Below are 72,089 nucleotides of genomic sequence, written 5' to 3'. Positions count from 1 at the left end.
ACTTATCACCTGCTCTCAATGCTCAACATGAAATACAAACTCCCAAGTAAGGTATTGGCCACTCAATTGCTTCCCCATATGTGCTCTCCAGTTCATGTTGATCGGTCCTTATCCCCACGCGTAGCACAAAGGATAGTGTTTGCCAGCTGCTTCTTGTTTTGCATCACCATGGGAGATTGCCACAGATTTATTTGGTCCTTTTGGTGGACATCAGAAAGGCCATGTTCGGCATGAGCTTGGGCCTTTTGCCTGTCAGTTGGACGAAGCTTCTTTACACTCGCCCACTTGCGAGGACCTGTACCGGATCTCTGATATTGGAAAGCGTTTGCAGTGGAACGGGGCACCCAAAAGGGTTGTCACCTACAACCCCTTATTGTTTGCTCTGATAGTTGAGTCATTCACTTGAACAGTTTGTCTGGGTCAGCACTACTGTGGTCTGTGCCTCACTGGCAAAAGTATGTTCCTTTTCCTTATAAGCAGACGATATGTTACTCTATTTGAGGGGGGGTGGGGTGATGATGGCTTACAGGGGGCAGTGATGGCTTTTATAGAACCTGTATGTCATTCAGGGCTCAAGGTTAACTGGAGTAAGTCCAGTGTTTATCCACTTTGGGGGTAGATGGAGGCATGCCGACCGCTACTTGCAGCCATGACATTGCGATGGGAACAGCCCATTATCCATTTTTTGGGACTTTTCTTGTATTGGTTGCTAGATTTGTTGTTGAATGGCAACTATGGCCACACACTTGCTGGTCTTCGGCGGTCAGTGGCGTATTAGACAATGTTGCTGCTTTCTGTGAGTGGCCGAGTTGCTGTATCCAAGATGGTTGTCTTGCCCCGACTCCTCTATTTGTTTGCGCCTCTTCTGCCTTAGCTGCCCCGGAACATCTTTCGGGAGCGCAATGGTTTCTTGTTGTCTTCGTGATGAGGCATATCATGTCCCCACATGGTGCTCTGGAAGTTATGCCTACCAGTGCTGGAGGGTGGCACAGCTGATCAGATCTGTCATTGTATTATTTAGCAGGGCAGTTACAATGGGTGGCTTGCTGGCAGTCCTGCCTGTAGGATGCTGTGGCAACCGCAGAGAGTGGTTCCCCGACTAAGGAGTTGTAACCAGGATTTTGTTAAGGCCAACCCCTCCTTCAAGTGTCCAGAACTTCAATGTGCTCCTTAGAACAGCTTGATATATATATGGGCCTGTGCCCTTATGAGAAAGCATACCATGATACCTAATAAGCGTAAACTCCTGCTCTTAGTGGCTTGGCACTGGGAGTAACGAGGGGGTTGGTCTGGTCTCCACTGCTGGGCAACAGCCAGGGTCATCGTATTGGGTGATATTTTTGTGGGTGGTGAATTGTGCACCTTTCTGACCCTTCGGTATCCTTATGTACTCCTAACAGGGCATTTCTTGTTGCATGTTGAACTGGTGCCCAGAATTCATGAGTGGTGAAGCATGGGGGTGGCAGAGCCACTGGAGCACAATTGCTTCTGCCTTCTTTTTCTCATCACAGGGCAGACAGTCACCCTGCTGTATAGGACTCTCCTAGAGGGGACTCAATTACATCTTATTGAGCTCAGAAAACATTGATGTCGATACTGGGTCGCCTCTGATGGACCAGACTTGGAGGGGAATTCTGGAGTGCACCTCAAAGGTGTCCCGGAATTCTGACTTCAAGCTTATCCAATTTAATTATCTGCATCAGGTGTACCTTACCCTCCCTGGGCATACATGCTATGTTCCCAGTGGTAGTGTTGGTGTGCCCTCGATGTGCTTCTGGGGATACTGGCTTTTTACATATGGTGTGTTCTTGCCCCTTATTGGTGATGTCCTGGGAGCTGGGCCTCCAGGTGGTCCATTACCAATCAGCCCCAGCTTTGGTTACTAGGCCTTCACGACCGCACCACAGCCCGGAAGGTTAGGGATAGATTTCTTGATTTGACCCTGGTTGTTGCTCATAGACAGATCACAATGAGCTGGAAATCAGCTAGGAACTAATATTTATAGATGGGGTTGGAGTTGGTGAGGAGGGAGGAATGTGAAAGGGAGGCACTTTATAGGGAAGAGGCCAGAGGAGTGCGGCAGGTACTGATCCTGCCTACATTGGATGACATAATGATCACCTGTCCTCAATGATCCGTGAGCGTCAAATTAGTTTGGATGATTCAGTCTCAGGGGTCTTGTTAGACTTGACATATTTTGGCGTGTTTTCCCTGTCTTTTTGCTTTCTGACCCCCTGGTTGCGACTCTGTTTTTGCTGGTTTAATGTCTCTGCGCACTTTCTCACTGCTGTTCAGTGTTTAAGTGCAAGTGCTCCTGTTGTAAATTGTGTTATGGATTGGTGTTTCCATGATTGGCATATTGAATTTACTAGTAAGTCCCTAGTAAAGTGCACTGAGGGTACCAGGGCCTGTAAATCTAATGCTACTATTGGACCCATATCATGGGTTGTGCCACCCACAGAAGTAGCCGGAAAAAAGGTAACTCATACCTGCCACCGCAGAGTCTGCATGCAGTTTGTAACTGCCATGTCGACCTAGCAAGTGAACCCACTTGCCAGGCCCTAAACCTTCCCTTTTCTATATGTTAGTCACCCCTAAGGTAGGCCCAGGTACCCCTGTGGGCAGGGTGCAGTGTATGTGAAAGGTAGGATATGCACTGATGTGTGTGGCATGTCCTGGTACTGCATATTTCGTGTTTCACTATTGGGAGGCTACCTGTTCCCATAGGACAGAGTGGGGAGTTTGCTTATAACATCTTATAAACATAACTGACCCTGGGTACTAGGTAGAGAAAGAACGTTTAGAATGCCTGAACTCAGAATCTAAAGATGCATCTTTTAGGGAAGGTAATTTTTACATTCTGTGTGTGAAAATACCACTTTTAGAGAGTAGGTATTTTCTTGCTCAGCCATCTAGTAGGCCTCTGCTGGGTTTGTGGATTGACTGTCTGGGTTTTGGATGGCAGGCGCTGGAGAGGAACAGTGGCTCCAGGCATCTGTTGAGTCAGGGCAGGGCTGAATAAACCTGGGCAGCATTTAGAGAGGGGGAAGGAGATTTCCATTCACCTGACTGGGCCTGCTCTGCCTTTTACAATGCCGTCTCCACCCCCTGCCAGGAAGCTACACCAGAGAGGACAGAACTGGCTGGGCACAGACACTCTCTGCCTGAGAGAGCAAAGGAACTTGGGCTATAAAAAGTGGGGCCCAAACCCCTGAACTTCAAAACTCTTTTGGACCAAGAAGACTGCTGAGAAGAAGAGCTAGAGAAACTGTGAGGAGGAACTACCACTTTGCTGTGTGCTTTGCTGTGTTGGCCTGTAGTGGCTGCTTTTGTCCTGCACTGTGAAAGGACTGGACTTGAACTTTCTGCAATCTCTTTTTGTGAGTTTCTCCAAGGGCTTGAGGTAGAGCTTGCCCCCTGTTCAAGAAGTCTCGGGAACAGCAAAGCCGTCAAGTTCTTCTGCCCTCCTCATTGGAGACTGTGTGTTTTGTGTTGCAACAGGAGAAAAAGCAAGCCGACGCCATCTATGACGCTGCTGCCGACTCCGTGTCCTGAAGGCACCGCAGAGGGCACCACCGCAAATCCACACTGCAACCCTGGTTTCACTGACGACTCCTGATGATGCCGCCACCAAGCCGTTGCTTGCACCGCCACCCGTGGGCACCACATTCCACACCTCCTCGCTTCACGATGCCGCCTTGGTATCCCCGCCAAAATCAACACTGCTGCTTGCACCGTGGTTCAAGGGCACCGCTCTTAAAGTTACACAACGTACTGCCTTCCTCCCGCACCGCAGCCTTGTCCTACCGATGCTGGCACCATAGAATCCAGTCCATCAGCCGTCAACAGCGCTTCAGCAATGACGATGATGCTGATCCCACCGTGACTTGCCAGCACCGCTTCAAGCACTGCATCACTTCACACTGCGACCCTCGTCTCACTGATGATGCCATTGGATGCCGCCACTGAGCCGCTGCTCGCAACGCAACCTGAGGGCATCGCACACCGCACCACTGCACTTCACACCGTAGCACCTGACGCCTGCCGATGCCAGCGCCTCTGACTTCAACTGTGAATCTGCAACGCGTGTAACTTCAATGGCCCAACAACTCCTGCACTGACCTCCGGAACCGACGCCTGTGGACGCTGTGCTTTCGGAAGCTCAACAAGAGGTTGCTGACGCCCTGCATTTCTAAAGGTACTGTTTTAAGGGTATTCCCGACACCGTAGCTGGCCCGCAACGCTGCGGTCAGCCAGAACTGTTTGGATTTGTTTGTTTACAATGCCTGGAGAGCCCCGGACGGAGCTATCTACTTCAAGGAACTTTATTTACAGGTCTTTTGATAACTGAAGACTTCTAAATATTGTATTGTGGATTTTTATCGTTTTTAGGTCTTGTCTTGAGTATATAAAAATATTGGATATTTTTCTAAACTGGCGTGGTGTCTCTTTGTAGTGCTTACACTGTACTACTGTTGGTAATTTGCAAACGCTTTACACACTGCCTCTAAAATAAGCCTGACTGCTCGTGCCAAGCTACCAAGAGGGTGAGCAGGGGTTATTTTAGGAGTGTAACTACCTTATCCTGACTAGGAAGAAGGGTTCCTACTTGGACAAAGGTGCAAGCCCTTGCCAACTAGAGACCCTCATTTCTAACAGGTCTCTTCACCTGTTGCTGACTCTTTGGACCCAGCATAGGCACACAATGTCTTATGCTGAAGGTGTGTTGTTCCTGTGATAGTCATGGCATGAAATGTTTGAGTATGCTGTAGTCCATATGGGAGTGGAAGTGTGTCTGGGTGAGTGTGATGGTGGTTGGTGTATTGGCTTTTGTGGAAGGGCAGGATCCTACTCTGGGCTTTTGTTCTTCCTTTTTGGCAGTGTTGGCTCATGTTCTGCTGGCCTTGCTATTGATCATGGTATTGCCTCCTCATGCCTTGCTTGACGATTTTGTTTGTTTATTATTTTATTTTCATTTTGTATGTCATTGTTGCAGTTAAAAATGTTTAGAATTATTTTTTAAAATAATTTTTACAGTTCAAAATTGCTATATATATCTATGTACAGATTGCAAAAAATGAGCTGTAAAGACTTTAGAAGTAAATTACATAGATGGGCTTTAAAACATGCTGTAAAGACATGCGTAGATAAAGCATTGTTGTAATGTACCACAATGTAATGACTTACTACTGTGAAGTGACTGATGCAGTTATACTGGAATAAGTAGTGCTGATGTTACAAGAAACATAGCTTTGTGAACACCCTATGTTCGATAGCTATATGGTCTTTGACAAACCTGTCACAGTTAGAAATTGGGGACGTCCCCTGGAGGTCTTTTGATGACTCAGCGGACCTGCTTCTCCGGAAGATCTTTCTCAGATCCCCACGGACGTCTTCCATCAGACCGTCTGACTTTTCTTGTATTACGGTGCATCAACACTCTCTGGGGCCTCATTCATGGCAACCCAACCAGATGGGGCGGCTACCTCAGGACTGCCTCATTTGCAGGTGGCCTCTCAACCTTGCGGGTGCATCCACCCCTGGCCAGATTTCCCCGCTGGTCCTACTCCTTACTAGGTTTCCATCGCGCCTCAAGCCGCCTGTTACCTCTCTCTGAGCAGACCGAGTGTTATTCCTGTGGAAGACATATCAGCGACTTATCTCATTTGGTCTGGATCCGCAGATTTTTGCCTTCACGTACCTTTCATCAGCACCAAAGTTCTTGCCTCTTTAACGGTGTCCTGATATTTGCTCTTTCGACACCCCCCACTCACCTATGCAGTACCCTCTTTCCATCTGTTCTGTGTCCTGAAGAAGGTGGTGGCTTCATCGAAGCCCTACACCGAAACACGCATCAGCACACCTCATGACAAGAGCAACGTAGTGGTGCATTGACCGAATAAAGAAGAACGTGATCCACTTCAACAATCTCAACTTATTCCCATTTACCTTAAACATTTGAAGAAAATGCCATTTAATTGAAGAAAATGTACATATTTTGTAATTAATACAGCAGATATATACACTCACCATATTCTGTTTGCTAGAAACCATTTCTCTACCATTGTATAACATAACATGGTACTTTTCCATATCTTTCTGTTTTTGATACTACTACGAGTTTGGTTAGTGGTTCCTGTTCTTAACCGCTATTTATTTATTAGTTTGTCTCAATAGTTTGGTAGATGTATGGGAATGATTAAATTACGATTGATTAAATGAGTGAATGTTGTTGTGTATTATGACATGTTTTTGTAGGCTTTAATGTTCTTGTTCTGATCCAGTATAGATGGGGTTTATGGTTGTGATACATTATTGTTTATGTGGTGTCACTTTGAAAAATAATATGCATGTTTACTGTAACTTATCTGTGTTATGACATATTCAAAACAATTGAAAATATATACTTATATATAAAAAATATTATTTTCATTTTCAATAAAAACATTTTTGGATAAAGCATATTTGATATCCTTTCCCCTCTACACTATTTTGGGTTCTGTTACAATTCTTTCAATCTCCCTCTTGGGGTTTCTTCCTGCTATTTTTTTTATTTTGAAACACTACGCGCTCATTTTATATAGTAGCCAGGTGACATTTATTTCCCTTCTCGTGTAGTGTTTGGTTTATTGTCGTGCTTTTAACATTAGTCTTAACTTTTTATGTAAAGGTAGCAACATTGTTAGCTTCTAAATGTGCGTGGATATTGGCCTGTAAGTCAGAACTATTTCTACAAACTATATATTGGTAAATATGTATACTCCTCCAGCGTTGGAAGGTGATGAAAAGCATCTAAAGAATGATTTTGTATTGCTGAAAAAATCTAATTCAGAGGCAGTCATGATGGTGGCCATTGATGTTGATTTAAAAATAATGCCACTGATATTTGATGATTCTCTGATTGAGTAATACATTTTATATGGAACCATAGAGGTGGTTTATTAACCTAATAAAATATCCACTATAAGGTTTTTTTAAACTCAGCATAATTTGACAAGTTTACATGGTCGGGCTCCATGTGACTGCCCAGCCAACCCCACAGTCCATATGAAAGTGTAGGTGAGCCTATGAAGAACAGAGTTTTAGAACCCAGCGGCGCCAGGGGAAACGCCCGATGTCTTCGGGTTCACCTGTCTTAGAATACAGCGACACGGGATACTTCTCGGTGACGTCAAAGACCAAATTTATTGGCTGCAACCAGGAACAGAGGTCTACGAAGCACAACACGGGTGGTTCGCTAGAGACTGCACAAATTCATAGAGCGAGACATCGTCTTTTATGCCAAAAATCACATTCCTGGCTAGCATCAATTACTTACAAACGGACCAATCACACAGTGACATTTCAAAGGTATCGCATGACGACAAGCCCACTTTCCGTTGTCCAGCCCACCAGAAATGACAAGACAAAATCCAATATTCCTGCTCGGACAGGCCGGACGAACCCATAATAAAAGACCTCAACCCAAATCATAAATTAACCATAAAGGAAGGAACAGAAACAGATGAGAAGCAAGATAGAAGGGTGTGTGCTTGTACCATAAACTCAGCAATGTCCTGCTCTTTGATATCTATCTGACCAGCTGCCTAACAAGGAACTGGCTCAAAGAGGTCAGCCTCGGGCAAGGGAGTCAGTTTGTCCAGGTCACACAAAAGTCAGCTAAAGGTGTACGTGTTTCAAGGACTCGTTCGGCCGTAGTCATCGGCCTATGTGAGGGCAACCACAAAATGGCTGCCGTACACAAAATGGAACCCGTAGGTCCAAACGAAATCCCTGAATAGGTAGTGTTTCCATAGATCGATTATGACGAAAACACTCGTACATGCCGCACTCGTCATTTGCGGTCCGCTGATACCAAAATCATCTCAATACGACGACCTTTATTGAACGGGTTCAGAATCACGGAACCTCAGACCCTCCTTTTGCCCTTACATAGGCAATAAACCCAAACCCATGTCAATCTGAATCCAGGTCTATATTCATCAGATCGTCAAGATGTTGCTGTAGCATTATCCTATTACTTAGCAACTCTCTCTGGACAGGTCTCCTTGCACACGAAGTAGCACAAAGGCCACATATAGCAGGAGCACACTGTACACAGAGACAGAACAGGAAAAGGATAGCTAAGATCATCCCAATGACCATCAAAATCTTCCATCCCCACGTGGATAACAATCCCCAAAACCATCCCATCAACGACCAATCTCCTTCATCCATATGTACAGACTCGGAGATCTTATGTAGCTTGGAAATGGCTTGGAAAACTGTTGGAGCGTTGTCTGGAATGAAAACGCAGCAGCTCGATCGAATCAATTTGCATACCCCTCCTCTATCTGCAAGTATGACATCTAACGCAACTCTGTTCTGAAGAGTCATAAGGCGATCCGACTAGAGCTCAGCAGTCAAGTTACTAAGCGCACCCGCAGTTTCGACTATGGTGGACTCAACCACTCTCGTCAACTGTCGAATGTTCCTGCTGTTAACCATAGGTCCCCAAAACGGCAGAAAACCCTTCAAAAAATCTCCTAATTCTTGTCCTGCAGTATCTTCCTTACTGAAGACACCTCTAGCAACTCTCGTCTTGTGATAATCTGCTGCAGCTGTATATGTAGGAGGCAACAGGAACAAGACAAAACATGTGCCCGAGAAATCAGGGGGCAACCATGTATACGCTCTATCGTAACAGATGAAATAGGTACCCTTAGCTGCTAGAAACGATCGGGAAGTCTGGGACGGAAAAACATACGTCTCAGTTCAGACGCTCTTCCCTAACTGAGCTCTCGGATTCTTGCCATTACCTTGCAGACAATAATGACCCTGATGGGGCACTATCCAAATCGGAGGGGATCTTTTCGCTCGCTGGTTAACACTCAGACTAATTCCATATCCAGTGACGTTCCAACCAATGTATGCTTGTGTCTCATCTTTCGGGATAGTCTCATAGGAACTTATTCCTCTAATTATATCGACTATACCCTTGACTAGAGCACTATTCTTAGGACTATCTTTCACGGAACGTTGGGGGTACACTTCATGAGCATAGATGAACATTGTTCTGTATGCCCACACAGAACCATTATAGCTAAAAGGCAAAACCAGGTAAGGAATATCTTTATCTGTAGTATGGGGCTTAAGACCACACACCCAACAATTAGTCATGTTCACTACTAGCTGGTGTTTGTGCAGAAGCTGAACAAAGGAATTATTGGCAAATTCCAGTCTTCTAACAATTTCATGTTCGGGCAGAGGGTGAAAAGAATGTGAAGAAACAGTAGGAGGAGGCATAGGTTGCATAGTGGGCACAAACGTCACTTGAAAAGAGAATGTCACATATCCAATTAAAAACATCATTAAGCTAAACAACATAAACAAACACAATATTAAAAAACGTTTTCTGCTCATTATAATACACATTTTGCTCTTGAAGCTCATTCTTTCAACAGGACTCTCCATCTCGAAAAACTCCATCCTCTAATCGTGCTGTTCGCGGCGGTAGGGTGTTCCGCGCTAAGGAATGCGTCTGTCAGTCCAGGGAACGCCCTAAGACCAACCAGAACCGTCGACCTAACGTCTTCGGCTTGCACTCCAAAGACTTGACACCGCGACCTTACAGCTGAACCCGGATGGTGGTTCGAAAAACAAAAATCAAAATAGCTCCTCAGAGGAGAGCTTAACCTTAAAAATAGCAAAGAAAGAATTTATTCTTTTATTTGTCCAACGACTCTTGGTCGCAAATTATAGCGGCCTTTACCAGGCAATGTCTGTTCTCAAAACAAAAGCTCAGGTTCGGAAGTGTCCAAACGATTCGACGGAGGCACAGCTTCTTGAAGAAGATCGTCGTTTTCTTGCTCAGTGTTCGATCCAATCAAACGGGCATCGCTAAAAGGCAGAAAACGAGGCACGGTTTCAGTCTCAGAGTCTGGAAGTCCTTTCTGGACCCACCGGTCGTACGGCAGAGGCAAAGGGGCCCTCTTACAATGTACGCCGTGGATCCAGTTCTTTTTACCGTGCACTCGCACTGCTGATCGTGTGGACAAAAGCACCAAGTAGGGACCAATCCAGCGGGGCTGCTTGTTCTTAGTCCGCTGGAAATTCTTGATTAGGACCCAGGAGCCAGGTTCAATAGCATGTCCTGGATCTTCAGATGCTTGTGGCAGTGTATCATGAACCTGTTGATGCAAAACACGCAATTTAGCCGTCAATTCATAAAGGTAATCAAGCAATACAGGGTGTTCTATCTCGCTAAATTTTGTCGGCCGTGGCACTCCCCATATATTTGCCGGGCGACCAAACACAACCTCATACGGACTAAGTCCCATTCGCGAATGCACAGTCATTCTGGTGGACAGGAGTGCTAACGGCAAGGCATCAGGCCATTGAAGACCAGAGCTCGCCTGAATTTTGGCCAGTTTTAACTTAAGGGTGCCGTTATAGCATTCAACCAAACCAGCTGATTGGGGGTGATTTGCAGCATGGAACTTTTGGCGGATTCCTAACCCATCACACACTCTCTTCATCACTTAACCCACAAATTCACTCCCATTGTCACTCCAGACCATTCTCGGCAAACCAAACCTAGGGAAGAATTCCTTAATAAGGGCTTTAGCTGTGGACAAGGCAGTATTATCTTTCAGGGGGTATGCTTCCACCCATCTAGAAAAGGCACAAACTACAATGAGCACGTACTTTAAATTGTTGCACCTCTCCATTTGGATGAAATCTAGCTGCAAAACCTCGAACGGATACGTTGGAGGAGCAAAATGACCAGCTGGAGTTGGAGTTCCCTTACCAGGATTGTACATCAAACAAACCACACAGTTCTTGACCAAATTCTCTGCACACTTAGGAATTCCAGCATTTTGCCATACTGGAGCTAACAAATTACAAATCCCTTTCACACTGATATGAGCCATTCCATGAGCCATCGTAACCACTGGAAGTACATACGCATCGGGTAACAACCATCACTGATGCTCTGACAACTCAATCCAACAACCATTCGGATCCAATTTACTCTTACTTTCTCTCCATTCATTCAACTCTTTCTCTGTAGCTTCAGCTTGAATGGACTTCACACTCTCAATCGTATCTTCACACATACTTCTATCCGGAACCCATCTCGCCGGACCCGCAACATACATTCGACTCATCACATCTCTCGCAGTTTCTTTCGCGACTTCATCTGCAAACGCATTACCACGACCAACATCATCAGTAACTTTCTTATGCGCACTGCATTTCACAATCGCAACTTGCAACGGCAAAGTAAGTGACTCAATGAGTTCATTCACCAACTGACCATGCTGAATCTTAGTTCCATGCGAAGTCAGGAACCCACGTTCTTTCCACAAACGTCCAAAACTGTGAGCCACACCAAACGCGTACTGGCTATCAGTATACACAGTCACTCGTTTTCCTTTCGACAACACACACGCTTTTGTCAATGCAATCAAGTCCGCTGCTTTTGCTGAATTATGTGGGATACGTGCAGCTGCAACAATCATATGCAAAGTTGTAACAGCATATGCCGCAGTCGTATCACCATTCGCAAGCTTAAAGCACGAACCATCAACCCATAAGGTACCATCACACTCTGCAAGAGGAGTGTCCCTAAGGTCTATTCTCCCTTTCGTTTCTTCCTCTGTCCTAAGGAAGCAATCATGCTGTTCAATAGCATCTGTCTCAACTGAAATCGGCAACAACGTGGCTGGATTCAACGTGTTGCATCTCTTTATATGCACATGACTCGCTAAGAGTGTCAATTCGTAACCTGACAACCGAGCACTAGTTAAGTGCTGTGTCTTGGTGCGATTCAACAAGGTATCCACTGCATGTGGAACCATCACAATCAATGTATTATCCATCACCAAGCCAGCAGACTGTCGAATCGAGACAGCCGCTGCTGCTGTAGCTCTCAAACAACTTGGCAACGCTCTAGCCACCGGATCCAAAGTCGATGAAAAATACGCACATGGACGCTGCTTATCGCCAAACTGCTGTGTCAAAACTGACAATGCACATCCCTCTCTCTCGTGGACATAGAGTGTAACAGGCTTACTGTAGTCGGGAGTACCCATCACAGGAGCCGAACACAACGCATCGCGTAACTCTGAAAAGCTCTTCTGACATTCGTCAGTCCAAGGAATAGGATTTGGAGTATCCTTAACAGTAAGAGCTATCAAAGGCTTCGCAAGCAGCGAAAAATTAGGGATCCACTGTCTACAGTACGATGTAATACCCAGAAAAGCACGCATTTCTCTCTGTGTCATAGGCACACCCATTTTCGCAATAGCTTGAATTCTTTCTGGGGTCAACCTTCTTCCCTCCTTCGATAAGAGGTGACCTAAGTAGGTCACTTCTTGTCGACAATATTGCAACTTCGAAAGAGACACCTTATGATGGAAATCAGACAAATGACGTAACAAGGACAAAGTAGCCTCTTTACAAATCTCTTCATTATCGGCAGCACCTAACAAATCGTCAACATACTGAATAAGAGCAGCACCATCAGGTAAGACAATCGAATCAAGCTGTGTTTTCAAAGCCTGACTATAGATCGATGGACTCTCACAATAGCCTTGAGGAGCGCGCTTAAACCGGAAACTTCGGCCTCCTAAAGAGAAGCCAAAAATATCCCTACTCTCCTCGGCAATTGGGATGCTGAAGAAAGCATTCTTCAAGTCACTCACCGAAAACCAGGTAGTAGAAGCTGGAATCAAAGTCAATAAAGCAGTGATATTTGGCACAACAGGAAATTGCGGAACAACAATCTTATTCACCTCGCGGAGATCAATCACAAACCTATATACAGGAGGTTGCGAAGAATCAGTTCTTTTCAGAACAGGCAAAACCGGACTATTGCACACATTACCTCTCGTTTCCTCAATCACACCTTTCTCAATCAGATTATAGATGATCGCCAGAAGTGCTCTTTCACCATCACTGGAAATCCGATATTGGGGAATACGTGGCAATCTAGCATTCGCTTTCAACGTCACAACATATGGCGGAATCCCAAGAGACCCACATCATTAGGACCAGTAGCCCAAAGAGAATCAGGGAGAGAAGACAATTCAGCTGGAAGTTTATCTTTAGATAAATACATCGGAGAGATCACTCTCTTACCCAATGTAAGCTGTACTCCTGAAGGAGAACAATGTAGCGTCGCATACAATCTCTTCAACAAATCTAACCCCAACAAGTTCTCACCACTACCTGTCGTCAGAATAAGGGGTGCTTCGAATTCACAAGGTCCAACAGAAATAGACAAAAGACTAGAAATCGGATTCCTAACCGGGGCGCCAGAAAAACCTACTGAAACATTCGTTAAGCCAGACAAAGGTGCGCCAGGGAGTTTAGAGTGCACAATAGAACTCTTTGCAGCACCAGTATCCAACAGAAAAGGTTCTGACACACCTGATGCAATCACTTTAACATAAGGTGCACTCTGATCTACTGGAACTGAAACAACTCCCTCTCTTTGTCTATGGCTGTCCTAGCAATCATTACCATCCACATTCTCACCTTCGACATAGTAATCGTCCGCATAGTACTGAGGCGTCCTACCAGACGCACCATTCTGCTGATCAAAGCTATTCATTGAATTCTGTGGAGGCAAGGAACGCGCATTCTGACCACGACCTCTACCTCTAGGAGCTTACTGAACACCTCGACCTCTCACACCAGAAGCACCATTCATGCGCTGTAACAAAACCGGACAAATACTCTTGAAATGACCCTCTTCCTTACAATACGCACACTGATTAGGGCCTATAGGAAAACGCGGCTGAAAAGACTCGAACCTCTGCGAGTTTCTACGATATTGCTGAGGTTGCTGATAATTGCGTTCATTATTACGAGGCGGATACGCTTGCTGTAAAAGAACCTTCGTCTTCAATTCTTTAGTCTTTTTGTCAGCTCTATCTTTCTCGTCCTTATCCCTATTTTCCTAGTACTGGGCAGTAGCTAAAATCTGCGCTGATGTAGAAATGGCCCAAGAACTCTCAGAATCCTTCAAATTCATACACAATTCCGGAAGCAAATTATGCACAAACTTGTCAACGAACAACTGTTGACCACCTTCCGTACTCATGTCCTGACCACTATGGTCGATAAACGTCTCTTCGAACCTAGTGAAAAAGTCAGACACACTTTCGTCTTTCTTCTGCTTACATGCAGACAATTTGTCCCAGTTGACACGCATAGCAGGCATCAAAGTCTTCATGTAATTAATAATCCTACCAGGGAGTTCTGCAACTAAAGGCTCAGGTTTAGCACCACCAACTTGTCGGCCATCTGAAGCACCAATATTAACCCATGTATCACCTAATTCCTGCGCATGATCCGTATGACGAATCAGTCCCCATAAAGGCTGTGGAACTACATTACCAAACAACATGTCGATGTCGGCTAAATTCATAGTGCATGAATCTGCAGTCTGAGATAATTCTTTATAGTACCCTGCAGGATTTTTACGTGGATCAGGCAAAGTCTGCTTAAGGGCCAAAACTTCAGCACGCTTCCATGGAACATGTACCCAAACATGCTGAAAATGAGGCGGAACAACTGGATTAGCATTTGGATCTCCTGCTCTCCAAACTGGGGGAACCTCTCGCATCGGATATTGTCGCGCCTTTCTCCTAACTGAAGAATCAGGCTCAAACAGCGCCTGAGAAGGAGACTCACTCCTAAATGACAACAACGTCGCAACTGCTTTCTCAACGTCAACACCCACTATAGTTCCCTTCGCAAACTCAGACTGTACACGGAACAACTCAGACGGAGTCTGTCCCAAATCACCATCTTCCCATTCTTCACGAAGGAAAGTACACATTGTCCCAAAAACATATCTCTGCGTCGGTGCTTCCCATTGACGGAAAACATCCATAACACACTCAAAACTATACTTCAAAGGATAAGTAACCCATTTACGCGCTAAGTGATACAATACTGATCGCTCATAGGGACCAGGCAATTGACTACGCAATTGTTTATGCTCTGCAACAGGAGTCATACCCAATGACCCAAAGAGAGGAGAAAAGAGACCAGCAACAGTATCGGTCATTCTTTGTCAAATAGAAGGAGAAGTTGACAAAAGAACAGGAGACAAAGCAGACTGAGAGGAAACCAACGTAGGAATAGTAGCAGAAGGAGTAGACAATACAGGCGTAGGAGTAGCAGATGAAGGAGGTAGAAAAGGCGGCGGCCCTTGAGAAGGATGCGCCAAAGGAGTAGGAGCCAACGGAAAAGGAGCTGGCTGTTGTGGAATAACAGGCGGCAAAGCAACCGGAGGTTGCGCAACTAAAGGTGGCGGAGGTGCTGTAGCACTCTGCACATAAGGGGGTGGCGAATTCAATAGATGCGACATCAAAGGATCCTTCTCAAGATCTTTCTTCGCATCTTGCTGCTGAGGTGGCAAAGCTGGATAGCATTTATCTATCGCCATTTTACGTTGCCTAAGCAACTGTTCACTCTCTTGTTCTTTTTCGTTATCCCTAAACTGTATAGCAGCTTGTACCATTGACATACCTCTTTCTCTTTTATTTCTCTTCGCTAACTTAATTTCTTTCTGTTTGGCTTCCTTTCGCCAAAGGCGGAAAGAGTCAAACATCGCCGGCCGGGCTTTCTTCTTGAACAGTTTGACTTCTAGATTGTCTAAAATTTCTGAGTCATAGCTACCATATTGGGGCCATTTTAGGACACCATCTTTTCTAGTATACCTAATCCATACTTCATTATACGTGATAGGGCCCACGCCATGTTTTAAATAGAGCTCATAGGTCGGAGTTCCAATCGGAGGAACCGGACACGAATCCTCCAATCGGGAATCCCTATTACAACCACAACAAAATATCTTTCCAAGTCTGCTAAGACCAGGCATCTTCGCTCACTAGTCTAGCTTCAAACTTTAAAGGAATATCGAATACCATAGCCTCGCGAATACACGAGTCCCTCGGCTTTGGAGCTTGCAAGTCCCAAATCAAAGATCCCAAGGGGATATCCAAAACAAAACTAAGGACTGAGAGACGCTCCACTCATACTTAACTGAAATATCGATGGCGTCGCCAGAAGACCCGTCTATTGTCTCGCACTACAAATCATCTAATCGCTCCAAGACAGGGCGACAGTCAGGGCAGCAGTCCTTCGTAGCCGTCAGAAAGCGGGGAACCTTGCAGCAAAGACTTTCGGACCACGACGACATACAGGGGTCGATGAAGTGGCAGGCCTTCCTCCAGAATTTTCACACAAAGCTCCTCACGATCTTCAGGCTTGGACCGGTACCGCTGAAGTCGCCCCACATTGGGCGCTAACTGAAGAACCGGGTTTTAGAACCCATCGGCGCCAGGGGAAACGCCCGATGTCTTCGGGTTCACCTGTCTTAGAATACAGGGACACTGGATACTTCTCGGTGACGTCAAAGACCAAATTTATTGGCTGCAACCAGGAACAGAGGTCCACGAAGCACAACACGGGTGGTTCGCTAGAGACTGCACAAATTCATAGAGCGAGACATCATCTTTTATGCCAAAAATCACATTCCTGGCTAGAATCAATTACTTACAAACGGACCAATCACACGGTGACATTTCAAAGGTATCGCATGACAACAAGCCCACTTTCCGTTGTCCAGCCCACCAGAAATGACAAGACAAAATCCAATATTCCTGCTCGGGCAGGCCGGACGAACCCGTAATAAAAGACCTCAACCCAAATCATAAATTAAGCCATAAAGGAAGGAACAGAAACAGATGAGAAGCAAGATAGAAGGGTGTGTGCGTGTACCATAAACTCAGCAATGTCCTGCTCTTTGATCTCTATCTGACCAGCTGCCTAACAAGGAACTGGCTCAACGAGGTCAGCCTCGGGCAAGGGAGTCAGTTCGTCCAGGTCACACAAAAGTCAGCTAAAGGTGTACGTGTCTCAAGGACTTCGGCCGTAGTCATCGGCCTATGTGAGGGCAACCACAAAATGGCTGCTGTACACAAAATGGAACCCATAGGTCCAAACGAAATCCCTGAATACATAGTGTTTCCATAGATCGATTATGACGAAAACACTCGTACATGCCGCACTCGTCATTTGCGGTCGGCTGATACCAAAATCGTCTCAATACGACGACCTTTATTGAACGGGTTCAGAATCACGGAACCTCACCTATCGACCATAAATGTATTTTAATTGAGCACTTCTGTTTTTTTTCAGACTTTGCAGTACTTGATCATTTGGGTGAGTGATCATTTTGTTTTGAGATTGACCTGTAAAAAAAGGTTGTCCCTCTAAAATGAGTGAGGACACTTTGTGTTTTGTCTGCGAAGTCAAAGATTTGTCTAGCCAAACTCCTCTTGATCTGGCCTATCTTCAAGGCATTTTGGACTTTGCATTGGAATGAATTTCCTTACCAAGTCTACAAGTTAAGGCAAAGTAAATGTGAATGCATTGTACAGTACAACTGGTTCAGTGAAGAACGTCTGAATATGGCTCGACGGAGGGGAACATGGCAGCAGTTTTAATGCTGTTGCCTCCCCCACCTCTGGACTATGGCTTCACAGTTACGATCAAATCCGAAAATGCATGCAGAAATAGTTACAGGAATATATCTGTGATTCATCTTTGTAATATTGTTCCAGACTTGGTGTATCACTGGCTCCTTAGTTGCAGGCCTCATCGATGATCTGCCTACGCTCGAACCCCTACCTATCTGCACCAGGGAGCAGGTCTTGCATGACAGAAGTGCTTGCAAGGGGCCGGGTGGTAGCTCAAAGGTTTCCCTTCTGTGGCAAAAGTAGCAGAGCTAGCACCAGTTAGTCCTGTTGTGGTCAACCTTTGGATCACAGTGGTGTAGCTTCTCCAATTACTGAAGAACACTGAGTGGGGGGGGGGGCATGACTTGACACCCGGAGAGCACGGCAACATCTATGTGAGGCTCCTGGCACCGGTGCGGCAGATGCTCTCTTCGAAGCTATCCCGAGTGAAGCCAAACGGACAAACGCGTCTATGAAGAGCTGCGCGCAAGGATGTGCTAACGCCTCAAGTTTCCAAACACAATAAAACAGGTTTTTTTGCAGGTAAAGTGCTCCAACGGTAATTCGCGACATTGCGGCTGCCATTTTTTATATCATTCCAATGCTATGAGCGTTTTACTGCTGAATTTGTGGAGAAAACAAAATATCTAAAAATACCCACCTGCCTTTTGGAACCAGAACTATCCTTTGGGCACTACTAGAGAGCTTTTAAGAGGGCTTAATAATCCTTTGTTTTCTCACTATCTCACAATATCTGCGGAGACAAAGAAACGACCGCCCTTTTGAGGAACCTTTATAAAAGCCTCACGGTAACCCCTCAAGCGTTTATGCCGTCTATGAAGGTTCCTATTTATTCTCCTTTATAATATTTTCAAAATAAGAAGCTACTTTTTCACCTTTTGTTCTGTTTTTAATGTTTTAAATGTTTTGAATGCTGACCTACAGGACGTATTTTAAGAGAAGGAAACGCATATACGAAGGAGCATGATCATTATTTCTGCAGCAATGGTTGTAGTGGTCCTTGTACCTTAATGACTGCAAATATCCTATAGTTTATTGAAGGCTACATTACTATACCTAGTTGCTTAGTTCCAATTTAGAACCATTGCTTATCCCAAGTTGTTTCCTCATATGTTCTTTTTTATGCCAACTTTCTCTGAAGCCACTTTTCTGCTTTGTTTATCTTTCATGTTCATGGGCAGAACAAAGGGACCAACTCGTAGTGCACTAATATCACAACACTCTTTTATTAAAAATTCAACGCTTTTTTCATAACTTTCCAAACTGGAGGACTTAGGATCAATCAAACCAGAGCACGTCAACAAAATAATGGATTCCTCACAAGGGGTATTAGGAAAGTCCAATGTGAAACGCTTGAAAAAGGACCCCCTCATCATCTAAACCAGCTTCTCCAGTCACAATCGAGCTATTATTACAGGAGATAATGACCCTCAGACCCTTTATGTAGGAAACAAATTCTAAACTACAAATTCTCTCCCACAATAAGTTGCAACTGGATACCAGACTTACAGCAGTAGAACATAATGCTTCCTCCCTCAACGAAACTACTAAGAGTGTTATTTTTTTACATTCTCAGGTTTCTACACTTCAGAAGCAGGTCGAGGTCCTTGAAAATTGCAATAGAAGGAACAATATGCGTAGTTATGGTCTGGTGGAGGGGGCCGAAGGTACAGACTCTCTCTCATTCTTTAAATCATTCCTCCCTAAAATACTGCACATGCCAGAAGATACTACACTTAACATACAACGTGCTCACAGGTTGGGACGCGCTCCTACTACAACTTCATCCCCGCAGAGGCCAAGAGGTGTCATTCTCTACTTTCTAGAATATACTGACTTTCTGAAAGTATTGGGAGCAGCTAAAGCTATTCAACGGATTTCATGGACTGGCTCCACCTTGTTCTTTGCCCAAGACTACTCTAAGGCTACAGCTTCCAGACGTAAAGCCTTTCTTAACATGAGACCTGACCTTTTCTCCATTGGTGCTAGATATGGTCTTTTCCATCCATGCCTTTTAAAGGTTACTTACAACAGCAGGGGAACAACTTATGAAGATCCAGTTCACCGGCAAAGCTTCATAAACTCACAAAAGACAGTTAACGTGGACTTTTCAGGTATCTCCTCATCTCATATTACATGAGTTGTTTAATTTGCATATGTGACATGTTATTTCTCTGTTGATTGAAGTCTCTATCAAGCCAGTCTCATGTTTATGTTGGTAATTTCTCCTTAACAGCAATGTTGTTCTAGTTCTCATTACAGTTTCACATGTTATTTTTCGCTTCACAGTTAAGTCTTGTCATGATGTGGTCCTCCCCCGGTTTACTCGAGTCGTCACTGGACGTTTTTCTGCTGCATGTGGTTCCTCCCACCCCGCATTCAAGTTCCCTCTATGTAGGTATGTTATTTGTTTTATTTTTTGTTATTTGTTTTGTCCTGTCTTTAGTTGGGTCTGTCTCGCATATCTTGATTTTTTTCTAATTTGATGTCTTCAATTTTCTCGGTTCCTCTTGTTCTTTCACGTTTACGCTTAGTCTCATAGATGCAGACTCAAGTTTTCATCCAGATAGGTTATTTGATCTGTTTTTTGTTATTTGTTCTGTCATGCATTTTCTTATTCTCTTCTCTTTTGGTGTCCTAAATATTTACACCTTCCTATAAACACTCACGTCTGTTAATATACTTTTTACTATATGTCTATACCTTACTATAAACTCGTTCTTATATTTCCTATTCATAATTTGCATTTCTCGCTACATTGTCATCTCTACTTTACACTTTTGGCTTAAGACGTCTGAGTCATCTATCCTTTTTTGCTTTCCAATTGAATTGATCATTTGTCTCTACTTTTCCATTTCTTCTATCTTCCACTGTCGCTTTCATGATTGGACTTGAACTTATTTTTTCTCTTTTTTTTCCTGAAATTCTATGTCTTTAAAACTGGTCTCATGGAACGTTAGGGGATTAAATTCTCCCATCAAAAGACAAAAAGTCTTATCTCACCTGGCTAAAATGGGCGCTGATTTAGATTTTCTGCAAGAAACGCATCTTACGGAAGTTGAGTCCTTAAAATTAAAAAGAAACTGGATAGGGGAAGTCTTTTTCTCTCAAGGGGAGGGTAAACGTAATAAAGTTATGATACTTTTTCGCAGATCACTTTCTGTTAAACTCTTACAGGAATCAGATGCTGATGGTAGATGGTTGTTTGTTAAATTATCTCTCAAGAACGTTCCAGTCTCTTTCCTTAATGTTTACGCTCCCACTGGTTGTGATGCCTCTTTTTGGCACACATTGGCTGAGCAAATTACTCATGGCATTGAAGATAATTTTATATTAGCTGGTAATTGTAATCAGATTTATGACCCATTCATAGACTGATGTTCCAAGACTGTTTTTGTCCCTGATAAACCCCATCAATCTTTTGTTCACACTATCACTCAACACAAACTCCTTGATGCATTGTGTTTATGTAACCTACCACCTGAGAATACACTTTCAATTCCCCAACCCATCACACTTAATCACAAATTGATTATATGTCTCCCATAATATTTCGCAAGCCCTCACAAACGCAGAAATTGGCCCTATCTTACTGTGCGATCACGCCCCTGTCTCAATTGGTCTAGATATATTACCTAAAGTTAATGCCCCTAGAAGATGGTGTTTTAATAATGATCTTCTTTTGGACCCTGTATTTACAGCCTCCTTTACCTCCTTCTTTAATGAGTACTTTGTGTTAAACTAGAATGATCCCATCTCTTTTTCAACCATTTGGGATCCTTTTCAAGCCTCAGCAATAGATTTCATTATCAATTTTGTTTCCAAGAAACAAAATATAGCACACAACCTTACTAGTGATCTTTTCCATGATATAAAGAGACTGGAGCACTGATACTACACGCCCCCCTCACAGGAATGTTTAACAGCCCTTATAAATGCTAAATTGCAATTTAATAAGAAATCTACATACAAGGCCTCACTATATTTGTTAAAATCTAGTGAAATATTTTATGGTGGCAAAAATAAGGCTGGGAAAATATTGGCTAACTATTTAAAAATTCGGCACAACAAACTAAATAATGAATCTATATATGACGATTGCTCTGTTTTAAAATTTAAAGATGCTGAAATATTGAATGAATTCTCTATCTTCTATAAATCGTTATATACTTCCGAAACACAACCTTCAGATCAAGAATTGTCAATTTTTTTTCTAATGTTCAGAAATCCCAACACGTTCCTTCTGATTTATCTTCCTGGCGCCGACACTAGTTTTACCCTGGCTCTCACTGAAATACTTGCCCCTCACATGAAAGCTAGAGAACATTTCATCCTACTTGGTGACTTTAATTTCCATGCAGATACACCAGAGGATCCTGATACCAAGCTCCTACTGGAGGACCTTGCCCTACTAGGCCTACATCTACGAAATAGTGGTCCCACCCACAGAGGTGGCCATACCTTAGACCTTATTTTTTCTAATGATCCATCAATTTACTGTCATCCCCCCAAATCAGTACACTGGTCTGACCACAGCATGCTGGAATTTTCCTTCATGCAACTAACTAAACCTTCCGAACCCTCTGCTACCAGGAGCATTAAACGTAGACCATGGCACAAGATTTCCCCGGAAGCATTCGCAGAAACATGGAAAACACCAACCTTCTCCGACTCTGATAACCCTGATTCGGCCCTGGCCAAACTAAACAACACCCTCCTCGATACAATAAACCTCTTAGCCCCTCAAAAATTGGTCAAATTACCTACGACTAATAACAAAAAAGAAATCTGGTATACGGAAGCACTAAAAACTGAAAAACAAAAGTGCAGAAAGCTAGAAAAACGATGGAGGAAGAACCACTCCAGTGAAAGTAAAGAGCTCTATCAACAAGCTGCCTCCTCTTATTACAAAAATATAAAAAAGGCAAGGAAAACCAGCCTACAATCCCAAATAGATGAGGCAGACAATTCTACCAGAGAATTATATAAGATTCTAAGAAGTTTCACAAATCCTACAGCCTGCGAAAGTCCTGATATTTTTTCTCAAGATCTGTGTAACAAAATCTCATTATACTTCGAGGATAAAATTGATACCATCTACAATAAAATACTGGCCAAACACCCCAACAACACAGAGACGGTTGACGTTCTCTGTTCACAAACCAATTCTGAAACCTTCACTGACATCCCTGAAATTTCCAAGGACGATATAAAATCTCTACTAAATACTACAAAAACAGGGTCCCCCCTTGATCTCCTCCCCCCCAGAGTGATGAACATGCTTAGCACTGATCTCTGCCCCTTTATCCAAAAAGTTTTGAACCTTTCTTACACAGAAGGTAAACTCCCCCAGCAATGGAAAGAGGCAGTGGTGAATCCTATTCGGAAAAATGCCATCTCCCCTTGGACAGAGCTCTCCAACCTCTGTCCCATCTCTCTGCTGCCGCTCCTGAGTAAACTGGCCGAGAAGCATGTTAATACCCATCTGTCCAGGTTCATAGAGGCGACAGGGGGCCTGGACCACTCTCAATCTGGGTTCAGGCCCAACTACAGCACCGAATCAGCTCTCCTCTCCGTGACCGATAACATCAAGATGTCACAGGATAGAGGAGGCTCAATGATTCTGGTGCTGTTAGACCTGTCAGCCGCATTTGATACTGTGTCCCATAAGATCCTCATGAGCCGTTTACAGGGAGTGGGCATAGGAGGACAAGCCCTCTCCTGGCTGGAGAGTTTTCTGTCCGGGCGCTCACAATCCGTCAGCCTGGGACCATACCGCTCCTCTTCCAGGATGCTCACGAAGGGGGTGCCACAGGGCTCATGCCTAAGCCCCACATTGTTCAATGTGTACGTGGCCCCCCTTGCTGAGATTGTGAGAAAATATGGATTCACCCCGGTGTCCTACGCTGACAACACCCAACTTCTTTACCCTTTCCATTCCCTCAACTCCAATGTTAGGGATAACTTCGCGGAAGGCATGAGGGCCATCTCCAACTGGATGGCTGCCAATCGCCTCCAATGCAACGTTGGAAAAACGGAGCTAATGCTTTTTGGAAAAGCGTCCATACTATGGTCCCCCGACTGGTGGCCCTTAGACCTGGGACCAGTACCCACCCCAAAACTAACAGTAAAAAATCTGGGGGTGAAGCTGGATCAAAATCTCACCTTGAAGGAACATGTGAACGCAGTTGCTGGGGCATGCTTTCACACAATTGGTCTGCTAAGAAGAGTCTTCCCTTACCTTTCAGACAACTATAGAAAGACCCTAGTACAGACTATGGTGATAAGTAAAATTGACTACTGCAACGGACTCCTTATACAAGCCAACGAGAGCGCTATTAATCGCCTCCAGGTAGTCCAAAATACAGCAGCAAGACTGGTCTTGAATGCCCCCCCCAGAACCCCCTCCAAACCCCTGCTGCGAGAACTGCATTGGTTGCCAATACGACAACGCACCAAGTTCAAGATCTGTTGCATTGTTCACAAATGCCTGTTCGGGAAAGGCCCCAACTATCTGTCCCAAAAGCTACCCCTCTATAAACCTGACAGAGCCTTACGGTCAAGCAACCAATTGCTACTCAAAACTCCACTGGTAAAAAAGACCAGACAAGGTGGCAGAGCCTTTTCCCTGGTAGGGCCTAAACTCTGGAATAACCTTCCAATCGGCCTAAGACAAACCTCTAACCATTCCTCCTTCAGGAAGAAACTAAAAACCGTCTTATTCCAGGAAGAATAAATAATCCAACATCAGTCGACAACCACAACTTTTGGTAACAGCAGCCATTCCATCCTGCGAGCAAAGCGCGGAGATACCTCGTAAGAGGTCGATTCTTGCGCTATACAAGAATATAAAATAAATAAAATAAAATAAAATAAATCTTCCTTGGAATTGGACCTAAGACAGAGAGAACTACTTAAAGCTCTCCAATGTCTTAAAAAAGATAAAGTGCCAGGTCCAGATGGCTTTACTTTTGAGTTTTAGCTTCACTTTTCTACACTTTTAATACCCAAATTGTACTCCCTGATAAACTCTTTTTGCTCTGTAAATAGCTCCTCTGGCTTTTTCTCAGAAGCCGACATTTGCCTTATCCCAAAAGAGGGAAAATACACAGTATTGTACAAATTACAGGCCTATCTCCCTAGTTAACATTGACTTTAAAATTTTCTCTAAGGCTTTACTATATGCTTAGTTTCATATTTACCAAAATTGTTGGGCAAAGAGCAATCTGGCTTTGCTAAGGGACGGCTTATTACAGATAACACGCAGCTTTTCTTTAATGTCTTATCTAAGTCATCCCATCTAAAGCTGTCCCTTGCAGCAATAGCATTAGATGCAGAAAAAGAGTTCAACAGAGTTGAGTGTACTTACTTGTTTTATACTCTTAGGTGGTTTGGCTTTTGCCCTAAGTTTTATCTTTAGTATCTCTCCTCTATTCTAATCCTCGTGCTGCAGTTTGTGCTAATGGCATGATTGCCCCATTTTTTGACTTAGGAAGGGGAGTGTGCCACGGTTGCCCTCTTTCCTCTTTTCTTTTTAATTTAGCTTAGGAACCATTCCTATTTAAAACACGTCAAAATCCAAATTTGCATGGTTTCCGAACGTTAAATTCCCAAAATAAACTTGCAGCTTATGCTGACGATATATTACTTTTTATGTCAAGACCAGAAGAATCAATTCCAATAAATGTGAGATTCTGCCCTTAACCAAATACACTTTTAAGGCAGACCTAAATGCTTCGAACTTCACATGGAGCCCTAAACATATTAAGTATTTAGGATTACACTTCACTTCCTCAGTCTCCGATACAGTAACATTATGTATGAATATTTGTATACAAAGAGTATCAGAAATAACCACTAAATGGCATCCCCTCTATTTATCATGGTGGAGACACTTAGATACTATAAAGATGATGTTATCACCCATAATATTATATACTATTTCTAGCATCCCAGTACCTATCTCTGCTAAATTATTCAGAAAAGTTAACCCCATCCTCTCCTCCTTCCTGTGGAACAATAAGAAATCCCGAATGTCTTTATTAAAGTTAACTCGCCCTAAATTAGAGGGGGCGTTAATTTTCCAGATTTTCCGGCATGTCAAAAAGCCTTCCTTTTGAGTCAAGCCTCCTGTTGGTTGTTGGAATCCACAGAAGATTGCCCTCTTTGGACTTCACTCAAGCATCTATTTTTAACTCCCTTTGCCTTTCGTGAGTATCTCTCCTTCTCACGCAAACCTCAGTCCCTTTCCACTCCCATAATTAAACTTACTTCCAAACTCCTTGAACCAACTCTTCCTCCACCCTAGAGCACTACAGACTCTTTTCTTGAATCACCAATTTGGCACAACAAGAACCTTCTCATCTGAAATAAACCTTTCGATTGGAAAACATGGTGACAAAAAGGACTAATATGGGTCAATCAACTATTCTCTGGATTAGATTTTTTTACCCTTTTCCTCACTTAGTGAAGCATTTAAATTACCTGTCTCATTTAATTATAAATATAATTCCCTTAAGAAAGCTGTGCTGGACACTTACACCCACCTGTCTAATATATCTGATACCTCCAATGCTCCAAATCCCGCCTCGCAACTTTATAGCCTGTTACGAACCATGCCCAAGGCTTCCACTATCTATAATTATTTACAAAGTTCCGCCACTGATAGACAGAAATCTAAAACAGAACAGTTGTGGGAGCCCGACTTTATGACATACTGGCCGTTATCACTTTGGAAAAACATATGAACTAAGATCTGCAGGTCTTCTAGGGCAGCTAATATAACGCAAACTTTGTTTTTTGTATATAATAGACTCTTACTGACACCACTTACTTTAAGTAAAAGTTTTTCAACGGTATTGGATATTTGTTGGACATGTTCGTCGACAAATGCTGATTTATTTCATATGATATTTTATTGTCCGTGTGTGTATGCATTCTGCAAACAAGTATGGGCCCAAATCAATTTAATTTTTGACACTAAATTTCATTTTCCTTTACTCATATTTTTCTAGGCAGTCTTTCTTCTATTTGGGAAAATGTCACAATAAACGTTAAAATTATTGATTTGTTATTAGCGGTTGCTTTTCAGCAAATAACCACAAATTGGAAAGATTTTACAAAAAATTCTTATAAGGCTTGGTGGTATGCTGTTTGCCATAATCATAGACTGGACTCTTCTTTTGTTTACCCCTTTACATATGGCCACGAAACGTTTAAATGTATGGTCACCCGTCACAGCATACATTGAGGCAAGTGCCCAAAGATGTTCTTTACCAAAACCTTCCCAGCAGGAAGTCCTTAAACCACCGTGACTCCCCTGATGGTTCCTGCAACTTATTTCGATTCTATGCTATGTTTGCTTCATTTATATTGTTTCGCTTTCTCTATTTTCATTAATAAGTCTGATTCATGTAGTTCTATTGTAACAGACGTTTATGGTAATGAAGTGATTTCATTATTTTGTATTGTATGCTGACACCTCTATTCTTTTCAATAAAATTATTTTTGAACTAAAAAAAAGAACGCTGAGTTGGAATTCTGCCTGTGGGATCTTTGACCGTCCTGAGATCCTCAGTAGCGGTCGCTCCCCACACTGCTCCCTGCTCTGACCCAGAAGCTGGTATCGTAGCGCGAGACTGCCAGATCGCTCTCTGCTTGTAATCATTAGCGCATAGCTCGCATTACTTCTGCTTTAATTTGTGCCTTGGTTATTGAATAAATTATTGTAGCACCATATTGCTGTATAATTCTATCTTAGCGCTATACTGCTAAAGTGCGCAATAATCACTAATCAATTTGCTGCCTTGACTGTGTAATTGATTTGTGCCTGATTGTGCTTGTGCCATTGCCCTTTGCCATTTCCACTGCCATTGTGCCCCAATCTCGTCGTGTTAGATTTTGGCTTGCAGCCATCTTGTAGTTTGTTGCTGTGACTCCCAGCCCAGCTCTCTCCACCCCGCTCCCGCCTCCCAGCTGCTCCTCCCTCCCACTGAAGTTAGGCTCCACCGTTCTGATCTAGCGCTGTGACCGTCCTGAGATCCTCAGTAGCGGTCGCTCCCCGCGCTGCTCCCTGCTCTGACCCAGAAGCTGGTATCGTAGCGCGAGACTGCCAGATCGCTCTCTGCTTGTAATCATTAGCGCATAGCTTGCATTACTTCTGCTTTAATTTGTGCCTTGGTTATTGAATAAATTATCGTAGCGCCATATTGCTGTATAATTCTATCTTAGCGCTATACTGCTAAAGTGCGCAATAATCACTAATCAATTTGCTGCCTTGACTGTGTAATCGATTAGTGCCTGATTGTGCTTGTGCCATTGCCCTTTGCCATTTCCACTGCCATTGTGCCCCAATCTCGTCGTGTTAGATTTTGGCTAGCAGCCATCTTGTAGTTTGTTGTTGTGACTCCCAGCCCAGCTCTCTCCACCCCGCTCCCGCCTCCCAGCTGCTCCTCCCTCGCCCCTCCCCACTCCACCATCCACATATGACAGATGCTGTTACGCGCAGCGTTCACGCGCAGCGGTCGCGCCCCATGCGCGCCGAAGGTGCGCCAAAGGTAAGCCCGTCTGCGCCCGTCCGCGCCTGGTCCGCGCCCAGCACCAGACCCCCTGATCCTCGCAAAACCCACTCCTCCCGCATTACGTACGATGCCGCTGCCCTCATTGCCCTTAACCCCGGCCGCAAACCACAATGCTGCGAGGCTGTCCCTGGACACACCCATGGACCCTTCACCTGCCACTCCTGCAAATTCGCCTGCGTCAGGACCCACACCAAATCCACGAATTCCAAACACAGCTCCCACTCTAACCACCTAAAATGCATCTTGCTGAACACCCGCTCAGTCCACAGACACGCCACTGAACTCTGGGACCTACTCGACACCACATCGCCGGACGTCGCCTTCCTTACAGAAACCTGGATGAACGCATCATCAGCCCCCGACATCGCCATAGCCATCCCGGACGCTTACAAGATCATCCGAAAAGACCGCACCAACCAAACAGGAGGAGGCATAGCCATAGTCCATAAGAACACCATCCGAATCACGACCAACTCCGACGATAACCTCGCGACCGCCGAACACCTTCACTTCCAGATCCACACCGACCCCAGGACCACACTTAGAGGCACCCTCATCTACAGACCACCAGGAACCCGCACACATTTCAACGAAGACATCACTGACTTCATCAGCCCACATGCCCTCACCACCGTGAACTACATTCTACTGGGAGACCTCAACTTCCACCTGGAAAAGAAAAACAACAGCAACACTACCACCCTTCTGGACAACCTGGCTAATCTCGGGCTCAAACAACTTGTTGACACCCCCACCCACCTTGCCGGACACACGCTCGACCCTATCTTCACCTCCAGCAAACACATCTCATTCGATCACACCACAGCTCTCCATTGGACGGACCACAGCTGCGTTCACTTCAGCTACAAAAAGACCACGACCCACAACCCCCCACAACCTATTCCTCGAAGAAACTGGAACAAAATCACCACCGACCAACTCTTCACATCGCTTAACCAAAACCCCCCTGCCATATCATCGGACCCAAACCATGCTGCCACCAAACTCACACAATGGATCACCCACAGCGCTGACGAATTAGCACCCTTGAAAAACCACCAGACCAAACAAGATAACAAAAAGGCCCCCTGGTTCAACGATGACCTTAAGAAATCCAAGAAGTTATGTCGTACTTTCGAGAAAAAATTGAGAAAAAACCCAACCACTGACAACCTGACCACCTTCAAGGACGCCACCCGCAAACACCACCAACTGATCCTATCCACCAAGAAATCAGCATTCAAGGATCGACTCGACAACAACGCCCACAACAGTAAGGAATTATTCAACATTGTCAAAGAATTTACCAACCCCACCGCCGGCACCAATGACATCACTCCCTCTCAAGACCTCTGTGACTCTTTATACTCTTTTTTCCACAACAAAATCGTCGACATACATAACAGCTTTGAAAACCAATCCGAAGAACAGTCCACTCCACCCACCTCTGAACCAAATCAGCACTCTCACGAACTTTGCGCCTGGAACCCAATCACTACTGAAGACACCATCCGCCTGATGAACTCCATCCACTCAGGATCTCCAACCGACCCATGTCCCCACCACATTTTCAACAAAGCAGACTCCATCATCGCACCCCATCTCCGCGATGTCATCAACTGTTCCTTCGACTCCGCCACCTTCCCGGAAAGCTGGAAACATGCCGAACTCAGCGCACTTCTGAAGAAACCCACAGCAGACCCCTCAGAACTCAAGAACTACCTCCCCATCTCACTCCTCCCATTCCCTGCCAAAGTAATTGAGAAAGCCGTCAATAGTCAGCTCGCCGCCTTCCTTGAATCCAACAATTTCCTCGACCCCTCACAGTCCGGCTTCCGAGCCAAACACAGCACCGAAACCGCCCTCATCGCAGCTACAGACGACATCAGAACACTACTGGACAACGGAGAGACAGTCGCCCTCATCTTACTCGACCTCTCCGCCGCCTTCGACACAGTCTGTCATAGCACCCTCATACAACGCCTCAACAACGTCGGAATACAAGGAAAAGATTAGGACTGGATCATCTCGTTCCTCGCCGGGAGAACCCAGAGAGTCCGCCTCCCCCCATTCAAATCAGAGGCCACCGAAGTCATCTGCGGCGTACCACAAGGATCATCACTCAGTCCCACCCTCTTCAACGTTTACATGAGTCCCCTCGCGTCCATCGCACGACAACACAACCTCAACATCATCTCCTACACAGACGACACCCAGCTGATCCTCTCCCTTACCAAAGACCCAAACACCGCCAAAACCAATCTACACGAAGGAATGAAAGAAGTAGCCGAATGGATGAAGAACAGCCGTTTAAAACTGAACTGAGACAAAACGGAAGTTCTCATCCTAGGATCATCCCCCTCATCCTGGGACGACTCATGGTGGCCACCGGCCCTGGGTACAGCACCCATACCTACAGATCACGCAGGTAACCTGGGATTTATCCTGGACTCCTCCCTCTCGATGGCCAGACAAGTCAACGCCGTCTCATCTTCATGCTTCAACATCCTACGCATGCTCAATAAAATCTTCCGTTGGATCCCCACCGAAACAAGAAAGACAGTCACCCACGCACTGGTTACTAGCCTACTGGACTATGGAAATACCCTTTACGCCGGAACCACTACCAAACTACAGAAAAAACTCCAACGCATCCAAAACACCTCAGCCAGACTCATACTGGACATCCCCTGTCAAGCTCACATTTCCGGTCACCTGAAAGACCTCCACTGGCTCCCCATCAACAAGAGAATAACGTTCCGTCTCCTCACCCACGCACACAAGGCCCTCTACGACCTAGGACCCGAATGCCTCAACACAAGACTGTCCTTCTACACACCCACCCGCCAACTACGATCATCCAATCAAGCACTCGCCGCAATTCCGCGCATCCACAGATCCACCATGGGAGGAAGATCCTTCTCCTACTTAGCGGCCAAGACCTGGAACTCTCTCCCCTCTCACCTCCGCCTTACACAGAACCACCTCTCCTTCAGAAAGCAGCTAAAAACCCGGCTTTTCGATAAGTAATTCACCTTCCCTCCCTCAAGCGCCTTGAGACCCTCTGGGTGAGTAGTGCGCTATATAAATTCCTGAACTTGAACTTGAACTTAGTTTGGCTAGAATGAATGTCATCAGACAACCTGGGAGACCAATCTTGGAGGCATCAGATGGGGATAACAAAAACAGAGAGGAAAGTAAATTACTTTCTAAGCCATAGCCAGTGTACTGGGTGGTGCTCAGGGTCTATTGTGGGGAGGAGGAGAGCATCAAAATCTGCTCAAGAAAAATCAGTCAATATCAGCCAGGGCCGGCTTTAGCGCTGGTGGCGCCTGGTGCAACAATCTTTTGTGTTGCCCCCCACATGACCTCCTTCTCCATGAATTCCAACAGTGCACCTCATCTTTCCATAGCCTCTCTCTAACATACATTTCATTTTTTATTAGTGCTTCTCATAGTTCAATCACACTCATTTCTGTAATCTGTGTGATACACATTCTTTGCATCAGGCACATTGACCATCCGTGCTACTTTAGGATGGATCAAAACTGCCATTAGACAAAATTCCAATCTCTCACCAGTAGGAGCATTAATCACTAGAGTTATCTTGACATTTTTATTGTTGCCTGAAAACTGCTGGACGGACGAGGAAGTTCATGTGCTTTTAAACCAATAGTTATTTTTGAAAACAGCACCCGCATCAAAGTCAGCCCCAGGTGCGACTGCACCAGTCGTACTGCCCTAAAGCCGACGCTGATATCAGCTGACGTCCTCTGGACTGAATACTGAGCTGATTGAATCAACTAACTAAGTCCAGTGAGGTTCTAGGAGGGCAAAAACCTGAGTAGTGCTGTCTCAGAAATCCTCTTCTTTGGATCTGCCTACTCCAAGCATGTAGTGGCCAGAGGAACTTAACTGTGTGTTGTCGATGCAAGGGGAAGGCTGCCTTGATTCTTTTAGATCTGTTGGCAGCCTTCGACACTGTGAATCATGACATACTCTTGACCCGCATAGCTGAAATTGGACTGCACGAATCAGCACTGGCACTACTCTCATCCTATTTGAGGGAGAGAACTTTCTCAGTCAATTAAAGGGACTACACCTCAAAGTCCTTTAAGTCTCCTTGGGGGTTCCTCAGGGCTCATCCTTGAGCCCCACCCTGTTTAATGTTTACGTTGCCACTTTAGCAACCATCATCAGAAATTGTGGATTTCTCCCCATGTCCTACACAGACGACACCCAAATAGTGGTGTCAATCTCCCACAACACAGACCAAACGGCTGACAAATTCCGCAATTGCATGGAACAAGTAAACAGGTGGATGCAACAAAACTGCCTGAATCTAAACGGTTCGAAAACCGAGGTAATGCTGCTAGGGGTGGAACCCAACATCTGGTCTCACAAGTGGTGGCCAGACAGTCTGGGCAACTGCCCTTCACCGGTAGTCAAAGTCAGGAATCTGGGCTTTGTATTTGATTTTAAATTAACCTTTCATGACCAGACCAATAAAATCTCATCATCTGTGTGGTATGTCCTGAAATTAATAAAAAAACTATCACCATTTGTTCCCGTAGAAATGCGCAAAATACTGGTAATCATGCTGGCTTTATCTAGGCTAGACTACGGGAACGCACTATATGCTGGGCTACAAAACCAACCGAAGGCAAAACTACAGCGCCTTCAAAACGCTGCGGCCAGGTTAGTTCTGGACATCCCCAGGTCACAGCCGGTGGCTCACAGACTCAAAAATCTCCACTGGCTCAATATGGAGAAAAGGGTAAAATTTAAATAAGCCTGCCTGGCATACAAGCCCTCCCAAGGGATAGGCTCCCAATTTCTAAAAAACAACCTCAGACAATACAAACCAACCAGGAATCTTAGGTCAGGCATCGCAAAGCTGATTAAAACCCCCAGATTCTTTCTTCTTGCTGCATGCAGCAAAGACATGGAACCAAATTCCACTATCAATAAAAAACAACCCATCGCTGCTACTGCTCTGAAAGGCATTAAAGACATGGCTTTTCACTGCTCAGTAAATGTTCCATCGCTCCACTGCAGCCTATAGTCATATATCAGACAAAGCGGCAAGACGCCCCAGGGCATTTGCGCGCTCTATAAATTTTATAATCAAATCAAATCAAAATCAAACTGTATGCCCATCTCCACCTTTTCCATCAGAAATTTGGGAATAAAATTTTGACTCAAATCTTTCATTTTCTTCGCAAATCCAGCAAGTATCTGTTGTTTGTTTTGCAAAACGTAACTCTTTGAAGAAAATCCTGCATCTGATGCCGGAGGACACTTGAAAAACAATTGTTCACACAATAGTCTAGAATGGCCTAAGCAAATAGTTTTTACCTGGACCTTCCTGCGTTACCAATCCAAAGACTCCAAAGTGAACAAAATGCTGCAGGAAGATTGATTCTCAGAATTTCTCATCCAATAAACCATCTTGCCATATTTGAATCACCTACACTGGCTGTCAATAGCCAATCGTATTACATTTAAAGCACTTACCATTGCTTTTAGAGCATTCTCAGGCTATGGCCCCCATCTAAGGAAAAGACTACTTCCTTACCGGCAATGTAGAGACCTAAGATTGAACAACCTTAGATTTCTGTAGGTGCTAAAAATCTCAAAGACCAGAAATGGGGGCAGATCTTTTGCAGTTCTGACTTCCAACCTGCAGAATGCACATTCGGAGCCCATTTTCCCCAAAAAATGTAAATCCTTTCTTTTTGATAAGGCCTAGAATTTGTTGTACTCTTACTGTTTGAGTCAGTCTCTCCTGCTGATAGCATCGGTATGCCCTATATGAAGCAGCGGTGCACTGTATAAATGCTTTTTGCTTGATCTCGTAGAGAGGCAGCTAAGTCCTCCAGGAAATCCAACGATCCTCCTGTAACCACTAGGATTACCAGTAAGGTCAGAACCTGGGGATCTATTCAGCCAAATCCAACTCTACTGTCTTTCTCAAGTAGTGATGCTGCTGAAACTGTAAAATCCATACATTCTAATGCATACATATTAGCTTGAATTGGAGCTGAGACAAGGTGTTGACTAGATGGGATCCAAATGATGGAGGCGGTAAAGGGGGAAAGGCTCCCAACACTAGAAAGAGCTAGCTTGAATCTACAAAGTAGGATTTCAACTGCCCACTGTACAAGCTAAAAGAAGAACATTCAGTGGGATAAGCCACTAAACAAAGATTTAGAAATCTCACTTTTTAATAAGTCTAACCTTCTTTCACAGAAAAGTAATGGGGATAGTTGTGCAAGCCAGAGCAACTACAGACCTGTACATTTCGAGGAAGATAAAGCATCCAGCTCCCATGGGGACCCACAAAAAAAATATTGTGCCGACAAAGCAGGAACAGAGAACATACTAAGGGGTATATTAGAGGAAATAAAAAACATATTCCCCATATATGAATCTAACCAAATGGGCATTTGGGAGATATATTAGGTACTGGGGAAAAAGCTGAATGAACTGGCAGAAATAATTTCTGCACTAGAAAAGAAGGTGGCAAGCACATCCCATGAGGTTAAAAAGAACTCCAAGGATTTGGCTATTTTACAAGTGCAGAAAGATGCATCCAAGAAGTCCTTGAGTGCCAAACAAGAAGAAATAATATTAATATCATAAGTATTCCAGAAGGAGCTGAGGGGACAGATTTAAGATCATTTGTTATCAGCTTAATACAGAATTAGCTCTTTAAAGGGAAGAACGATGAGCTTCAGGAGTACCTGGCACAAGACACAGTGGGTTCACAGAGACCCTTTCAGACTCAATCCTAACAAAAGTCACCCAAGAAAGCTCCTGGTCAATTATAACTTTCTCCTAATAAAATTTTGAACTTGTCAGCACTGTTAGAAAATAAATCATTCACATTTAGAGAGTTCTCTTATTAGATCAAGTCTATCCTCCGTCGAGCAATGGAGGAATGAAAGAGGTACCACGTGAGAAAAATGGTCGAATTATATGAAATTGGGGCAAAAGTGCAGGCACAATTGCCAGTGTCACTAAAAGTTAGATGGCACAACAAAATGTTCATAATCAGAAGTGAGAAGAAAGCAGATAGATTAATCCAGGAGATTAAATCTGGCAAACTGTAGTGAGTTAGTATAATTCCAGCTTACAACATCCATATCTCGTATGAAGTTATTGAAGCTAGGCAATTATGAGAAATGCCATAATCTTACTAAAAACTATTGATAAAGTCCTGAAGGGGTGGGGGACACTCACCTTGCTAGTTGCAGCCAATAGTTTAATGGAGGGTTCCAGGGGTAGTGTGGTTACACATGGAAATAATAAAAAAAATGGTAGTCTTCATCACTTTAATATTTCACTACTTCACTACTTATTGGACAAAGGCGGGCCATAAAGAAATGTGTGGGCTGATGGAAATGGATAAAATAGTGCTCAAATTTGACTCCTGGAATGTGAACAGGCATAGGATCAGGTAGAGGTAGCGCAGTACAGTGGAGTAGCTGAGAGGTTGTGGTGCTCATATAATTCTCTTGCAATCAACACATTTAATATAAACAGAACTAACATGTGCATTTAATAAACATTCATGGGTTCAGTCTGTAGTATCTATATCAAAGGTAGCCTTTAACAAGAGAATGGCATTCCTGATTGGGTAATTCAAATATTCAGGTCCTTAAATCAGAAGTTGATAAAAATGGTAGATGGGTTATAGCATCCCTGGAAGTTTGGAAAAAAGCATATTATATGTGTAGAATATTTTGGCGTTAATGTAGATGAATTAATCCCAATGAAACAGTGTTTTGTAAGAATGCTGGACAATAATGCCCTGGTCTTCTGGGGAGGGGATTTCAATACACTTATGTATAAAGCCTTGGACCTACCCACCACTTGCCCACACTGTAATTTTCCTAGCAAGCCAGCTTGCTTAAACAATTGGGGACTTAGAGTTGACAGACCGTTTCAAAATGAGAGCTGGCCAGCAAAGGTGATGAGCATGCGGGTGAGGGCTTGTCATTGTCCCCCACCTCCTGACTGGTTTCATCATGGCAGTCCAGAGAGGCCGCGCAGGACTGTACTTGAGCTGAACGCCCGTCTATTCCTGAGATAAGGACATGCATGCAACAGTAGCATGCTGCATGCTTGGGTCCTTGGTTCCAGAGACTCTGAACGCTGGGGGACTAAGTTGCCCACACTCCTTATTGACAACATAATGATGTGTTTGTACAGGTGGAAACTTGCAATCGCTCTTCCCCAACCTCATCACCCTCATTGCGGAGCTGCATTTTCCGTGACACTGGGCTACGTGCAGATGGATCCGCGGCTGGATGGAGCACTGGGTAAGGTCTGAGGGATAGTTTGCAGGAAGAGAACTAAAGTCAAGGGCCCACATTGGAAGTGATTTGAGGTGCCGCAAAGAGAACCCTTCCCTCCCGGATGCGGATCAGATCTCAGCGATTCGCCTGAAGGCCAGAAAATACAGGGTCTGTCTTGCTCATAGCAGGGGTCCCTGCGGCTGTGCTTCTCAGGGATATGGTGAGGCCTAGAGGATCGGTGCCTACACAAGCCAACAAAATGGACAAATATGCAACATCCAAGCTGGCCTCTGGGGGAGCTGGACACGGGTCGGTCCGGCAGATGCAGAGGAGCCCCTCCTAAACACTATAATGGCAGCCATTAGTGATCTTAAGAGTACTATTGAACCAAAACTGGATGCAGTTAACTATTGACATCAACCTCCTCAGGGCGGATGTTCAAAAGATCTCAGAAAAAGTGGCAGTATATCCCATTAACCTGTTGCAGTCCAAGTCCAAGACACTGGAGGACATGTGCAGCACCTAACAAGGCAACAGGCTGTCATGGCGGCCATGCTGGAAGATCAAAAAGGCAGGACTCCCCAAAATAACATTAGTGGGGTTGGGGTACCTGAGGGGGCCGAGGGGCCCAGTGTTGACCTATTCCTCAAGGATATATACTCAATACCCTACACTTAAAACAACTCTCAAACTTTCTTCTGTTGAGTGAGCCCACAGGGCACCGATAGCAGGGGCCCCAGCAGACAATTATAGCCATGAAATTAAACTACTATGGTAGAAACGCTATTCTGCAAGTAGCCCACTCCCATGGCGCCTAAACCAGCCCCAGGATTCTTGTTTCTGGTCCAGGGATGCCTTACCTTGCCATTCAGGCTGGACTGTTTCTACGGGGAGCAGGGTCAAGACTGATTTGCATATGGCTGTGTCCAAAATGGGGTGGCATGGTGAGCAAAAGAACAATGGATTTAACCCAGATCTCTTTACTGAGGTGAGTGTTTGAAAAGTTTCAGCACTTCGTCCATCAACTTGTTGTGTTTATGTTACACCCATAGGTCTCTTCTCATTTTCTTTGACTTTTGCACGGAGCACTGTTAATAAGCGCAACTGAATTGTTATATGTCTTTATGTACAAGAATAAATTTAATAAAAAGCAGTTTAAAGAAAAAAAAAACATTATGTAACTAAATACTTGATTCTTTTAAGCAGGAATCCTAATTTATGCACCCGTAGACAAATACGACCTTAAGAATTTATTTTGATTGCTATACTAAAATGATGTTTTATTGATAGCATTAATATGCTTTTTATTAGTGCAATAATAGTACTTTTTTCGAGTGTTTATTTCTCCTGGCACTGGTCTTTAGATCATTAAAAGGAGTACAGAACGCTCTCATGCCTCCAAAATGCACCCTCAAGAAAATTGATTTGCTGGTCTAGGATAGAGTTTGTTTTATTCCATACAATAGTTTAGTGTCTGGGTATCCGAAAAGTGGCATAAACTTTCTTGTTGTTCTCAGTGGGTGCAGGGAAAGACAATGGTTGACTACCTCAAATTTGAATAATTGTCCATCGTCTTTACATTTCATGCAATGATGTAGAGCCCTTGCAAGTAAAATGAGGTGAGAATGATTGTGAGAAGGGAGTTGTTCGTAGCGATACAAGAGCCAGATACACTGCTAAAATTATTATATTTTCTCAAGCAGGAAATTGGCCTGCACTGCTCCTCTCTTGGCAGTGCCAAGGAGCTTCTAAGTCCAAAATACATATATGAGAAATATTTTCCACCCACCTATGCTTTAAGTGGGCAGGTACTCGCAGTTACTGAGTTCCTGCACTTCTTTAGTTTACATTGAAGTGTACCTGCATTTCTTGGCTGGGATGCAGTAAATTAATGGGAGAGTGCCAGCACATTTAATTACCAAACAGATGCTCTGAAGTAGAGTACCTGCACTTTCATATTTCCATTTTCTTTGCCACCCACAATGATGGTATTATGAGCAACAGCTTGACCAATGGCAGTATTGAGAAAGTGCTTGCGCACAAACCACATGCAGGCTGCAGATTGAGAAAATAAATGGAATTGAAAATGAAATGTTTTAGCAGCTATAAAGTGTCAGTATGTGAACCCATTCCTAATGCTAATGAGTTTGATCTTATGTTTTCTTCATTCGAACATAGATGAGCAGTAGTCTGTGTGTGGGCAATGGTATGATATATATTATTATATATATATATATTCACTGAAAAAACCATAGGTTTGACACAGTTATAGTTAGGAATTAACATTTAAAAAACCTATGAAATTCACTGAAAAAACCATAGGCTTCACACCAGTTATAGTAAGGAATTAGCATTTAAAAAACCTAGTAAATTCACAGAAAAAAACATAGGTTTCACACCAGTTATAGTTAGCTGGAAATTTTACTGACATAAAACCATTGAAATTCCACGTTATAGTTAGTTGGACTCACTATAACTTGCGCGCCTGCAATGCACTGCTGATGACGTCACATATTACATCACTCATGACATCGTCAGTGACATCACTCATGACATCACTGATGACACCATCCAGTGAATGTGTGTCTTTCTAAAAATTAATATGTTTAATATTTGTATTTGTAAAGGTTGATGGAAGAATAAATGGTTAAATAAGTGTGTAAATGGATGTTTTTAAAAAAAAAATGATTGGTTAACTGCCTTATTAAGTGTATTTTATTGAATACATATATTAGCTAATAACTTTTAAATATTGAAATATATGTATCAGTGTTTCACTTTGTGTATAAGTAGCTGCATGGGTTGGTGACTGACTCACTGTTTGTATGTGTCTTGAAGACAGCATATGTACAGGACTGTATGGGTGAATGAGTGTGTATATGTGTGTGTTAGTGAGTGAATGACTGTCTCACTATTGTCTTCTTTAGTAACTACATATATTTTAATGTAGTGTATGTGAGTTTTGATGTATATAAGTGAGTATATGTGAGAGTAAGACATTGTAAGAGTTCCTGTTTAAATAAGTATGTGTTTATATAAATTCACTGAAAAAAACATAGGTTTCACACCAGTTATAGTTTGTGTATAGTTTTATATGCAAATAAATGGATGTTCAATAATTTATTTGCATGTGTGAGTATGTGTGTGAGTAACTTTTGGATGACTGTCGGTGTGTAACAGGATGTATAGGTGTATCACTACATATGATGAGTGAGTATATGTATGAGTGACTATATAGAACTGTTGGTGAATGAGTGGATGTGTATATAGATGGTGGAATTACTGAATTGGTTGTTGTAACTGGTATGGGTATCTCCATTTTTTGGAAAATGTTAGTTTCTATTTTTGAATATGTGTTTCAAGGGTTACATTACAATGAAAGGAGGTCTGTCACTCTGTCACAAGGATGGTGTCATCAGTGATGTCATGAGTGATGTCACTGACGATGTCATGAGTGATGTAATATGTGACATCATCAGCAGTGCATTGCAGGCGCGCAAGTTATAGTGAGTCCAACTAACTATAACGTGGAATTTCAATGGTTTTATGTCAGTAAAATTTCCAGCTAACTATAACTGGTGTGAAACCTATGGTTTTTTCAGTGAATATATATATATATATATATATATTCACTGAAAAAACCATAGGTTTCACACCAGTTATAGTTAGCTGGAAATTTTACTGACATAAAACCATTGAAATTCCCACGTTATAGTTAGTCGGACTCACTATAACTTGCGCGTGCAATGCACTGCTGATGACATCACATATTACATCACTCATGACATGGTCAGTGACATCACTCATGACACCATCCTTGTGACATAGTGACAGACCTCCTTTCACTATAATGTAACCCTTGAGACACATATTCAAAAATAGAAACTGAAATTTTTAAAAAAATGGAGATACCTATATCAGTTACAACAAGCAATTCAGTAATTCCACTATCTATATACACATCCACTCATTCACCAACAGTTCTATATAGTCACTCATACATATACTCACTCATCATATGAAGTGATACACCTATACATCCTGTTACACACCGACATTCATCCAAAAGTTACTCACACACATATTCACACGTGCAAATAAACTATTGAACATCCATTTATTTGAATATAGAGTTATACACACACTTCCACCTTACTTCTATTTAAAATTACACATATTTATTCTCTTAAACAATCACTTATAGAAACACATACTTATTTAAACAGGAACTCTTACAATCTCTTACTCTCACATATACTCACTTATATACATCAATATTCATATATACTAGATTAAAACATATGTAGTTACTGATAAAGACACTAGTGAGACAGTCATTCACTCACTAACAAACACATATAGACACTCATCCACCCATACAGTCCTGTACATATGCTGTCTTCAAAACACATACAAACAAAGAGTCAGTCACTCATGCATCTATGTGCTAAGTAATACCCCCACCAAACCATATAGACACTCATACTGATACTAATAAAAATATCTAATAACCCATATACATACGCATGTAGCTACTTACCAACACATGTAGCCACTTATACACAAAGTGAAACACTAATATATATATTTAAATATTTAAACATAACTCACTAATAATTATTTTTCAGAAAGACACATATTCACTGGATGGTGTCATCAGTGATGTCATGAGTGATGTCACTGACCATGTCATGAGTGATGTAATATGTGATGTCATCAGCAGTGCATTGCACGCGCAAGTTATAGTGAGTCCGACTAACTATAACGTGGGAATTTCAATGGTTTTATGTCAGTAAAATTTCCAGCTAACTATAACTGGTGTGAAACCTATGGTTTTTTCAGTGAATTTAATAGGTTTTTTAAATGCTAATTCCTAACTATAACCGGTGTGAAACCTATGGTTTTTTCAGTGAATTTCATAGGTTTTTTAAATGCTAATTCCTAACTATAACTGGTGTGAAACCTATGGTTTTTTCAGTGAATTTCATAGGTTTTTTTAATGCTAATTCCTAACTATAAGTTTCACTTTATAAATAAGACTGTTAGCACTCTAGTTGTTCTTTAGAACACTCTGGTACATTCTGTCATTGGGCTACAGTTGGGCTACATCTAGTTGAAATTTGGGCTACATTTACATTTTTTGGTCTCTGGTGGCCATCTTTGGGCTACATTGGGCTACTTTGGGCTACATTTGGGCTACATTTTGGCTCTAACATATATTAAGCCCAATGTAGCACAATACATATTTTTCTAAAGTTAATTTTTTTACAAACCACTTCAGAATAGGGCTACCTGTCCCTACAATTATCCCATTTTTTTTAAAAAAAAATTTTGGGGGAGCGCCCCGAAAAGCGTACTTCTGAAAAGCGCCCCGGGGCGCGCTCCGGGGAGCGTCCCGTGAGCGCCAATATCGCAAACGAAAACATGATCGTGACGTATCGCGTAGCCGCGTCCGCGTGATACGCACGGCGTAAGCGCACCCGGAAGTACTCGAGCGAATACAATCGCACAATGTAAACATCCGACGCGCTTACGCAGCGCGACCGCCCCCGGGCGCGCCCCGGGGCGCGTAGCGTAAGCGCGTCGGGTCATGTGACCAGAAAATAACACTTTTCATTGGTTCATAACAGTTTTAGTTTCATAATGATGAAGCCCCTGGTCTTGTGACCTGAAAATAACACTTCTCATTGGTTCAGGACAGTTTTTTTTTCTAAATGATGAAAGACCCCACCTTTTTTCCTTATTCTGACTTTGTCCTTTGACTGAGGAAGACCTGTTTGTAGCTCTCTCTACTTTTTTGCTCCAAATAATGGCTTCAGTAGTAGCATCAGCTGGTGCATCTGCCCCACCACCACCACCACAACCACCAAGAGGACCAGCTCCAAATTATATTGGTGGTCAAGAACAGGAGGAGGAGGAAGAGGAAGAGGAGGAGGGGAGGAGAAGATGGCTGCCAGAAGAAAATACCCCATACAAACCCAAAACCACACATTATATGGGAGTTTTTTTCAATCCCAGAGGGGAAAAAAAAGGTGAATGCGGCCAAGGTGACTTGCCTAATCTGCAATGATGAACTTTCACGGGGCAACCCAAACAAAAAATATTCATTTGGTAACTATACCATGATTCGGCACATGACCAGAAAGCACCCAATCAACTACTCTCGTGCAGAGTTCAGGGAACTGGCCAGTAACCTCCCCCAGTCATCAAGGACCCCCTCCCAAAGAAACCAACCCACTTCATCGGAACCAGAAACATCCGAGGTGATGCCTTGCATTCAGCCGAGATTTGCTGATTTTAAAATCACTTGTTCTGCATGTGGCAAGCTTATCGCCTATGGCGAAAAAAGCGTTAAGCTCATCGTCCTTGCAGGTGATAATCACAAGTGCCCCAAAAAGAAGTAATTTTTTGGGTTTTTTGTTTTTTTGCTCCAGTTGAGCCAGTTTCAATTCCCTTTTTTTGTTTCTCCCCCTAAAAAAATACAAAAAAAATATAAAACTGTTTTGAAAAGCCAAAAAAAGTTCAAAAAGTTCAAAAAACACACAAAAAATATAAAACAACAAAAAGAAGAAAAAAAAAAGTTCTTTTTAGAACTACCTCCAATTTCTAAATCAAAACTTCATTTTTTAAAAACTCTGTCACCTTTTTTCATCATAGTACGCTCCCCGGGCCGCTCCCCGGTGCGCGCACCGGGCGCTTCCCCCGCGCAAAACGAAAAAAAAAAAATATTTTAAATGCCCCGCGGGGCCCTTTTATAGCCCCCACATCAAACCTAGGGGGTCAAAGGGGTCTATCCCTGACGCCTTATGGTCATTTCCCCCTTTGTTTTAGCCACCTCTTATGTCTCGATTTTACCGAGACACAAGATGGCGGCCGCTCTGGACTGTTTCGAATGTTTACAGACACCCAAGAGCCAATCAGCTTTCCATGCGCACCTCGCGTCACGCGCCCGGAGCGCTCCCCGGTGCGCGCACCGGAGCGCTGCTATAGATATATATATTTTTTTGAACCTAAATTACTCAAAATCCACTGGAGCACATATCTTGAGACATAGCAAAGGCACATCGGGCTACCAGTCCCTACAATTTTGCCAAATTTGGTGGAAATCCATTCAGCCGTTCGGGTTAAAAGTGAAATCGACCGCTCTATGGAAATTAACATGGGGAAAACGCGTTTTGGGACCCCTCTTTTATCTCGGACCCCGCTTGACGAATCCCCCCCAAACTTTCAGGGAAGGACCGGAACGCCGCGAGGCCATTTTGAGGAAATTTTCAGTCAGATTCGTCAACCGGCGCCAAAGTTATTCCAAATAGAATTTTGAGATTTAACATTGAAAAAAATCCTAACTATAACTACCTACTGGCGACCGCCAGTAGGTAATATATATATATATATATATATATATATATAATATATATATATATATATATATATATATATATATATATATATATATATATATATATATATATTTACTGAAAAAACCATAGGTTTCACACCAGTTATAATTAGCTGGAAATTTTACTGACATAAAACCATTGAAATTCCCACGTTATAGTTAGTTGGACTCACTATAACTTGCGCGCCTGCAATGCACTGCTGATGACGTCACATATTACATCACTCATGACATGGTCAGTGACATCACTCATGACATCACTGATGACACCATCCAGTGAATGTGTGTCTTTATGAAAAATAAATATGTTTTGTATATGTATTTGTAAAGTACGATGGAAGAATAAATGGTTAAATAAGTGTGTAAATGGATGTTTGTTTTTAAAAGAATTGATTGGTTAACTGCCTTATTAAGTGTATCTTAGTGAATACATATATTAGCAAGTAACTTTTAAATATTGAAATGTATGTATCAGTGTTTCACTTTGTGTATAAGTGGCTGTATGGGTTGGTGACTGACTCACTGTTTGTATGTGTTTTGAAGACAGCATTTGTACAGGACTGTATGGATGGATGAGTGTGTATATGTGTATGTTAGTGAGTAAACGACTGTCTCACTATTGTCTTTTTCAGTAACGACATATGTTTTAATCTAGTATATGTGAGTATTGATTTATAAAAGCGAGTATATGTGAGAGTGAGAGATTATAAGAGTTCCTGTTTAAATAAGTATGTGTTTCTATAAGTGATTGTTTAAGAGAGTAAGTATGTGTAAGTATTCTTAGAAGTAAAGTGGTAGTGTGTGTATTGCTGTATATGCAAATAAATGGATGTTCAATAGTTTTTTTGCATGTGTGAATATGTGTGTGAGTAACTTTTGGATGACTGTCGAAGTGTAACAGGATGTATAGGTGTATCACTACATATAATGAGTGAGTATATGTATGAGTGACTATATAGAACTGTTGGTGAATGAGTGGATGTGTATATAGATGGTGGAATTACTGAATTGTTTGTTGTAACTGGTATGGGTATCTCCATTTTTTTGAAAATGTTAAATACTATTTTTGAATATGTGTTTCAAGGCTTACATTACACTGAAAGGAGGTCTCTCACTCTGTCACAAGGATGGTGTCATCAGTGATGTCATGAGTGATGTCACTGACCATGTCATGAGTGATGTAATATGTGACGTCATCAGCAGTGCATTGCAGGCGCGCAAGTTATAGTGAGTCCAACTAACTATAACGTGGGAATTTCAATGGTTTTATGTCAGTGAAATTTCCAGCTAACTATAACTGGTGTGAAACCTATGGTTTTTTCAGTGAATTTAATAGGTTTTTTAAATGCTAATTCCTAACTATAACTGGTGTGAAACCTATGGTTTTTTCAGTGAATTTCATAGGTTTTTTAAATGCTAATTCCTTTCTATATCGAGTTTCTAACCTATGTTTTTTTTTACAATTTGCTGTTTTGTGTAAGTATTAATTTGTAATTTTTTTTTTTTTCTTTTATCATTTTTTCCTGGGGCGCTCTGGGTGCGCGCTCCGGTAAGCTCTCCGGTAAGCTCTCTGGAAAGCGCACCCAGAGCGCTACTTTCGTTCGTGAAAAAAATATGAATGAAAAGTTAATAAAAACGCAAAACATTTCGTACCATACAAATAAAAGCAGTTTTTTTTTATAAGGAAATGAAAATGATTTTGCATTTCCGTAAAACTATGATGACGTCACTTCGGCGCGCAACGTAAGCGCCCCCGGAAGCGCCTACGTTCGCGCCGCGTATGCGCCCCCGGAAGCGCCTTCGTTCGCGCCGCGTATGCGCCCCCGGAAGCGCCTACGTTCGCGCCGCGTATGCGCCCCGGAAGCACTCTGGTGCGCGCAGCATCAGCGCGTCAAGTCATGTGACCTTAAAATAACACTTTTCATTGGTTGCTAACAGTTTTTTTTACAAAGAATGAAATCCCCACCCATTTCCTTCACTTCTTCTTTCACTTTTGTGACTGCAAGACCTGCCTTTTTGCTCCTGGATCTTTCTTGGTTTACCATGGCTGCCAGAGAATCCAGCAGTGATGAAGAACCTGAATTCATCAATGAAGAGCCTCCTCAACGAAAGGTGAAGAAACATTTTATTTGGAAATTTTTTAAAATACCACCTAACCAAAAAAAGGTGAATGCTCCAAAAGTGGAGTGCAGGATCTGCAAAGAAGTCCTGTCACGGGGTAACCCCTTAAAAAAATACTCATTTGGAAACTTCACGATGATCCGGCATGTGGAGAGGAAGCACCCCCAGAATTTTGCCCGGGAAAGTGTCAGGGCTCTGGCACAAGAGGTTCCCAGTGATGGGGCCTCTACATCCACCGGAGGAGCAACTACTTCTGGGAGAGGGCAATCGCAGGAGCTCGTGCCAAATATTCAACCTGCTTTTAACCATGGTGCCCTCAGATGCAGATACTGCAATCAACTCCTTACCTTTGGGGAACAGAGGGCCCGATTCACAGAATGAACTTACTACTTTTGGCATTCACAGAATGCACTTACTACTTTTGGTATTCACAGAATGAACTTACTCATTTCGGTATTCACAGAAGTTAGGACTACTAACTTTAGGACTCCTAAATGCCTTCTGTGAATACCGAAAGTCTTAAAATTAGGATTTTTCTCAATTTAGTAGTAGTAAAGTTAGGACTCCTAACTTTAGGATGCCTAAATGCCTTCTGTGAATACCGAAAGTCTTATAATTAGGATTTTTCTCTATTTAGTAGTAGTAAAGTTAGGACTACTAACTTTACTACTACTAAATTGAGAAAAATCGTAATTTTAAGATTTTCAGTATTCACAGAAGGCATTTAGGCATCCTAAAGTTAGTAGTCCTAACTTTACTACTACTAAATTGAGAAAAATCCTAATTTTAAGACTTTCGGTATTCACAGAAGGCATTTAGGCATCCTAAAGTTAGTAGTCCTAACTTTACTACTACTAAATTGAGAAAAATCCTAATTTTAAGACTTTCGGTATTCACAGAAGGCATTTAGGCATCCTAAAGTTAGTAGTCCTAACTTTACTACTACTAAATTGAGAAAAATCATAATTTTAGGACTTTCGGTATCCACAGAAGGCATTTAGGAGTCCTAAAGTTAGTAGTCCTAACTTCTGTGAATACCGAAATGAGTAAGTTCATTCTGTGAATACCAAAAGTAGTAAGTGCATTCTGTGAATGCTAAAAGTAGTAAGTTCATTCTGTGAATCGGGCCCAAAGTGTACAGCTCATGGTTCGAGCATTGGAAAACCATCGCTGCCCTTTCCACCCCTAATTTTTTTTGTTCTTTTTGCTCCTGTTGAGCAGTTTCCATTCCCTGTTGTTGTTCCTGTTTTGAAAAAAGAAGAAAACAAAAAGTTCTTTCCAGTCAGGTAGCGCATTTGCTGCAGGAGCGCTTCGCGCATAGCCCTGGAATTGCTTTTAAAAGCCCGTTTTTGTATTTACTTTGCTTTGCTTTGTTGTACCTTGATTTTAGCCCCCTTACCTGCATCATAATTGGTTTTCACCGCCGTTTTGGCGGGTCCGGGATCTGTGGGTGGAATTTCTGGTGCCGCCATCTTAGAGCGGGGTGGGTGTTTGTGCTGGAGACACTCCCTACGCGCGCTTCAGTGCGCAGGTGCCGGCGAGGGACGCCTATTTCAGGCGAGTCCCCAGTGCTGCCTCTTTCAGTCAGGTAGCGCATTTGCTGCAGGAGCGCTTCGCGCATAGCCCTGGAATTGCTTTTAAAAGCCCGTTTTTGTATTTACTTTGCTTTGCTTTGTTGTACCTTGATTTTAGCCCCCTTACCTGCATCATAATTGGTTTTCACCGCCGTTTTGGCGGGTCCGGGATCTGTGGGTGGAATTTCTGGTGCCGCCATCTTAGAGCGGGGTGGGTGTTTGTGCTGGAGACACTCCCTACGCGCGCTTCAGTGCGCAGGTGCCGGCGAGGGACGCCTATTTCAGGCGAGTCCCCAGTGCTGCCTCTTTCAGTCAGGTAGCGCATTTGCTGCAGGAGCGCTTCGCGCATAGCCCTGGAATTGCTTTTAAAAGCCCGTTTTTGTATTTACTTTGCTTTGCTTTGTTGTACCTTGATTTTAGCCCCCTTACCTGCATCATAATTGGTTTTCACCGCCGTTTTGGCGGGTCCGGGATCTGTGGGTGGAATTTCTGGTGCCGCCATCTTAGAGCGGGGTGGGTGTTTGTGCTGGAGACACTCCCTACGCGCGCTTCAGTGCGCAGGTGCCGGCGAGGGACGCCTATTTCAGGCGAGTCCCCAGTGCTGCCTCTTTCAGTCAGGTAGCGCATTTGCTGCAGGAGCGCTTCGCGCATAGCCCTGGAATTGCTTTTAAAAGCCCGTTTTTGTATTTACTTTGCTTTGCTTTGTTGTACCTTGATTTTAGCCCCCTTACCTGCATCATAATTGGTTTTCACCGCCGTTTTGGCGGGTCCGGGATCTGTGGGTGGAATTTCTGGTGCCGACATCTTAGAGCGGGGTGGGTGTTTGTGCTGGAGACACTCCCTACGCGCGCTTCAGTGCGCAGGTGCCGGCGAGGGACGCATATTTTAAGCTCCTCCCTTAGCGCAGCGGGATCGCGCAGCGGGCGTGTCCTCGCGTGGCCGGAGTCGTGCCTGAGTCCTGCCCGTCTGCGCCCGTCCGCGCTTAGGACGCGCAGGGCTCAGCGGGCACCTGTCGCTTTTGAGAGGTGGTCGTGGCACTCCCTGCCATGTTCGTGTACTCCAGCGAAACTCTGCGGGACATAGGACGCTCGACTGTAGGTTGTAGTCTGCCTCCTATACATCCTTTAGCTGGCCCCTATCACTGTGCTTGCGGCAGGTGGACTTTGGATCCTCCAACTGCGATCCTACATGATAATCCAACGGTTGCTCTTTGCAGCATTCGCCCCGAGCATGCCCTTCGCATCTTCAGTCTTAATGCCAGGTCTCTGGTGCAGCATCATCAGGCCGTGCTTGACCTGATACAGGAAGAGGCCCCGGACATCGTGGCCATCACAGAGACGTGGCTGAAGGATGACGATGCGGCTATTATCAATCTGGCATTCCCCTCTGACTTCTCTGTCTTTACCCTTAATCGATCCACTAGGGGAGGGGGCATTGCTCCTGCCATGCGATCCAGTTTCACTTGTAGCTGGTCTGGTCTGACCATTGCGGGGTGTGAAAGTGCGGTGTTTAAGATTTTGGTCACCCCACAGTTTTCACTCTCGGGGATGGTGGTCTATCGCCCCCCTGGTAGTGATGTGGCGTTTAGAGCTGCCTTCCCCGACGTGGTCAGCTCCTTGGCGGTAGGTTGCCCCAACTTTTCCATCTTGGGAGACCTTAACTTACATTTCGACAATCCCAACATCCCTACCGTAAGCGGTATTCTTGCTGACTTGGAGGCCCTTCAGCTTGTGCAATTGGTCCGGCAGCCTACTCACACAGGTGGCCATACTTTAGATCCTTTTTTTACCAACTTGGCAGACGCTTCTGTCACCGCCGTTACACCCCTTGGCTGGACGGACCACTCTTTGGTTGCCATCTGTACCCCCTTGCCAGGAATGATTACTATTCCCCCTGCAAAGTTGGTTGCGAGGCGGCATTGGAGTAAACTACGGCTAGAGGACTTACACCGTGTCCTCGCCGCGGAGCCATTAGAACCTTTGGTAACTGTTGACACAGGTTACAATAGGTTCTGCTCCTGGATCTCCAAGGCGCTTGACGCCCTTATTCCAATCACCGCTTGTAAGATCAGCTCCAGGGACTCAAGCCCGTGGTACGATGGCGCCTTACGTACACTCAAGGGTAGTTGTAGGCGAGCGGAGAGGGCTTGGCGGAAGGCGTACGATAACGGGAAAAAAGCTATTTATCTCGCCTCCGTCAAAACTTACCATCGGGCTGTTTGCCGAGCTCGGGCAGCATATTACGCTGCTGAATTCGGCAACAGCTCCAACCCCTCCAAAACCATCTTCAAAGTGATGAAGGATCTTTTAGCAAAGCGAGCCTGTGCCCCGACGACTGGTTCCACCACTCACTGTGAGGCTCTCGCTCTGTTTTTCCTGGAAAAGGTCCAAAACATCTATAAGACGTTCCCCTATACAGGGCCTCCAGTTGAGTCTCCGATTAACATCTATAAAGATACCACTTTGCACGTGCTACCCCTGTTGACATCTGAGGGGTTTGACCTCTTGGCCCAGCAGGTTAAATTGGGGTCCCCCGCTGATCCGCTCAGACCGACTCTTTTTAGAGATCAGTCGTTCGTGGGCCGGGCCGTGATACACTCCTTGATTAACATCTCGCTTGAGTCAGGCACGGTACCTGCTAGCTGGAAGCGGGCGGTGGTTTCTCCCATTTTAAAGAAACCATCTCTGGACCCAGAGAAACCTGAAAACTATCGGCCTATCTCCTTGCTCCCGTGGCCGACCAAAGTGTTGGAGGCCCATGTCAACAAAGTTCTTTCGGCCTACCTTATCCATGCTAACATCTTGGATCCCACCCAAAATGGGTTCCGTGCTGGTCACAGCACGGAGACCGCCCTTCTCTCCATGGCTGAACATCTTCGCACGGTGATGGATGCGGGGCAGACAGCGGCGCTCGTTTTATTAGATCTGAGCGCCGCGTGTGATACTGTCTCGCATCCCATCCTGTTGCATCGCCCGGAGGAGATTGGGCTGGGTGGCCCTGCCCTCCAGTGGTTCCGGTCTTTCCTAGACGATCGTTTCTTTAGCGTTGCCGTTCCACCGTTCCAGTCCCAATTCCATCCTTTGAAACAGGGGGTGCCGCAAGGCTCCTCGCTGAGTCCCACGTTGTTTAATCTATACGTGAGACCGCTGGCTGAGGTCGTCAAGCAATGGGGCATGACCATGGTCTCATATGCCGACGACACTCAGCTAGCGGTTACGATCAGCGGGGATGCGGACTTGGATGCCCCCAGGTTTCAGAGTGGACTTAGGGCGGTGGCGAGCTGGATGAAGAACAACTGTCTCCAGCTCAACGCAAAGAAAACGGAGATCATGATCGTCGGTAGGAGGTCGGAATTATGGGGGGACAGGTGGTGGCCGTCGGAGCTGGGGCCGGCCCCCCTTCCGGTCACAGAATTAAAGAACCTAGGAGTATGGATGGATCCCTCCCTCAGTTTTGTGGGCCATACGAAGAAAACCGCGGCCTGTTGCTTCGGTATCCTACGGTCGCTGCATCCCGTCCTGAAGTTTTTCGACCATCGCACCAGGCAGCTGATAGTCCAGGCTACAGTGTTATCACGCCTGGACTATGCCAGCTCTCTTTTGGTAGGGACCAATCTGGCAGAGGTTACCCGCCTTCAACGCGTTCAGAACGCCGCGGCGAGAGCCATTGTTGGCTTACCCCGAACATGTTCCGTCTCCGGCACATTGAGATCACTGCATTGGTTGCCGATCAGGGCAAGAATCCAGTTTAAAGTGCTGTGTTTGGCGTTCAAGATTTTGAGGGGTGGGGGTCCTCAAATTCTTGCGGACCTTCTGTCCTGGTATGTGCCTACCCGGCCCCTGAGATCTCTGGGCCAAGCACTTACCGTGATCCCCCGTTACAGGCTGTGTCGGGTCGGTGGCCGATCCTTTCGGGTCAGAGCGGCCGAGCTCTGGAACTCTCTCCCAGTAGAGATGCGGTTGCTAGATGATCTTTTAGCCTTTCGCAAAGCTTTAAAAACTTTTCTGTTTTAATAAATTCGCCTTTGTTCTCTCCTTTTGTTGTGTTCTCTGTAGGTGTTGCATATTACCTGCCATGCGCCAGGACGCCCTTTAGCTGGGGCAGCTGTGCGCAATACAAATGTATGTAACATAACATAACATAACCTCCAATTCTCATCAACGAGCTATATTCTTTAAAAAATGAAAAAGAGTAAGTGAAATGGAGTGCATTGATAATGGAAAGGAAAATGAGTAAGAAAGAACAGAAAGGTATGAGAGGAGAAAGGAAGTGAAGTAGGGGGACTGAAAGAAGGTGAATGTTGGGAAGAAAAGTAAGGAGAAGAAGAGTGAATATAGGGAATGTTGATATTCAAAGAAAATGTTGAAAAGGAACGGGGGTGTGGAAGGGTAAGAAAAGATACATTGCTGGAGTTGAAGGCTGAAGGCCTCATTTATGAAGCCATGCGTCACCTTAACACCACCAGAGCGTCACTTTTTGTGACGCATCAGTCCAGTAAAAAATGCACCTTATTTATTCATATTTACAAAGTGGCGCATCTAGGTAGATGCGTCACTTTGTAAGCCCCTGCGCCACATTATTCCTACGTCAGGTGTAATGTATGCAAAAGGGACGTATTGACGCAAGAAAGGGTCGTAGAGATGACGCAGTGAAATCTATGAGATATCACTGCGTCACTTTTATGACGCTGTTGCGTCCAAATCTTACGCCTGTTTCACAGCAGGCGTACAGGCCCTTTCACATGGGGCTTGGCCCCATGTGAAAGGATACATTGCTGGAGTTGCTTCATTTTTGTGACACACTCCAGCAATGCTTCACTTTTGCGCTTACAGATACGTCTGAAATACTAACGTAGGGTGAATGTTGGGAAGAAAAGTAAGGAGAAGAAGAGTGAATATAGGGAATGTTGATATTCAAAGAAAATGTTGAAAAGGAACGGGGTGTGGAAGGGTAAGAAAAGATACATTGCTGGAGTTGAAGGCTGAAGGCCTCATTTATGAAGCCATGCGTCACCTTAACACCACCAGAGCGTCACTTTTTGTGACGCATCAGTCCAGTAAAAAATGCACCTTATTCAGTCATATTTACAAAGTGACACATCTAGGTAGTTGCATCACTTTGTAAGCCCCTGCGCCACATTATTCCTACGTCAGGTGTAATGTATGCAAAAGGGACGTATAGACGCAAGAAAGGGTCGTAGAGGTGACACAGTGAATAAACTGGAGGCCTCATTTCTGAAAAGTGACGCATCGCTGCGTGAAAACAGCGATGCGTCACTTTTCCGTGCGCACTCCTTACGACATTCCAGATGTGTCATATTTAATTATGACGAATCATGTCGCAAGGAGTTACAGGTACGTTAGTATTTCTGACGTATCTGTAAACACAAAAGTGACGCATTGCTGGAGTGCGTCACAAAAGTGACGCAACTCCAGTAATGCGTCCTTTCACATGGGGAAAGCACCATGTGAAAGGTCTTGCGTCAGTCTTACACCTGCTGTGAGGCAGGCGCAAGATTTTGACGCAACAGCATCCTAAAAGTGACGCAGTGAAATCTCATAGATTTCACTGCGTCACTATTACTAAGCTTTTTGCGGGGGAACGCCCCCTCTGCATACATTATACCTGACGCAGGTATAATGTAGCCCAGGGTTTTAAAAAGTGACCCATCTACCTAGATGCGTCACTTTTTAAATATAGCGCAACGAGGCGCATTTTTTTACACCACTGGTGCGTCACAAAAAGTGACGCACAGGCGGCGCAAAACTGTCGCAAGGCCTTCATAAATAAGGCCCTGGATTTTCCCCGTGCTTCGCTCCCCGGTGCGCTTCCCGGTGCGCTTCCCGGTGCGCCTATTTCAGGCGAGTCCCCAGTGCTGCCTCTTTCAGTCAGGTAGCGCATTTGCTGCAGGAGCGCTTCGCGCATAGCCCTGGAATTGCTTTTAAAAGCCCGTTTTTGTATTTACTTTGCTTTGCTTTGTTGTACCTTGATTTTAGCCCCCTTACCTGCATCATAATTGGTTTTCACCGCCGTTTTGGCGGGTCCGGGATCTGTGGGTGGAATTTCTGGTGCCGCCATCTTAGAGCGGGGTGGGTGTTTGTGCTGGAGACACTCCCTACGCGCGCTTCAGTGCGCAGGTGCCGGCGAGGGACGCCTATTTCAGGCGAGTCCCCAGTGCTGCCTCTTTCAGTCAGGTAGCGCATTTGCTGCAGGAGCGCTTCGCGCATAGCCCTGGAATTGCTTTTAAAAGCCCGTTTTTGTATTTACTTTGCTTTGCTTTGTTGTACCTTGATTTTAGCCCCCTTACCTGCATCATAATTGGTTTTCACTGCCGTTTTGGCGGGTCCGGGATCTGTGGGTGGAATTTCTGGTGCCGCCATCTTAGAGCGGGGTGGGTGTTTGTGCTGGAGACACTCCCTACGCGCGCTTCAGTGCGCAGGTGCCGGCGAGGGACGCCTATTTCAGGCGAGTCCCCAGTGCTGCCTCTTTCAGTCAGGTAGCGCATTTGCTGCAGGAGCGCTTCGCGCATAGCCCTGGAATTGCTTTTAAAAGCCCGTTTTTGTATTTACTTTGCTTTGCTTTGTTGTACCTTGATTTTAGCCCCCTTACCTGCATCATAATTGGTTTTCACCGCCGTTTTGGCGGGTCCGGGATCTGTGGGTGGAATTTCTGGTGCCGACATCTTAGAGCGGGGTGGGTGTTTGTGCTGGAGACACTCCCTACGCGCGCTTCAGTGCGCAGGTGCCGGCGAGGGACGCATATTTTAAGCTCCTCCCTTAGCGCAGCGGGATCGCGCAGCGGGCGTGTCCTCGCGTGGCCGGAGTCGTGCCTGAGTCCTGCCCGTCTGCGCCCGTCCGCGCTTAGGACGCGCAGGGCTCAGCGGGCACCTGTCGCTTTTGAGAGGTGGTCGTGGCACTCCCTGCCATGTTCGTGTACTCCAGCGAAACTCTGCGGGACATAGGACGCTCGACTGTAGGTTGTAGTCTGCCTCCTATACATCCTTTAGCTGGCCCCTATCACTGTGCTTGCGGCAGGTGGACTTTGGATCCTCCAACTGCGATCCTACATGATAATCCAACGGTTGCTCTTTGCAGCATTCGCCCCGAGCATGCCCTTCGCATCTTCAGTCTTAATGCCAGGTCTCTGGTGCAGCATCATCAGGCCGTGCTTGACCTGATACAGGAAGAGGCCCCGGACATCGTGGCCATCACAGAGACGTGGCTGAAGGATGACGATGCGGCTATTATCAATCTGGCATTCCCCTCTGACTTCTCTGTCTTTACCCTTAATCGATCCACTAGGGGAGGGGGCATTGCTCCTGCCATGCGATCCAGTTTCACTTGTAGCTGGTCTGGTCTGACCATTGCGGGGTGTGAAAGTGCGGTGTTTAAGATTTTGGTCACCCCACAGTTTTCACTCTCGGGGATGGTGGTCTATCGCCCCCCTGGTAGTGATGTGGCGTTTAGAGCTGCCTTCCCCGACGTGGTCAGCTCCTTGGCGGTAGGTTGCCCCAACTTTTCCATCTTGGGAGACCTTAACTTACATTTCGACAATCCCAACATCCCTACCGTAAGCGGTATTCTTGCTGACTTGGAGGCCCTTCAGCTTGTGCAATTGGTCCGGCAGCCTACTCACACAGGTGGCCATACTTTAGATCCTTTTTTTACCAACTTGGCAGACGCTTCTGTCACCGCCGTTACACCCCTTGGCTGGACGGACCACTCTTTGGTTGCCATCTGTACCCCCTTGCCAGGAATGATTACTATTCCCCCTGCAAAGTTGGTTGCGAGGCGGCATTGGAGTAAACTACGGCTAGAGGACTTACACCGTGTCCTCGCCGCGGAGCCATTAGAACCTTTGGTAACTGTTGACACAGGTTACAATAGGTTCTGCTCCTGGATCTCCAAGGCGCTTGACGCCCTTATTCCAATCACCGCTTGTAAGATCAGCTCCAGGGACTCAAGCCCGTGGTACGATGGCGCCTTACGTACACTCAAGGGTAGTTGTAGGCGAGCGGAGAGGGCTTGGCGGAAGGCGTACGATAACGGGAAAAAAGCTATTTATCTCGCCTCCGTCAAAACTTACCATCGGGCTGTTTGCCGAGCTCGGGCAGCATATTACGCTGCTGAATTCGGCAACAGCTCCAACCCCTCCAAAACCATCTTCAAAGTGATGAAGGATCTTTTAGCAAAGCGAGCCTGTGCCCCGACGACTGGTTCCACCACTCACTGTGAGGCTCTCGCTCTGTTTTTCCTGGAAAAGGTCCAAAACATCTATAAGACGTTCCCCTATACAGGGCCTCCAGTTGAGTCTCCGATTAACATCTATAAAGATACCACTTTGCACGTGCTACCCCTGTTGACATCTGAGGGGTTTGACCTCTTGGCCCAGCAGGTTAAATTGGGGTCCCCCGCTGATCCGCTCAGACCGACTCTTTTTAGAGATCAGTCGTTCGTGGGCCGGGCCGTGATACACTCCTTGATTAACATCTCGCTTGAGTCAGGCACGGTACCTGCTAGCTGGAAGCGGGCGGTGGTTTCTCCCATTTTAAAGAAACCATCTCTGGACCCAGAGAAACCTGAAAACTATCGGCCTATCTCCTTGCTCCCGTGGCCGACCAAAGTGTTGGAGGCCCATGTCAACAAAGTTCTTTCGGCCTACCTTATCCATGCTAACATCTTGGATCCCACCCAAAATGGGTTCCGTGCTGGTCACAGCACGGAGACCGCCCTTCTCTCCATGGCTGAACATCTTCGCACGGTGATGGATGCGGGGCAGACAGCGGCGCTCGTTTTATTAGATCTGAGCGCCGCGTGTGATACTGTCTCGCATCCCATCCTGTTGCATCGCCCGGAGGAGATTGGGCTGGGTGGCCCTGCCCTCCAGTGGTTCCGGTCTTTCCTAGACGATCGTTTCTTTAGCGTTGCCGTTCCACCGTTCCAGTCCCAATTCCATCCTTTGAAACAGGGGGTGCCGCAAGGCTCCTCGCTGAGTCCCACGTTGTTTAATCTATACGTGAGACCGCTGGCTGAGGTCGTCAAGCAATGGGGCATGACCATGGTCTCATATGCCGACGACACTCAGCTAGCGGTTACGATCAGCGGGGATGCGGACTTGGATGCCCCCAGGTTTCAGAGTGGACTTAGGGCGGTGGCGAGCTGGATGAAGAACAACTGTCTCCAGCTCAACGCAAAGAAAACGGAGATCATGATCGTCGGTAGGAGGTCGGAATTATGGGGGGACAGGTGGTGGCCGTCGGAGCTGGGGCCGGCCCCCCTTCCGGTCACAGAATTAAAGAACCTAGGAGTATGGATGGATCCCTCCCTCAGTTTTGTGGGCCATACGAAGAAAACCGCGGCCTGTTGCTTCGGTATCCTACGGTCGCTGCATCCCGTCCTGAAGTTTTTCGACCATCGCACCAGGCAGCTGATAGTCCAGGCTACAGTGTTATCACGCCTGGACTATGCCAGCTCTCTTTTGGTAGGGACCAATCTGGCAGAGGTTACCCGCCTTCAACGCGTTCAGAACGCCGCGGCGAGAGCCATTGTTGGCTTACCCCGAACATGTTCCGTCTCCGGCACATTGAGATCACTGCATTGGTTGCCGATCAGGGCAAGAATCCAGTTTAAAGTGCTGTGTTTGGCGTTCAAGATTTTGAGGGGTGGGGGTCCTCAAATTCTTGCGGACCTTCTGTCCTGGTATGTGCCTACCCGGCCCCTGAGATCTCTGGGCCAAGCACTTACCGTGATCCCCCGTTACAGGCTGTGTCGGGTCGGTGGCCGATCCTTTCGGGTCAGAGCGGCCGAGCTCTGGAACTCTCTCCCAGTAGAGATGCGGTTGCTAGATGATCTTTTAGCCTTTCGCAAAGCTTTAAAAACTTTTCTGTTTTAATAAATTCGCCTTTGTTCTCTCCTTTTGTTGTGTTCTCTGTAGGTGTTGCATATTACCTGCCATGCGCCAGGACGCCCTTTAGCTGGGGCAGCTGTGCGCAATACAAATGTATGTAACATAACATAACATAACCTCCAATTCTCATCAACGAGCTATATTCTTTAAAAAATGAAAAAGAGTAAGTGAAATGGAGTGCATTGATAATGGAAAGGAAAATGAGTAAGAAAGAACAGAAAGGTATGAGAGGAGAAAGGAAGTGAAGTAGGGGGACTGAAAGAAGGTGAATGTTGGGAAGAAAAGTAAGGAGAAGAAGAGTGAATATAGGGAATGTTGATATTCAAAGAAAATGTTGAAAAGGAACGGGGGTGTGGAAGGGTAAGAAAAGATACATTGCTGGAGTTGAAGGCTGAAGGCCTCATTTATGAAGCCATGCGTCACCTTAACACCACCAGAGCGTCACTTTTTGTGACGCATCAGTCCAGTAAAAAATGCACCTTATTTATTCATATTTACAAAGTGGCGCATCTAGGTAGATGCGTCACTTTGTAAGCCCCTGCGCCACATTATTCCTACGTCAGGTGTAATGTATGCAAAAGGGACGTATTGACGCAAGAAAGGGTCGTAGAGATGACGCAGTGAAATCTATGAGATATCACTGCGTCACTTTTATGACGCTGTTGCGTCCAAATCTTACGCCTGTTTCACAGCAGGCGTACAGGCCCTTTCACATGGGGCTTGGCCCCATGTGAAAGGATACATTGCTGGAGTTGCTTCATTTTTGTGACACACTCCAGCAATGCTTCACTTTTGCGCTTACAGATACGTCTGAAATACTAACGTAGGGTGAATGTTGGGAAGAAAAGTAAGGAGAAGAAGAGTGAATATAGGGAATGTTGATATTCAAAGAAAATGTTGAAAAGGAACGGGGTGTGGAAGGGTAAGAAAAGATACATTGCTGGAGTTGAAGGCTGAAGGCCTCATTTATGAAGCCATGCGTCACCTTAACACCACCAGAGCGTCACTTTTTGTGACGCATCAGTCCAGTAAAAAATGCACCTTATTCAGTCATATTTACAAAGTGACACATCTAGGTAGTTGCATCACTTTGTAAGCCCCTGCGCCACATTATTCCTACGTCAGGTGTAATGTATGCAAAAGGGACGTATAGACGCAAGAAAGGGTCGTAGAGGTGACACAGTGAATAAACTGGAGGCCTCATTTCTGAAAAGTGACGCATCGCTGCGTGAAAACAGCGATGCGTCACTTTTCCGTGCGCACTCCTTACGACATTCCAGATGTGTCATATTTAATTATGACGAATCATGTCGCAAGGAGTTACAGGTACGTCAGTATTTCTGACGTATCTGTAAACACAAAAGTGACGCATTGCTGGAGTGCGTCACAAAAGTGACGCAACTCCAGTAATGCGTCCTTTCACATGGGGAAAGCACCATGTGAAAGGTCTTGCGTCAGTCTTACACCTGCTGTGAGGCAGGCGCAAGATTTTGACGCAACAGCATCCTAAAAGTGACGCAGTGAAATCTCATAGATTTCACTGCGTCACTATTACTAAGCTTTTTGCGGGGGAACGCCCCCTCTGCATACATTATACCTGACGCAGGTATAATGTAGCCCAGGGTTTTAAAAAGTGACCCATCTACCTAGATGCGTCACTTTTTAAATATAGCGCAACGAGGCGCATTTTTTTACACCACTGGTGCGTCACAAAAAGTGACGCACAGGCGGCGCAAAACTGTCGCAAGGCCTTCATAAATAAGGCCCTGGATTTTCCCCGTGCTTCGCTCCCCGGTGCGCTTCCCGGTGCGCTTCCCGGTGCGCTTCCCGGTGCGCGTACCGGGCGCTCCCCCCGCGCAAATCGAAAAAAAATATTTTTTTAAAATGCCCCGCGGGGCCCTATTTTAGCCCCCACATCAAACCTAGGGGGTCAGGAGGGGGTCTACCCTGCCCCCTTATAGTCATTTCTCCCTTTTTTTTATGTCACCTCTTGTGTCTCGATCCTACCGAGACACAAGATGGCGGCCGCTCCGGACTGTTTGGAATGTTTACAGACACCCGTGAGCCAATCAGCTTTCCGCGCGCAAGTAGCGTGTCGCGCCTGGTGCGCTCCCCGGTGTGTGCACCGGAGCGCGCCTATAGATATATATATTTTTTTGAACCTAAATTACTCAAAATCCACTGGAGCACATATCTTGAGACATAGCAAAGGCACATCGGGCTACCAGTCCATACAATTTTGCCAAGTTTGGTGGAAATCCATTCAGCCGTTCGGGCTAAAAGTGAAATCGACCGCCCTATGGAAATTAACATGGGGAAAACGCGTTTTGGGACACCCCTTTTATCTCGGCCCCCGCTTGACGAATCCCCCCCAAACTTTAAGGGAAGGACCGGAACGCCGCGAGGCCATTTTGAGGAAATTTCCAGTCAGATTCGTCAACCGGCGCCAAAGTTATTCCAAATAGAATTTTGAGATTTAACATTGAAAAAAATCCTAACTATAACTACCTACTGGCGATATATATATATATATATATATATATTCACTGAAAAAAAAAAACTGCCATCATCCAAGCTTCTTTTGCACACATTACTCTATAAACTTGTGTGGCATTAGAGGCCTTAATAAAAGCACATATTAGCACCATTATGAGGTGAGAATGATTGTGGGAAGGGAATTGGTGGTAGCGATACAAGAGCCAGATAAACTGCTAAAATTATTATATTTTCTCAAGCAGGAAATTGGCATGCACTGCTCAGCTCTTTTGCAGAATAATATGAGGCACCATTAATGCCATCACAGGTACATCGCCCTTTGGGTTAGCAAGCATGTGTTACAAGCAACATTGACCCTGTACCACACACTTCATGGGTACCCTAGTTTATATTAACAATAAACCACTGATATGTGGGAACCCCTCATTGCACGTAGTGTTTGATATGTAAACAACTGTCCAGAGAAAGCAAAGTTACTCCAGATACTCAACTTCGTCCCAAAATTAATGCCCTATCAATGACAGCTTTTATATGTATCAGACCCCTCACAGTCATCAAACCTACATTGAGAAATTAAGTTGATATCAGTAGAAAAGTGGGTACTGTAAGCAGTGTTTAATCCATGGAGAAAGGTTACTCTGTACCACACTGTTTGCAGAAAGTGGAACTCTCATGGGATACATACTAGAGAGTATTATAAAGTATCTACTAAGAACAGGGTACACTCAATGCAGCACTTGTCAAAAAATACACTGCTCACTTAAAAAACCAAGGTCTGAAGGTTCTAAATATTATAATACCTGCAGCCTTCGTACAGTAGTAAAAACTTTACAGATAGCCCATCTTCTGAAGCAAAAGAATCACATGTAAATAGGTTAGAACTTGGTGCACACAGTCTTCTTTGCTATGTAGAAGCATTCATAGTGAGATGATTCTGTCTAATATTGCAAGGTTGATTCCAAAACAAAGGGGCCCATTAGGATGGCGGGCGGTTCGCCCCCGCCAGGCCTGCGGTAGCCACCGCTGGCCTGGTGGGAGCGAACCACCCGCCATCTGTCCCGGAATGACCCCGCCATATTAGTATGGCTAGGGGGTCCGCGGCGGACGGAAAGACCGTCCGCCGCTATTCCCCGACCGGGCAGAAAAGGGTTTCCATGGTGGCGGTGTCTGTCAGACACCACCAGCCATATTAGGATGTTTTTTTTTAATGCCTTTCCGTGGCGGCAGCATACGGAGTCAGCATTGGGGGCCCGATGCGTGCCCCCATGGACTCTGTGGTGGTGGGAGGTGCACATGGGGGGTACCCTCCAGCAGTTCCATGCACAGCATGGCAGGCACCGTACGGTACCTGCCACGCTGTGCATGTAAGTGCACTGCATGCCTCCCTGCGATTGTGGCGGGCGGTGCTGAGTGCACCGCCCGCACAGGAGGCACAGAAGACAAATGACCATTGATGACAGAAGATTCAGGAGAATTGACAGTGAACTTGTTGCTGCAGCTGTGAGGTCAAGGCGATGCTGTGGAAGACCAGGAGCTGTTCAAGAGCTGTCCCACATCCGATGTTGAGAACCAGGGGGTTGGTGTCCAGCAGGAGCACCAACAAGCCTTTGCAGTAGCAACAGATGTGAAAAACGAAGAAGGTGCAGTGTCGATACCAGCAAGGTCCAATGGACTCAGCAAGTGCAGAAGAGTCAGAGCAGGCCCCAAACAAGCAGGGGAGCCCACTGAAGCCAAAGAAGACCCTCAAGAGGACCTACAGGCGAAAGGAACAGGAGTCGCAAGAAGACCTTGAGCAGCTCACCAAAGGTGCAGACCCACTGTGCAGAGGATGTGGGGAGGACAAGTATCTTGGTAGGAAGACATGCTGGAGGCTGGAGTTTTTTGTAACCTGAAGATCTCTGGAGGACAAAGTCAACAGTCCTTGGCAATGGCAAGTCGACACAGTGCATAAGGGGTTCAGTTCCAGTGGTTTAGACTAGGGATACTGGCCTCAACCTTGGTGAGAAGATAGAAAGATAGAGCAGGCCTCAAGTGAGATGCAGAACCACCACCTGTGCTGCTGAGCCTTTTTTGGAGTCTGTGGGACATCAGGAGCAGCAGACTGGTCAGCTTGGTTGCGGTGCCTGCAGATGCAGGGCAGTGACTCCTTCACTTCAAGAGAGATTCCTTCTGGTGTCCTTGATGCCCACAGGCGTGGAGAAGAACCTGGATGAAGCATAGGCACAGATGACGCAGAAGAATGGCAGGACAACGAGACCAGGAGCAGCAGGAGTCTTCCTTGATGCAGTCTCAGTTCCCAAAGCGAAGTCTAACGAAGTCCAAAGTGCCCAGACACTTGACGTAGAATTGGTATTGGATCTGAATCTTGTCCCACAATGAATCTGAAGAGCCACCCACAGGTAAGCCCTTAAGTTTCCTAAGGAAAGGGTTGGGACGATTCAGGTGTCCCTTCCAGAGGAGGGGCTGGACAGAGGGGAGGATACGCCAATGTCCTTTCTCCAGTTTCGCACCAGAGCGGGAGACAACGGCTCCCTGAATTGGTTTCAACTGAAGTATGCCAGGAGGGCACCAAATGTGCCCTTCAAAGCAGTCTGGTGGCGCTGGCAAGCGCCCCCACCCCAGCCCGATACACTAAGTCCTGTCTGGGAGATGGTTACACCTATTAGTTAACACAAAAAGCAGGGTGCCTTTATCACGGATACACACAGAAGAATCTGTTCTATGTACTAGAGGGGGTCCTAAATAGGAAAAGGGTTGAATGTCACATGAGGAAAGCCATTCTTAATGGAAGATGTCTCACAAACATATTAGTGTCATGCTTCATCATAGACATCCTCTCCCCACCCTGGTAAGATGGTGCTTCCAGGGAAGACTCAGACCTCTACGAAGTATCGGTGGAAGGAGGGAGGTCTTACAAAAAAAACGCCCTGGATAGAAACGAGATCCAGATACTCTAAAAATACCTCGAAGTTCCTTGGTTGTCACCTTTATTCGTGAGTACTTTGGGTATAGTTAAAAACAAATCGCTCGACGTGTATCTTGAGCACAATGGTTCAGACCCGTCTGGTATCAGCCAACATGCTTCTGCCCACTTGAAAGCCTAACTCGTCTGGGGCATTCATCAGGGCTGCAGGACCCCTATATTAGAGTAGCCACTGGGCTTATACAGATATATATGCTAGTGAGAAAATAATATCACACACCATATTACTTAAGGTAAATCCTGAGCACAGTCCCGGGCACACGTGGTGGGTGTATGACAATAGTGTGAAAGTCTCGTTTGGATCAAAATAGCAAAAGGTCGACACCAGTATAACATGAAAGAGGTATTTAATAAAGTCAGGAATGAGTGGAGACAAATCAAGTATATTGGCAACACTCCTGTGAAAAAAGGAAACTTTGTACAATCCATCTCCAAAATTGTTGCTTTTCAAGAACGAGGAGCTCATTTTGAATCAAGTGGGAAGTGCATGAGTAGAATATGCTCCCACGACACACACATGGCCGCACTCTACATAATCTTAATCCTAAAGAGGAAACATGTAGAAGATATTAGCCCTGAGCTCTCATGCCATATGAGCACCAGTTCATAAACCTGAAGAACACTCTGAGCAAATCACACAACACACACCGATTACCAGCTGTTACTTAGCATCTTGGTAAGATGTGCTTTACATTCAACAGCTGCTAGTGGGAAAGATGGCAGTGAAGCTAGAGAACAACATCCAAATATATGCATCTGTTCCTATGCATGTGTCGTTTTATTATGTGCATGTTGATGACACACAGTTGGTGATCACAAAGGTGTGGATGTTAAAGAGGGCTCCAGCTATCTAAGTTTGGTGCTGTGCAGCTGTGGATGCAAGAAAGCTGGTTAGCACAAAATATAACCAAGAAAAACTGACTAAGTTGTACCTAGAAAAAGCCAGCAAGTTGCCTGCAGACTGTGACAAACCCCTGTTCTTTTACTGCCTATTCAGCACTTTTAGACTGTAAGACATACAGTTGAGACCTGAGACGGGTAGCAATAGAAGAACTGCAAGAAAAGAATCTCAAGAATCAAGAGTGCTTGCTCTACCTCCCTCCTTATCTGTAAATAGGATGAAAATGAGCAAAAGTTGCACTTTACATGCATGTTGAGTGTAGCATATACAATATCTTGGAAAACCCAAAGATAATATGCACTGTATACCAACCTAGTGCACTCTGAGTATGTGCACATTTTTAAGGTAAGTTTGACGGAGGCTCACACTTTGTACTGTTTGCACACTAGTCCCACCATCAGACCACTCCTCCGAGACCTAGCTCTAACTACTCTAGGGACACTGGTTGGGTGCTGAGGATATTTGCTGACTGTAGACTGCAATCTGCAGCATGCATGCACTGCCCTGAACATTACTTGACGATAAGTCAGGACTATATGGTAAAGCTGTGCATCACGTTTATTCTAGTATCATGGTTGATTAGTCAATCTTGTTAGATAGACTACTGCTATATTGTGCTAGATTGAACTGAACTAATGTAGCCCTGCTCACACATTGACAGTAGGATCAGTGCTATGGCATAGTGCCAATACCAGCAATACTCCCGCATCCCCCATACAGCAATCTCCTGGAGAAATAAACAGACAAGACACCTTCTTTGTGGAGAAAATTGATGCAGGTTTATTTGCATAACAAATATGCCAACATGGTGGGTTATCTTACGGGTGATCCCAGGGCAGGCAGCCCCTCGATGCCTGCCCACCTGATGATCCATATTACACCGTGGCCATAGCCACTCGGTGTTTGCCAGATTTGAGGTAGGGGATAACCCCTTCCACAAGTGGACCGCCAGTCCACCCCATTACTCACGCCCCTAGAGGAGGGCGGAGTGTTCCAGGCAACCCCTGGTTGCTCAGGTCCACAACCCCCCATAGGAATAACGGGGTGCTGTTGCTCCTCCAGGGTCCAACCCCAGGACCTCCTTGGGGATTTTTGGCCTTTGCACTCTTGTTGTGCTCCTGCAGATGGTACCCCTCTGTACCTTACAGCCTCTGGGTGGCCCTGTAACTCCGTCACTGCTCTGGATGTGGCCACCGTCACAGCCAGGGCCCCCCACCAAGGTGGGCACCCTGCAAAGTGAAACTTATTGGTTACCCGCACAGTTAATGACCCAAAATGCATTAGGTCTTAGGTTACCCACTCAAGCTGGAATCTGGGAGCAAGACTCACATGCAGAACATGCAGACCGCTCCCACTTGGCTCTCCACCATGTGCCTCACAAGGATCGCAGCGGAATGCTTGAAGCACGGAGACATGCCTGGCACCAACTAGGGTCTTAGGAAAACAGGAAGCCAGGGCACAAGAGGCACACTGTGAAATGTCAGAGGCAACCTTTACTGTTCATACCATAGACACCGTGAGGCCTTGGACAAACCACCCAAAAGTCAACCAAAATGGAAGGACTGGTGGCACAGGTATCTAAGCGGAAAATCCAGTGTTAGTCCCAACACCACCGTGGAAGAGCACAACATTTAAACTTGACAATTACAAAAGGACATGCACCTAGCAATGGCCACAGAGGGATTGTTCTCTCTCGGGGTTTCCCCGGCGAATCAAAGGTAGGAAACCCAACTCTGCCTCCATCACTGCCTCTGATACAACCAGAAAAAAACTCGCCTTTCAGCCCTATACAGCTGCCCCTAGGAGCAAGTCCACCTCACACGAACATGCCCGTGTCCTGAAACACAGAACACTGAGCCGACGGGAGACTCAAACCCACCCTCCCAGATCGAAAGTCGGCAGCTCCCCTCACGCCACCACCTCAAGAGGATCCTCCATGCGCACAAATTACAATAGCACAGCCACCAAAACTCCCGTGGGGCAGCTATACGAGGTACAGGCCCAGAAAAGGGTGCACTCAAAGGGGGCACATGAATACAGTTCGTCCTACAGGAAGGCGCTGTCATTGCCAATGCTTTTACACGATGGGCAGGCGCTCTTTTAAAGCCACCCCTGGGTAACAAACACTCTGCTCTAATTGTTCCGGGCCACATGCCAACTGCGGACACCACTCTACAAAGTGCAGTGGGACCCTGCTGCCAAATCCAATCGTTTCTCCCGATGGTGCTGGGCACCAAGAGGCCCAGAGGCATGGGTGGCAGGCCCAAAAAGGGGGGGAGGAGGTGCCCGGAGGCCAAATGTAATTCTCCCAGAGGGCCCCGCACTCCCCATCTAGTCCCCACCTGTGTGCAACACGTCCGGTTGTGTATGTTTCCCCCTCGAGCCGGGACCAGGGCAGGTTCCACCTTGAGACATATCACGGCCCGCGTGCACTAACACCATGGTACACCAATACCATTAATCCAGTTGTAACTACCTCTGCCCCGGAAACTGGCACTAAAGCTCTGACTCACCAAATGGTCATGCTCGCTAAACAAGGGAAAGCTGACCCGATTCCAATCCCTTTGCTTTGGAGCACCGCTGATGAGCAACAGCAGGGCTCAAAGCTTTCCCAGATCGCGGAACCGGACCCGTGACAGCAGTCCCCCATGTCAGCCTCCCGCCATCGTCACATTGGGCATGGCTAGAAATTGCTTCCCCATCCGCTAATCGGCCACCCAGTTGGCGTGATGCACGGCCTACTGGCACGACCGATAAAATTATCACTGCGAGGAGTAACTGGGGAAATAACCTTAGTACACTTTCAAAACATATCTCCTAAATGCCACTGGGAACTGTGAAATTGACTCATTCCTCCCATTAGTCGTGTCAGACTGGTCACATTAGCACCCGATCTGAACTTGTGAGCCGCAACTGCCCGTCAAAAAGCCTTGAGGAGATAGCACCACCACGACGCACAATCCCGCACCGCGACCGCCCCCCCACCAGGCGCCCACCCATAGGCCGTGCCCGACCAGGCTGCGGGCCCTTGACTCATGCTGCTTCCCCCTGCCACACAACACACCACCTGGCCAAAGGGCTTGGGACATCCCGGGCCCGAACCCCCGCCTAGCTTGACCCTTGCGACCTGGCTCCAATACGCAGTCTGAGCCACAGACATAAAGGAAAGACCAGGGGGGGCTACAGCCCCTACACACTCACCGGAACAAAACCTGACGCCAGACCACGATACGACGGCGTCACCCAGACAAACTAAACAGTATCAGGGTTGTGGCCAAAGAGGACGCCAAGTGGGTGGGAGAGGAATTTGTACCTCCCCCCGCCCACTCCTGCCCAGATGTGATGCGGGCACGCGGACCCCTAGGGGGTCCCCAACACTGGGCGGCTGCCTTGTGTGCCCTCATGTGGCACTTAGGTGGCCGCCCTCTTAGGAGGGTCCCCTTCGTGGACCTGGGGCCGCCTGCAGTAGTCTTTTCTTTATTTTCAATGCCAGTATTACATTGTCCTTCACCTATTTCAGTAGCCTGCGACACGTGTTCATCACGTCTTGCAAGTGCATGCCTTTTTGTGAGCAATTGACTTCATGATTAGCAGGTGACGCCCTTTCACTACAAATCCTGGCCAAGCAGTTTGGCAGAGATTACCCAGAAAGGAGTGTTTATTCAGCACTCATATTTGTTTCATTTGTGGCATTGTTGTAACTAGAAAGGAACCCTGATATTGAAGCCCTCATTTCCTGCACTCTGTTGTGGAGCATTCTGAGCTCGCTCTGCAAATTTAACCTTGTAAGAGCGGGCATGAATAGTTGCATAGAACCCTAAGTAGGCACTTATGAACAATAAAAGCGTCTCTATAATTCAAAGAGCCTCTCTTTTGGGAGTATGTTGAACTGAATGTTACCCTGAGTTGTTTGAAAGCCTGAGCAGTGTGTATTTTATTTTATTTTTTAAACATTTTTGTCCTCATTTTTCATTAGAGAAGCCAGGAAACTCCAAGGCTATATAGAAAGCCCCACACTTCCTGTGGGAGAGTCGAAAGAGCCCAGGGGCAGTGTGCTCCCCACGAGGTCAGAATCCTATGCCTCATATGCTAATCACTTTGAAAAATAGGAGCTCTATACGTGACCACCAAGCCAACTCCCTTTCAACTTTTGTTGCATTGATATTTAATCATTGGACAGACACATTACAAACAGACACGTGGTTAGGGTCTCCTACTAGAAACGCTGGATTTATGCCAATCTTCCCAAATGTACCAAAATTGTATTCTTTTGGAAGGGTGATCACTACAATCTAAGCTATGTTCCCTTTGAGCTGACATTAGCCACTCCCACACCAAAGGGTGGCTGGGGAGAAGCCACTTTAATACCTGTATTCGTGCAAACAAGATTAATACAAAGATGAGAGATTTTTGGTCTTGAAAAGACTCATATGATTCTCCTCCCCATTGACAACTCCAAAAATGACCAGTACCAGGCTTACCTTGATCTCTTGACCCATTATGTCTGAGAACACCTTACCTACTTTTTGCCAGAAGATCTCAATCAAGAGACACTGCCAGAACTTATGGACTCCGGGCCCGATTCACAGAATGAACTTACTACTTTTGGCATTCACAGAATGAACTTACTACTTTTGGCATTCACAGAATGCACTTACTACTTTTGGTATTCAAAGAATGAACTTACTCATGTCGGTATTCACAGAAGTTAGGACTACTAACTTTAGGACTCCTAAATGCCTTCTGTGAATACCGAAAGTCTTAAAATTAGGATTTTTCTCAATTTAGTAGTAGTAAAGTTAGGACTACTAACTTTACTACTACTAAATAGAGAAAAATCCTAATTTTAAGACTTTCGGTATTCACAGAAGGCATTTAGGCGTCCTAAAGTTAGTAGTCCTAACTTTACTACTACTAAATTGAGAAAAATCCTAATTTTAAGACTTTCGGTATTCACAGAAGGCATTTAGGCGTCCTAAAGTTAGTAGTCCTAACTTTACTACTACTAAATTGAGAAAAATCCTAATTTTAAGACTTTCGGTATTCACAGAAGGCATTTAGGAGTCCTAAAGTTAGTAGTCCTAACTTCTGTGAATACCGAAATGAGTAAGTTCATTCTGTGAATACCAAAAGTAGTAATTGCATTCTGTGAATGCCAAAAGTAGTAAGTTCATTCTGTGAATCGGGCCCATCGTCAGCCTTTTACTCTCTGCACTTAGGGCACTTCTTTGCATCCCTGCTTCCCAATTTTGACACCTTCCTTGGTGTCCAGTAAGCGTTATGCCCAGCATACAAATGATTTTTCCTGAGAGGTGCAGATTTAATATATGACCAAAGAAAATACATCAATACTTGCCACAAGTGTTTTTTGCACGTCCAGATTTGGCAGGTCCCTCTTCCAGATCTCCGCAGGCAGGGTGAACTCTTCCTCTCCAGCCAGGCCTAAAATACAATGCCACACAGAGATTTACTTTCGCTGGAGAGCTCTTTATTGTATCTTATCCTCCCGACAGCAGTTACTTTTTCATTCTTTGCCTAGTCCCTTTGCCCACCTCGCTAGCTGGTAACACTTACATTTCAACAGGTTACCCTCTGTGAACGGCCGAAATTCTGTAATTTCGGCCGTTACGACCGGTATCTAGGAAATGAGATGTAGGAGTGTAATTTTTTCCGAATCGGAAAATATGAGCCGGTATTATTCCGAATCGGAAAATATGAGTCGGTATTTTACCGATGCAGAATTTTCCGAATTCACATTTACCGAATTCTTACTTACCAAATCGGTAAATAAGAAATGGTAAAATAATGGGCATGGAGATGTAGGAAACCCAAAAAATACAGAATTTAAGGAAATTCGGTATTTAGGAGTCAGTATTTACCATGGATTGAATGCAGGTGGTAACCAGGTGCTGGCTATAAAATGAGGCCCAAAATGCAACAGTGTAACCAGAATGGTGGCTTTCTACGTCATTGCAAGGCGGCAAAGACTACAGGCAGCAGGAGAGAGGGAATGGCTAAGGGAGGAGCAAGTGTACAGGCAGAGGATAACACTTTTCCAACTGACAGGGCCAGAAATACTCCAAAGGTACAGGCTACATCCCCAAACCATCCTGAACCTGATCAGGGACCTACACCCACTCCTGGAGCACCCAACACCAAGGGCGCACGCCATCCCACCCCATGTGCAGGTGCTGTGCAGCCTACACCTGCTTGCCTCTGGGACTTACCAAAGTGTGATAGCTGCAGTAGGTGGTGTGTCCCAGAGCTGCCTGTCCCGTTTCTTCAGGAGGTTCCTTGACGCCATGATGCAGAGGATGGAGCATTATATTTCATTCCCTGACACACCTGCGGAACTTGCAAAGACCAAGACTGATTTGTATCAACTGGCACAGTTCCCTCACGTTATAGGCTGCAGAGATGGCACCCACATACCACTCTGCCCACCTGCAGCCACAGAACACATATACAGGAACCGGAAGTCGACGCACTCCATCAATGTGCAGGTCATATGCAACGCTGGCAACATCATCACAGACATCGTGGCGAAATTCCCTGGGAGTACCCATGATTCGTACATATTCCAGAATAGTGGCATATACACACGCCTAGTTGCCGGAGATTTTGGGAACGGATACCTGCTGGGTAAATGACATTGACACACCCTGACAGTCACAGTAGATGAATGTATCATGATAATGCAACTAATGGCAATCTTTCTCCCCCCTAGGCGATAGTGCATATGCCCTGCGGTCCTTTGTGCTCACCCCCTACCTCAACCCATCCACCAGGAGTGAAAGGCATTACAATGTGGCTCACAGATCTACACGCAACGTTGTGGAGCGCACATTTGGACTCCTCAAGAGCAGGTTTCGCTGCCTCCACAAGAGTGGAGGGGCACGCAGGTACACTCCAATCCTGTGCTGCAAAATCATTGCGACCTGTGCCATGTTACACAATCTTGCCACCAAGAAAGGCACAGAGGTGGAGATCACACATCATGAGGACATTGATGATGACACAGAACAGGCAGAGCCCTATGCTACAGTAGCGGCACCAGCTACAGATGGGAGACTAAGACGGGCAGAGATCACACAGCAATATTTCTGAGTGAGTAATGAGACACAGACAGGCTAAGATTATGATGTACGTAGTTTAATTTTCACTAAGCCATTCCAATAATACCACACAATGGTAACACAAAATATCAATGTCCATGACTAGGTGGTCACAGTTAACCCCACCGTGACCTGTCCTTTGGGTTGAGGGCATAGTTAATGTTTCCGTCCATGGATTACAGGGTGGGACTGAGGTGGCTGTGTTTCACGGCTTTCGGTGTTGCCTGGCTCTGTGGATTGACGTCTGCCGCTCCTGCGTATTTCCAGAACAGGAGTGCTTGCGCCACTCCTGCTGGTGGATTCTTCACTTTCAACCACACATGTGTCGCCTCTAGTGGCTGTCTGTTGCGTAAGCATCAGCTCCATGGCAGAGGTCACTCTGCCCATCCCCATAGATAAATCAGTGCAGTAGTGCACAATTGCATCATGCATCGCTACTGACCGTCTGCACAGCAGGGAGGTTGCAGCTGCAAAGCAGTTTAATGCTTTGGTGTGCTGGCGCAAACCCACATGAGCCTTGCGCCTCTCCAAGTGGTCCCTGTCCAATTTGTCGCACAGGACAGTCATGCACTGGGTCATGTCTGTCATGCCATTTGCCAGCGACTGCATGCTGTCCGAAATGTTCCCAATGCCCTTGTCAATGTTATCCAGCTTGTTGTTAATGGTGCGCACCTGTCTCTGAACACCCATCATTGCCTTTGCCTGCAGGCGCTGGACCTTGACCATGGTGGCCTCCAGACCGCAGAAGACCCCTGAACGTACTGCCCTTCAGCTCTCTCCCGTGCCCTTCGGCCTCGAACACTGTCCCGCACAGCTCTTGGAGTCAGCTGCTGCTCAGCGTTGGCTGACACTGGTGGATTGCTTGCCATGTCACCCTCCTCCTCTTCCTCCTCAGATGTTTCTAGAATGCGAGGAGGGGGCACATCAAGCCGCCTTGCCCTTTCCTGCACAGGTGACGGTGTTGTTGGTGTGGGGGACTGTGCTGCTGCTACTGACTCCTGAGTCCCAAACAAAAGAGGTGACTGAGGCTGTGGTGTGGTTGTTTGCTCAGGTGTCTTGGCTGCCTGCTCTGTGTTCTTCCCTCGTTGAACTGTGCTGGGACCAGCTTCTTTTTTCCTCTTCTCCCTATCCATTGCTGTGCTGCGCGATGACTCTCCTGTGGACAGAC

Source organism: Lissotriton vulgaris, chromosome 8, assembly GCF_964263255.1.
Source record: "Lissotriton vulgaris chromosome 8, aLisVul1.2, whole genome shotgun sequence".
Lineage (NCBI taxonomy): Eukaryota > Metazoa > Chordata > Amphibia > Caudata > Salamandridae > Lissotriton > Lissotriton vulgaris.
The sequence above is the reverse complement of the archived record's forward strand: the minus strand, read 5'-3'. Positions refer to the sequence as shown.